Here is a 72,089-nt window from a genome sequence, read left to right as displayed (position 1 = left end):
AGGACTAAATTGAACTTAAAACGGACGTTTTGGGGCTAATCCGAAGTAAAAAAAAGGTGAAAGGACCAATTTGCATGCGCGAATAACAATGAGGGACCAAAAGGGCAATAATTCCTTCTCCTCCAAAACGCATAGCATCAGAAAGGACCAAATTGAAATTCGAAATAAATTTTTGGGCCAAAATTAAAAACAAAAGGAATTTAATTGCAAATTAATAAAAAAATAAAAGGACTGCGCGCGTAAATATCCCAAAAATAAAAAACACGCGGATCTAAACGACGTAGTTTTGGGCGTTTAAGGCCAGTCCCAAAACAACGTCGTTTTGAGGGCCTATATAAACCAATTTTTTTTTTAAGATCTCATTTTTTTGAAAGATTTCAATAATTTAATAATAATGAAATAATACTAATAATAAAAATATAGAAAATAGAAAATAGTACTAATAAAAATAAAAATAATATTAATAATATTACTAATAACAACAATAATAATATTAAAATTAATTAGTTTAAAAAATAGAATAGCAAAAATAACGAAAAAGAACTAAATTGAACTTAAAACGGAAGTTTTGGGGCTAATTCGAAGTAAAAATAAGGCGAAAGGACCAATTTGCATGCGCGAATAACAAGGAGGGACCAAAAGGGCAATAACCCCTTCTCCTCCAAAACGCACAGCATTAGAGAGGACCAAATTGAAATTTGAAATAAATTTCTGGGGCAAAATTGAAAACAAAAGGAATTTAATTGCAAATTAATAAAAAAGCGAAAGGACTGCGCGCGTAAATATCCCAAAAACCAAAAAAACACGCGAATCCCTAGAGCGAGTCGGGTCAGTGCGTGGGTCTGAGGTAAAACGACGTCGTTTTGGGCATTTAAGGCTAGTCCCAAAACGACGTCGTTTTGAGGGTATATATAAACCAAAATTTTTTTGAAAAAAATCTCATTTTTTCATTTCAACAAAAAATAAAAAAATTAAAAGACTTCTTTTTTCACAAAAAAATCCTTTCCCCCCTTTTCCAGAATCTGGCCATCCTCCAACATTTCTTGCATTGTCATTGCAGTACAAATGATCGGCGTAAAATGTACAATTTTTTTTTGATGTATTTGTATATATATAATTTTTTAAGGAAAAATAAAGAAAAATGAATAAATAGAAATAAAAAAATAAAAACTAAAAAAAACCATAACCTACGTTTCCCTTTTTTCTGTTCGATTCTATTTTGCTATTTTGATTCTTGATTTGTGACTGAAACCACTATTTTCTATTGATATATTAGTATCCAAAAAAAAAAATCTCCTTTTTACACTATTGAGAATGGCTTTATATAGCCTAAATTACAACTGTTTTTCAACTATTGCAGGTTGTGGGTGGCGTTGTGGACGTGGGCACTGACGTGGTGAGGACGTAGCACGGTGGAGCAACGCATGACGTGGAGGGGCGCGCGACATGCAGTGCCTCGGGCTGACGTGCGGCACTGGTCTAGCTAGGGCTTGCTGAAATGTTTTTAGGTTTTGGGCTGGAATTTTGGGTTAGGATTAGATGAATTTAGGTTATTTGTTTGGGTCTGATGTTGGGTTTAATTTGGTTTTAATCCATTGGGTTAGTTTAGACTTTAATTTTGGTTTGGGCCCTGATATTTGTAAAAGGGACATTGGACCTTAATTTGATTTTTTATTTTATTTTATTCTTGTATGGGCCCGGGCAAAATTTGGGCTTTACAACACTTACGAAATCACGAAAATGGACTCGTTTGGATCACCTCTCGGAATCACATCACTTACACCAGCCCACTACTAATATGCAATGGTTAAAAAGGGAGTCGGTGAGCTTAACAAGTTCAATGAATGCCTAGAACAACTACCATGCAAACAATTCATCAAGCATTAACAAAACAACCATATAGCACAACTTCAACAGTTCCAATTCTAGTGTCATAATATACTTACTCGTTTATTATTTACTAGTTCATTTACATGGTAATCATACTCACTTTTAAGCATATATCTCATTAGACATATAATCACATAACATTTAAGCATATATTACAATACTCATATAATTACATAACATTTAAGCATATATCACAATACTCATGTAGTCCCATAACATTCAAACATATATCACAATACTCATATAGTCGCATAAAATTCAAGCATATATCACAATACTCATATAGTTGCATAACATTCAAGCATATATACAATACTCATATAATTACATAACATTCAAGCATATATCACGAAACTCAAAAACATGTTTATAGATAAATTGTGCAATGGTCACATGTCATATAAACACATATCACAATACATACAAATTCATAATTTAAGATAATTTGGCATTTAAGCTATGAAATATAAAAATGAGCTCTATTATCACTCATCGGACACACGGATCTCCAACACACCACATAGACTTATAGAGTGTGACAGCCCTAATTTGACCCTAGTCGGAAATTTGTTTCGGGACCACAAAACCAAGTCACAAAAATAATTAACCTTTATATTCTAGGCTTATTATATGTGTAAGTGTATGTGTGAAAGTTTCATGTTGTGATTTTATCATTTGTATGTGAAATTTTTATTATAGGACTTATGTGAGACATTTTGAAAATGTGATAGGTTAAATTATAATGGTCTATTAGTGCATGATATAAAAAGAATGGACTTACATGTCAAATTATCCATTTTAAGATAGTGGCCGGCCATGTTGTTATTTAATATAAAATATATGTTTTAACTATTAGTATAATGGCAACTAAATGGCTTTCTATTTTATAATAATGATAATTAAAAATAGAAAAAAAAAAGGGGTGAAGAAAACAAAGTGTTCATCTTTGTTCTTCTTAGCTGATTTTAAAGAAAGAAAAAGGAGCAAACCATTCGGTCATCTTAAGCTTGAGACAAGGTTAGTAAATTATGTTAGATTTTGAAATTTTAGCTTATTTTAAGTTAATTATCAAGTTCCTTACTTAGCCCATGACAAAATTTTGAAGTTGGGTGATGAATTAAGGATTCGGCTATGGTAGATAATGAAGGGGTTAGATTATTGTCTTTATGTTTTGATGAATAATTATTGATGAGAGAAGTTTGAACTAGTAAAAATTTAAATTGCTAGTACTTATATGTGTAATAGCCGAACTTGGACTTGATTAATGACTTGAACAAATGTTTTGTATTAAAATGCTAGAATGTGAGTAATGTTTATGCATAGGTAAAATTATTATGTTCGGCTATGATAGTATATTAAAGTATAATTAATCCATTTTGATAATATTATATAAAGTGATAAATGATAATGAATGGAAGTGTATTGATTAAATAAATATGTTTATTAAGTGACAAATGTTGTATGTGGTTTGTGATTAGTTTTAATTGACTAAGCAATATGTTTTGTTTCATTAAGGTTAAGTATGTCTTTGGTATATGAGTAAGTGTATATCATGTATGCATATATATATTGAGTTGGCGAATATAAATAGTAAAGTTTATATTAAGCTTATATTAAGAATGCAGTCATAATATATACATTTGTCATAAATACATGTACATTCGGTTATATGGATTTTTATGTATGTCACTAAGTTAGTATGAATTATGGTATTTATATTAAGACATGCGCACTTGACCTTTCTATTTGTTCAATTTTGTATATTACTATGTGTCTCGAATGTGTGCAAGGTGGTTACAATTGTGAGTGTAACTACCCCATCATGTGGCTAAATGGTTAAGTTGGTTTTTGGAATGTGTCTTAGTTGTGATAATTTCTCCACTTGAATTCGGTTTGATATGTACAGGGTATGAGCTTAATAGGGTTTATATGTTGTGAATGAATGAAACTTTAGTTAAGTGGTTGTGTGATATGTACTTTAAAATAAATGAATTATGCATGTGGTCTTGAGGGTGTGTATAAAGAAAATGTTAACTTGTCTGTATCTTAATGCCGAATGACAAGGAATGGTTCAAATTGATGAAAATAGAAAGGTCAAAGATGACCTATAATGTATTTTATTTTGTTTACTATGATCTATATATGTGAAAGTCGAATATGTATATATAATATATTTTGAAATAATGCTTGAATAGTCGAATAATGATTAATTTAAATTTTTTTTGAATTAAGCTCAAGAGCAAAGAGGGTCGAAGTTGGATAGGGGAAAGGAGAAAGTAATTGAGTAGCCTTTCCCCAACCGTTCAAGTATATCCGAGGTAAGTTTTGAATAGGTACATTTAGTACGTAATTGATAATGTCTTGATATGTGTATGGTAACTGTACTGCGATCTATTGATTCTATTTGAATATAGTTGAGTGACAAATAATTTATGTTTAAGGCCTAAAGCCAAATAGACATTAGAAGTTAAGCTTGGAAAGTAAAATGGACATATATTCTTATGTATGTTATTGAGCCAAAAGTTATATGAATGGTGCCCATGTTATGCTATTATTCGAATGGAATAAATGAACTATGATTGTGAGATGTTATGTGAATTGAATTTTCTTGCGAGTAAGTATGCATGACATTCAGTGATGTTCATCCGGACTTAGGGTCCGCAGGCTATGTGCTGGAATTATATTCGGACTTAGGGTCCGCAGGCTATGTGCTGGAATTATAATCGGACTTAAGGTCCGCAGGCTACGTGCTGGAAATATGTCCGGGCTAAAGTCTCGCAGGCTTCGAGCTGGTATTATACCGGGTTTAAATTCCCGTAGGCTTGTGCTGGTAATTGGTTTCAAGTTCTAAGACCTGACAAGCTTAATGCCAGCAAGTTAAATAAGATTACGATAGTGAATGTTTGCAGTAAACCATCGTCGAGTAAGTACTATACATTTAAGATGTTCAGGTACGTATTACTTACTCATCGGTGAATTGATTTCGAAGTGAATCATTAGCATCAAAGAAGAATATATATATATATATATATATATATTGATGGTTTTATTTGCAAATATGAGAATGATTTAATCGGTCATGGTATATTTGTATATGAATTATATGTTAAAATTGCTTTATGTACTCATGTACATTCAGTCAATGATTTTGTGAATTATTAGTATTAAAGAATGATACTTAAGTGTGAATGATTATTATATCTACGAGTAAAACAATGACCTATTCGATCAAATGTTGTTAATATATGAGATTATTTGATTTAAAAGCATCGTATGAACTTTAAGTAGAAGAAAAATATGTGCTGAGAAATTTATGTATATGTTTATGTGTATTCGGCCATAAAGCAATTTGAATTGAGAATAAGTCTGTTTAAATGAATGTTTCGATTATTGATAAGTCTTTAATTGTTTGTGATGCTTAAAACTTACTAAGCTTTGAAAGCTTACTCTATTATTTATTTCTCTGTTTTATAGATTGTTGATTTTGGCCACCGACTTGGGGATCGTCAGCAGTTCATCACACTATTGATCTTTTGGTACAGTTATATTTTGGACTCGATATGACATGTATAGGTTATGCTGATGATAACGATGTTTTGAAATTGTAAATATTTTAGCCATATGAAAATGGCGTATAACTTAAATATCAGTAGGTATTTCAGCCCGATCTCTGTTTATGTTTATTTACAATGTGAATGAGATAATTAAATGTTTAGTTCGGTAATACCTCTTAGCTTTAATCCGGTGATCAGATTTGGGTTAGCGGTCTTACATTTTATTGGTATCAGAGCCACAGTTTAGTCGATTGTAAGACTAACGTAGCGTATATGAGTCTAGCTATACATGCCATATAGTGTTAATACGATAGAGTGATGAATTCTGACAGATAAAAATGTGTTTTCGTATAGTAATGGATCCCGATCCCGATCTAGCGGTAGCTGATGATGTAGAGAGTGTAGCGCCTGCTCCCGCACATGGGACAACGCCGATGGACTCACAACCTATTGCGAGCAATCAAAATGACGAGGCTAGACAAGCCTTTTATAATGTGATGAATGATTGGTTTAACCAATACATTCGAACTAATGCGGCTGCTCCACAACCCACACTTCCTACAAATACACCCCCTGCACCCACGATACCTCCGGTAATTGATCAGATGAGGTTGAATAAGCCCCCAATTGACAGAATTCGAAAGCACGGGGATACTGAATTTAAAGCTACAGATAGTGATGATGCCGAGCAAGCTACATTTTGGTTGGACAACACTATTCGAGTACTTGATAAACTATCTTGCACACCCGATGAATGCCTGAAATGTGCTATATCTTTGCTACGTGATTCAGCCTATTATTGGTGGAATACATTGTTTTCTGTTGTACCCAGAGAGCGGGTGACGTAGGAGTTCTTCCAAACTGAATTTCGGAAAAAGTATATCAGTCAGAGGTTCATCGATCAGAAACGGAAAGAATTTCTTGAACTTAAATAGGGTTCCATGTCAGTTACTGATTATGAACAGAAGTTCGTCAGACTTAGTAGATATGCTCGAGAATGTGTATCGTTTGAGGCTATTATGTGTAAATGCTTCGAGGACGGGCTAAATGAAGATATTAAAATGTTTGTTGGCATTCTTGAAATCAGAGAGTTTGTAGTACTTGTTGAGCGAGCTTGCAAAGCCGAGGAGCTTAGTAAGGAGAAAAGGAAAGTTGATGTTGGAGATGGAGAGTTTCATAAAAGATATTCGGGAAAGCCTTTTCAGCAATCATCGAAGAAATTTTGAGATGATTCAGGCCGATCTAAGAACACTTCGGGCTTTTCCAGACGAGACCGTGATCGACCTCCTATGAGTACGCGAGCCACTTCAGTTGCCAGTGTTGGAAATGATCGTTGGGATAGGACTAAGTGCAAGTTTTTTGGAAAATGGCATTCGGGGAGTTGTAGATTTCATGATCACTCCTGTTATAGATGCGGATCATCCGACCACTTCATTAAAGACTGCCCGAGATTGTCAGAGCAAAATATGATTCAGAGTGGGAAATCGAGTACTGCTACAACTCGAGGTAGACCACCTAGGAATACGGAGAATGCTAGTGGCGGTCAGAGAGGGTCTAGAGATGCTACGACCAGATCCGAGGCTTGTGCTACTGCTAGAGCTTATGCTATACGCGCACGCGAGGATGCTTCTTCGCTTGATGTTATTACCGGTACTTTCACTCTCTTTGATACTGATGTGATTGCATTGATTGACCCTGGTTCTACTCATTCATATGTATGTTAGACTTTAGTATCCAATAAGACTCTACCTGTTGAGTCTACTGAGTTCGTGATTCGAGTGTCGAATCCCTTGGGTCGAATGTGCTAGTCGACAAAGTGTGCAGGAAATGTCCCCTGATAATCCGAGGATCCTGTTTTTCGGCCGATTTGATGCTTTTACCGTTTGATGAATTTGATGTTATTCTCGGCATGGATTGGTTGACCGTACATGATGCAGTTGTGAATTGCAAAAGAAAGACTATTGATTTGAGATGTGCTAATGATGAGATAATCCGAGTTGAGTCTACTAATTTGAACGGGTTACCAGCAGTAATATCCTCGATGTTGGCTAAGAAATATGTAAAAAAAGGGGTGTGAAGCATATCTTGTGTACGTATTTGATAATAAAGAGTCAGAAAAGAAATTTGAATCAGTGACAGTGGTTTGTGAGTATTCAGATGTTTTTCCTGAGGAGTTACTAGGATTACCACCTGTTCGAGAGGTAGAGTTTGGCATTGAACTTGTACCTGGGACTACACCAATTTCGATAGCTCCGTATCGTATGGCAACAACCGAATTGAAGGAATTGAAAGCTCAGTTGCAAGAGTTGATGGATAGAGGTTTCGCTCGACCGAGTTTCTCACCTTGGGGTGCACCAGTATTGTTTGTGAAAAAGAAAGACGGAACCATGAGAATGTGCATCGACTATCGTCAATTAAATAAAGTGACAATAAAGACCAAATATCCGTTACCGCGTATTAATGATTTGTTTGATCAACTGAAGGGAGCCTCAGTGTTTTCAAAGATAGATTTGAGATCGGGTTATTATCAGTTGCGAGTTTGAGACTTATATGTGCCTAAAACTGCTTTCAGAACAAGATACGGTCACTATGAGTTCTTAACGATGCCGTTTGGGCTCACTAATGCCCCTGTGGTATTTATGGACTTGATGAATTGGATCTTCAGACAGTATTTGGACCGGTTTGTAGTTGTGTTTATAGACGACATTTTGATCTATTCGCGAGATGAAACCGAACATGCCGAGCACCTGAGATTAGTGTTGCAGATTTTACGGGACAAGCAGTTATATGCTAAGTTCAGTAAATGTGAGTTCTGGTTGAGAGAAGTTAGCTTTTTGGGGCATGTGGTATCCGCATCGGGTATTCGTGTTGATCCGAGTAAAATATCAGTCATACTTGATTGGAAGCCTCCTAGAAATGTTACTGAAGTTCGGAGCTTTTTGTGACTTGCCAGTTATTACAGACGGTTTGTAAAGGGTTTCTCAATGATAGCCACACCAATGACGAAGCTACTTCAGAAAGATGTTAAGTAAAAGTTTCGACCAACTGAAAACCTATTTGACTGAAGCTCTAGTGTTAGTGCAGCCCGAATCCGGTAAAGAGTTTATCATTTACAGTGATGCGTCCTTACATGGGCTGGGTTGTGTATTGATGCAAGAAGGTCGAGTTGTAGCTTACGCTTCGAGGCAATTAAAGCCACATGAGAAAAACTATCCGACCCATGATCTTGAATTAGCTGCCATCGTATTTGCTTTGAAAATATGGTGACACTACTTGTTTGGAGAGGTGTCATGTATATTTAGATCACAAAAGCTTCAAATATTTGATGACTCAAAAAGATTTGAATCTGAGACAAAGACGTTGGCTTGAATTGTTGAAAGATTACGAGCTTGTCATTGACTATCACCCGGGAAAGGCTAACGTGGTTGCCGATGCTTTAAGTCGCAAGTCACTGTTTGCTTTGCGAGCGATGAATGTACACTTGTCCGTTTCATCCGATAATGTGTTAGTAACAGAATTGAAAGCCAAACTGTTATTGATTCATCAAATATGTGAAACTCAGAAAGTCAATGATGAATTGGTTGCTAAACGAGCTGAATGTGTTTCGAATGTGGATTCAGAATTTCAAATTGACGACAATGATTGTTTGAGGTTCAGAAGTCAATTGTGTGTTCCAAGAAATTTGGAACTTATTTCGATGATTTTGAGCGAAGCTCATAATAGCCGAATGTCGGTCCATCCTGGTAACACGAAAATGTACAATGATCTAAAACGTCAGTATTGGTGGCATGGTATGAAACTTGATATATCTGACTTTGTATCGAAGTGTATAAATTGTCAACAAGTGAAATCAGAACATCAAGTGCCTTCAGGGTTACTTCAACCGATCATGATACCCGAGTGGAAGTGGGATCGAGTTACGATGGATTTTGTGTCTGGGTTACCTTTGTCACCGAGCAAGAAAGATACAATATGGGTTGTTGTGGATAGATTGACTAAATCAGCTCATTTCATTCTCGTACATACGGATTTCTCACTTGATAAGTTAGTCGAGTTGTATGTCTCTCAGATTGTTAGATTACATGGGGTACCTATTTCAATTGTGTCAGATAGAGACCCGAGATTCACATCACGGTTTTGGAAGAAATTGCAAGAAACATTAGGTACTAAATTGCATTTTAGCACTGCTTTTCATCCTCAGAAGGACGGTCAATCAGGACGAGTAATTCAGATACTCGAGGATATGTTGAGATGTTGCATCCTTGAGTTTAGTGGTTCATGGGAACGATATTTGCCTTTGATTGAATTCGCTTACAACAATAGTTTTCAATCGAGTATTAAGATGGCACCTTACGAAGCTTTATACGGTCGTAAATGTCGTACGCCTTTGTTTTGGACCGAACTCAGTGAAAATAAGATTTACGGAGTTGATTTGATTAAAGAGGTCGAACAAAAAGTTAAAGTGATCCGTGAAAGCCTGAAAGCAGCATCAGATCATCAGAAATCGTATGCAGACCTGAAATGAAAAGATATTGAGTATCAAGTCGGAGACAAAGTGTTTCTCAAAGTTTCACCGTGGAAAAAGGTACTCAGATTTGGCCGTAAAGGCAAATTGAGCCCAAGATTTATCGGACCATACCAAATTACAGAACGGATTGGGCCGGTTGCTTATAGACTACTTTTGCCATTTGAACTTGAAAAGATTCACAATGTTTTTCATGTTTCGATGCTTCGTCGGTACAGATCCGATCCTTCTCATGTGATTAGCCCACCAGAGATAGAAATTCGGTCTGATTTGAGCTATGAAGAGGAACCGGTTTGTATTTTGGCTCACGAAGTGAAAGAATTGCAGAACAAGACAATTTCATTAGTGAAAGTGTTGCGGGTCAAACACGGGGTTAAAGAAGCTATGTGGGAGCTTGAAGACTCTATAAAATAACGATATCCTAACTTATTTGCTGGTAAGATTTTCAGGGACAAAAATTTTTAAGGTGGGGAGAGTTGTGACAGCCCTAATTTGACCTTAGTTGAAAAGTGGTTTCGGGACCACGAAACCGAGTAACAAAAATAATTAACCGTTATATTCTAGGCTTATTATATGTGTAAGTGTATGTGTGAAAGTTTCATGTTGTGATTTTATCATTTGTATGTGAAATTTTTATTATAGGACTTATGTGAGACATTTTGAAAATGTGATAGGTTAAATTATAATGGTCTATTAGCGCGTGATATAAAAAGAATGGACTTGCATGTCAAATTATCCATTTTAAGATAGTGGCCGGCCATGTTGTTATTTAATATAAAATATATGTATTAACTATTAGTATAATGGCAACTAAATGGCTTTATATTTTATAATAATGATAATTAAAAATAGAAAGAAAAAAAGAGGGGGTGAAGAAAACAAAGTGTTCATCTTTGTTCTTCTTAGCCGATTTTAAAGAAAGAAAAAGGAGCAAACCATTCGGTCATCTTAAGCTTGAGACAAGGTTAGTAAATTATGTTAGATTTTGAAATTTTAGCTTATTTTAAGTTAATTATCAAGTTCCTTACTTAGCCCATGACAAAATTTTGAATTTGGGTGATGAATTAAGGATTCGGCTATGGTAGATAATGAAGGGGTTAGATTATTGTCTCTATGTTTTGATGAATAATTGTTGATGAGAGAAGTTTGAACTAGTAAAAATTTAAATTGCTAGTACTTATATGTGTAATAGCCGAACTTGGACTTGATTAATGACTTGAACAAATGTTTTGTATTAAAATGCTAGAATGTGAGTAATGTTTATGCATAGGTAAAATTATTATGTTCGGCTATGATAGTATATTAAAGTATAATTAATCCATTTTGATAATATTATATAAAGTGATAAATGATAATGAATGGAAGTGTATTGATTAAATAAATATGTTTATTAAGTGAAAAATGTTGTATGTGGTTTGTGATTAGTTTTAATTGACTAAGCAATGTGTTTTGTTTCATTAAGGTTAAGTATGTCTTTGGTATATGAGAAAGTTTATATCATGTATGCATATATATATTGAGTTGGCGAATATAAATAGTAAAGTTTATATTAAGCTTATATTAAGAATGCAGTCATAATATATACATTTGTCATAAATACATGTACATTCGGTTATATGGATTTTATGTATGTCACTAAGTTAGTATGAATTATGGTATTTATATTAAGACATGCACTTGACCTTTCTATTTGTTCAATTTTGTATATTACTATGTGTCTCGAATGTGTGCAAGGTGGTTACAATTGTGAGTGTAACTACCCCATCATGTGGCTAAATGGTTAAGTTGGTTTTTGGAATGTGTCTTAGTTGTGATAATTTCTCCACTTGAATTCGGTTTGATATGTACAGGGTATGAGCTTAATAGGGTTTATATGTTGTGAATGAATGAAACTTTAGTTAAGTGGTTGTGTGATATGTACTTTAAAATAAATGAATTATGAATGTGGTCTTGAGGGTGTGTATAAAGAAAATGTTAACTTGTTTGTATCTTAATGCCGAATGAAATGTTTGGCCAAGGAATGGTTCAAATTGATGAAAATAGAAAGGTCAAAGATGACCTATAATGTATTTTATTTTGTTTACTATGATCTATATATGTGAAAGTCGAATATGTATATATAATATATTTTGAAGTAATGCTTGAATAGTCGAATAATGATTAGTTTAAATTTTTTTTGAATTAAGCTCAAAAGCAAAGAGGGTCGAAGTTGGATAGGGGAAAGGAAAAAGTAATTGAGTAGCCTTTCCGCAACCGTTCAAGTATATGCGAGGTAAGTTTTGAATAGGTACATTTAGTACGTAATTGATAATGTCTTGATATGTGTATGATAACTGTACTGCGATCTATTGATTCTATTTGAATATAATTGAGTGACAAATAATTTATGTTTAAGGCCTAAAGCCGAATAGACATTAAAAGTTAAGCTTGGAAAGTAAAATGGACATATATTCTTATGTATGTTATTGAGCCAAAAGTTATATGAATGGTGCCCATGTTATGCTATTATTCGAATAGAATAAATGAACTATGATTGTGAGATGTTATGTGAATTGAATTTTCTTGCGAGTAAGTATGCATGACATTCGGTGATGTTCATCGGACTTAGGGTCCGCAGCTATGTCTTTGGAATTATATCCGGACTTAAGGTCCATGAGCTATGTCTTTGGAATTATAACCGGACTTAAGGTCCACAGGCTACGTCTTGGAATATGTCCGGCTAAAGTCCCATGAGCTTGGTGGTATTATACCAGTTTAAATTCCCTCGAGCTTGTCTTTGGTAATTGGTTTCAAGTTCTAAGACTGCGGGCTTAATGCGATAAGTTAAATAAGATTACGATATTGAATGTTCGCGATAAACCATCGTCGAGTAAGTACTATACATTTAAGATGTTCAGTCGTATTACTTACTCATCGGTGAATTGATTTGAAGTGAATCATTAGCATCAAAGAAGAATATATATTATATATATATATATATATATGATTGATGGTTATATTTGCAAATATGAGAATGATTTAATCGGTCATGGTATATTTGTATATGAATTATATGTTAAAATTGCTTTATGTACTCATGTACATTAGGTCAATGATTTTGTGAATTATTAGTATTAAAGAATGATACTTAAGTGTGAATGATTATTATATCTACGAGTAAAACAATGACCTATTCGGTCAAATGTTGTTAATATATGAGATTATTTGATTTAAAAGCATCGTATGAACTTTAAGTAGAATAAAAATATGTGCTGAGAAATTTATGTATACGTTTATGTGTATTCGGCCGTGAAGCAATTTGAATTGAGAATAAGTCTGTTTAAATGAATGTTTCGATTATCGATAAGTCTTTAATTGTTTGTGATGCTTAAAACTTACTAAGCTTTGAAAGCTCACTCTGTTCTTTATTTCTCTGTTTTATAGATTGTTGATTTTGGCCACCGACTCGGGGATCGTCAGCTATTCATCACACTATTGATCTTTTGGTACAGTTATATTTTGGACTCGATATGGCATGTATAGGTTAGGCTGATGATAATGATGTTTTGAAATTGTAAATATTTTGGCCATACTAAAATGGCGTATAACTTAAATATCAGTAGGTATTTCAGCCCGATCTCTGTTTATGTTTATTTAAAATGTGAATGAGATAATTAAATGTTTAGTTCGGTAATACCTCTTAGCCTTAATCCGGCGATCGGATTTGGGTTAGGGGTCTTACATAGAGTCAAACATGTCCCAAAAGTGAAGCATAAAACTAACACTCTCCTTATTTCCCCTCACATGTCCCAGGGCCTCAACGCCCAAAATCACTGTACATATAGGTGAGTACTCACAATCCTATGGCATGCCAACTATATCAAACGGTTTCAAGATCACAAGGCCAAAATATCTGAAATCAAACACATATCACTTACTAATTATCCGTGTACTATCACTGCATATTTTCATTTTTAGCAAAACACTGTCACTAACTTTTAACATATATATAACATGTACATATTTGCACTTTCACAACGGTTGTCATAACCATATATCACATGTTCTAGCATCTCATCTCAATGCACACATTCACAAACACATAAGCACATTGTTCACAAGATAACATAAGTACGAGAAAGCTTACACTTGGAATTTAGAATAGGGGCTACTAAAATTCCCAAATAACGCATTGAATCATGTCCACAAGCAATTATTTCAAACACTCACCAATATGCTTTCGTCGAAAAGTCAAAAGCCCAAACTAGCTTTTCCTTATCTTTGTCTCTACTCGTAGAAGGTCCTAACGAATCTAAAGCTTCAACACAATAATAATTCACACAACAATACATTCAAAAATCAGCTAAGGACTCACCACAAGCAATCAATAACCTAAACCTGAGTTATGTTCTCATGTAGCCAAAACCTTTAACGTAACCGAATTAAAATCCAAATATCTCGATCTACACTTAATCTTTTCGCCTAAAACAAGTTTCATTCAACTAATTATTCACCTACAACTAATTCTCAACCTTTAAACTACAATATAATACTCAATTCATAGTATTGACTTTTTTGACATGTTTTATGGCTATTTTTCTAAAATTCATTAAAATTTAAGAAATCTTTAACGAAACTTTAAAGTAAGTTTAGAAACCTTCTAATCATGCCAAAAAAAGTTGAAAAACACTTTGAAACCACATTTTTACTCAAAATCTCGAAATCCACCATTAACGACCAAATTTTCGTGTTTTATTCAAAACATGCGATTTAATGGCTAAAAACTTCTTTTTAAAGACTAAATAACATTTAAAATCAATAGAAGGGTAAATTACACCAACAATCACTCAACTTTAGGGTAACTAACAAAACAGTCACCTAGGTTTCATTTCAGTCACTCAACTTTTAAAAAAAATAACAAAATAGTCTTAGGGTAACTAACAAAATAGTCACCTAGGTTTCATTTCAGTCACTCAACTTTTAAAAAATAACAACAGTCACTAACGTTATCAAAAAGTGACAAAACAGTCACTGATTAACAATTTATATTAATGTCTTAACGGGACCGCTGATGTGGCAAGTTAACTAGCTGATGTGGCCGGTTAACTTGCCACGTTGGATGTCCATAGTGAAACCCACCCAAATTAAGAAGGAATTGAAAAAAAAAACCCTAATAACAGAGAAGAAAAAGAAGAAGAAGAAACCATCAAATGATTTGCTAAGGTTTGAAATTTATACTTATAGGCGGCATTCGACATCGGTGCCATGGTTACAAAAGGGACAACTGAAAACAATATCAAGCTTATCCATTCGTGTAACAGCCCAATTTTCAGTGGTGTCAAAAACAGTGATTCGAGATCACTAAATCCGACGAGTAAGTTTGAAAATTTAATAAATTAATATTTATGAGTCAAGTGTGATTTTAGAAATATTCTTGAATTAGTGAATTTTATGATTTAAAAGAATTTATTAGGTAAATTGGGTTGAAAATGAGATACTGAGACCTCAATTTCAATTAGTGAGTTAGTAGTAAAGTTTCGTTAGAAAATTTTAACGTTTTAATAGTCAATTAATTAAAAAGGACTAAATTGAAAATGATGTAAAATTTGTTAAATTGATTAAATAACTTAAGTGATGAATAAGAGAGGACCAAAAAGGAAATTAGACCCCTATTAAAAGGCTGAAACAACATGTGCAAAAAAAAATGAAGAAATTGGGTGAAATAAGGGCAAAATTGGAAATTTTGCAAATTAACCAAATAAAACAATGACCGAATTGAATTTCTAGTTATCTCTTCACTTTTCTTTAGCCAAAAACTCCATAGGAGAAGGATTTAAGCTGGTTTATTTATTTTACTCCATGTAAATTCAATTCTTGTTCTTTTCTTGAATTTTTATGTTTTTGAGACTTTTACAACTAGGTCCAACTATATGTTTCATTTGTTTTTGATTTCATGGGTAATTTTGAAAGTTACCATTGATAAGTGCTGGAATTTTATGATGAATTAATATGGATTTGAAGCTTTAATTTTATTATATGATGATTTTATCAAGTAATTTCAATAGAAATTGATTTTAGGATCTAATTGTGAAAAAGGTAAGAATTAGGGTTTGGTGTTGAAATTTGAATGTCAAAGGTTGTATAGTAGCCTAAAATAATTGATTAAAGTGTTAATTGAGAAAAATTAGCTCAATTGATGGGTTAATTGATTAGAGATTAAATTGTAAAAATTATAAAATTTAGGTTAAATGTGTAATTTTGAAAATTAAAGGAAATAAATTGTGAAGTGAATTAGAATTGAATTAGATGCTGATGAATGAATAATTTTATATTTTAGATCAAGAGCCCGAAGAAAATCGTGAAAAAGGGAAATTAACTAAATAGTCTTTGAATTACAACAAATTCTACAAATTAGCCCAGGTAAGTTCATATGATTGAAATTTCATGATTATTTATTAATTTGGGAATGATATAATGTATTATTTCATATTTTTGTTATTGAATTATGATTATTGTAAAAATATGAAAATCAGATCGAAAGTTCAAATTAAGTGAAACGCAGGATTGAGTACAATCATTCCGTGACAAAAGATGAATTGACAGTTAAGACCATGGTTGGACCATGGCAATGTTTAAATGTAAGGCCATAGCTAGTGTAGCGACGTAAAAAAAAAATTTTAGCTTCGCTTGGTCGCTAATTGTGGCGATTTATTAAACATTTGAAAACCAACTTTCGATTTTATTAACAAAGGGAGTCGCCACCGATCCTTTTTTATAGGTGTGATCGGACACCTAATAAAATTATTTTAAAACAAAAAGAAGGCCAAATTTAGGTCTACATGAAAGTCCAGAGAAAAATTGGGGTTCGGAGTCGATTCTGGCGTGAGGAAGGTATTAGCACCCTCGCGACGCCCAAAATTGGTATCTCATAAACATGTGTTGACTTGATTTTCAAAAATACGAGTTCAACATAATATTTAATCATGATCCGATTGAAAAATGAGAATTTTTAGTTTTCGATTTTTTTTTTTTAGAAAGGGTGTCCCGTTTTTTAACACAAGCCAATTTAATTTCACCCAACATAGCGATAAAATCGATGGCTTAATATTAAATTGGTACATTGTCTTATTTTTGAAATTAATTAAAACATGAGAAAAATATTCCTAAAGTGAGAAATTAAAAATAGATAAAGGACTTAAAAAATGATATCATTAATGAAAAATATTAACATGGAATACTAGAATATTAGAATAATAATAATAATGATATTTACAAAATAAAAACAAATCATGTACTAATAATAAAATAGGAAAAATGATATATTTGGTAATAATAATATAAAATAATAATATGTACATAAAAATACATATATATATATATATATATGCATATAATAAAAGTATGTAATAATAATAATAATAATATCTACAATAAAAGAAAATATTAGGAAACGTACATAAAAATATATACATAAAAATTTACAACAATAATATAAAATAATGATATGTGCAAAATATATATATACATATGTACATAAAATATACACTAATATAATAATAGTTATAATAATACTAACAATAGTAATAATTTGTAATAATAATATATACACAATATGGTATTTAAAATATATATATATATATATATGTATATAATAGTATTTAAGAATATATACATAAGAAATATATAACTAATGGCATTAAAAATATATACATAATATATATAAAATACCTAAAAAAAGAAGGGGAAAGAAGAGAGAGGAGGGGGAAAGAAATCCGGCCAAGGGGGGCGGTCACTGATCACCGGTCGATCGTCGATCTCCTCCGTCGTCGACCAACCGTCGCCACCGTCGACCCACGCCCACAGTGGCGGAAAATAAATTTTTAACAATATATGTATATATAAAGAAAGAAAAAAACAACACAAAAAAGAAAAAAAGATTCGAAGAAGAGGAAAAAGAAAAGATGCAACCTTTTATTGATGTTTCTTTTGTGTTCAAAATTTGAAGGATTTTGTGTTTTTTTTTCAATCTTTGTAAAATCCTCCTTTTTTTTTTTTTACATGATTTTTGAATGGCTTTTTATAGCCATCTTTTACATGATTTTCTTTTTTTTTTTCTATTTTGTAGGTGGTGGTGGTAGACAATGGGAGGAAAAATGGGGCAAGTGGGAAAGTGGTTAGGTGGCTAGGTTTTTTTATCTTTTTTTGTTAGGTTTTTCTTTTTTCTTCTTTTTTTTTTTGGGTTAGGTTTTTTTTGGGTAGGTTTTTCTTTTTCTTTTTTTTTCTTTGTTTTTTTTTTGGGTTAGGTTTTTTTTGGGGGGCTTAATGGGCTTTTGAATTGGGTTTGGGTAGATGTAAATGGGTCATGGGTTAAGGGTTTTAGTGGGTTTAGAGGTTTGGTTGGGTTTTCATATAATTGGGCCGGGCAATTTGGGCTTCTCTGTTGCCCTCTTTGCTCATTGTCGTGCAACGATAATAGAGCAAAGACTTTCAAGAAGACCAAACTTGCGGTCTTGCTAGGTCTTGACTTGCTTTGGAACTCTTCTTGTTTAGTTAGTCTCTTTTCAGTCCACCGCATCTTGTAGCTTTGGTTCAATCCATTGTAAATTCGGAGATATGCCTTGTAGCTTCAATCTGTTCCAAAGTAACTTCAAGGATATGAGATTTGTGGCTTCGATCCGCTTCATTGTAACTCGGAAAGATAAGATCTACAATTTCAATATGCTCTTTTATCGCCCGGTGAGATAAGGTTTTGGTCTTCTCTTCTGCGACTCAGAAAGGCAAGATCGATGCCTCGATCAACTCCACTACAACTTTAAGGAGGCGAATCGGCGTCTTCAATCACTTCAATCTTTATTCTCTACTCGGCATGTGATCCCGAGCTCAACTCATTTTTGCAATATGAATTGACTCTCTAAAGCAGACATTAAAGCAGAAATTGAAAATAGCTCAGTAGCGTGAGCCAAGGCTCAACTCACCTCTCGCAATATGAGTTGATTTTTGAAACTTAACTTGAAAAGCGATTTTGAAAATACCTCGATATGTGATTTGGAGGTCCAACTCACCTCTCGCAATATGAGTTGATTTTTGAAACTTAACTTGAAAAGCGATTTTGAAAATACCTCGATATGTGATGGAGGTCCAACTCACCTCTCGCAATATGAGTTGATTTTTGAAAAGCGAAATTAAAAGACTCAACTCAACTCTCGCAGAATTAAAAAGCTCAACTCACCTCTCGCAATATGAGTTGAATTTTTTGAAAAAACAGAATTGAAAATAGCTCAAGACGTGAGCCAAGGCTCAACTCACTTCGCAATATGAGTTGATTTTTGAAAAGAATTTGAAAACAGATTTTGAAAATACCTCGACATGTAACTCGAGGCTCAACTCACATCTCGCAATGTGAGTTGATTTTTTGAAAAATATAAATTGAAAAAATACCTCGAGTGTGTGATCTCAAGCTCAACTCACCTCTCGCAATATGAGTTGATTTTTTGAAAGATAGAAATTGAAAATAGCTCAACAAGATGAGCCAAGGGTCAACTCACCTCTCGCAATATAAGTTGATTTTTGAAAGCAGAAATTGAAAATACCTCAACGTGTCTTGAGGCTCAACTCATTTCTCACAATATGAGTTGAATTTTGAAAATGAAATTGAAATTACCTCGGCGTGTCCCGAGGCTCAACTCACCTCTCGCAATATGAGTTGATTTTTTTTTTTGAAATGCGAAATTGAAAAATGGAAATTGAAAATACCTCGGCGTGTGATCGAGGCTCAACTCACCTCTCGCAATCTGAGTTGACTTTTTGACAATAGAAATTGAAATTACCTCAGCGTGTCACGAGGCTCAACTCACCTCTCTAATATGAGTTGATTTTTTGAAAGGCAAAAATTGAAAACGGAAATTGAAAATACCTCGGCGTGTGACTGAGGCTCAACTCGCCACTGCACGATCTGAGTTGATTTTTTGACAACAGAAATTGAAATTACCTCGGCGTGTCACGAGGCTCAACTCACCTCTCGCAATATGAGTTGATTTTGAAAAGTAGAAATTAAAAGGTTTAACCTACCTCTCGCAATATGAGTTGATTCTTGAACAACGTAAATTGAAAACAGAATTGAAAATACCTCGGCGTGACACGAGGCTCAACTCACCTCTCTAATATGAGTTGAAATTAAAACACAAAATTGAAAATACCTCGGCGTGCCCGAGGCTCAACTCACCTCTAGCAATATGAGTTGATTTTGAAAAACAAAAATTAAAAGGCTTAACTCACCTCTCGCAATATGAGTCAATTTAAAACATAAACTAAAAATACCTCAGCGTGCCCCGAGGCTCAACTCACTTCTCGCAATATGAGTTGATTTTGAAAACAAAATTAAAAATACCTCAACGTGTCTTGAGGCTCAACTCATCTCTCGCAATATGAGTTGATTAAAACACAAAAATTGAAAATACCTCAGCGTGCCCCGAGGCTCAACTCACCTCTAGCAATATGAGTTGATTTTGAAAAACAAAAATTAAAAGGCTTAACTCACCTCTCGCATAATATGAGTCAATTTAAAACTAAAATACCTCAGCGTGTCCCGAGGCTCAACTCACTTCTGCAATATGAGTTGATTTTGAAAACAACAATTAAAAATACCTCAACGTGTCTTGAGGCTCAACTCATCTCTCGCAATATGAGTTGATTTTCCTTGAAAAGCATGAATTAAAAACATCAAAATACCAAAACACGTCCTTTGGTAGAATTAGGTGTCTTTTCCTTTGATTGATTCGACTTTCATTCAAGATTTCTTGCTCTGTTGGAGTACCTGTATATGCCATGTATGATGTTATCATGATATGCACATGTTTGTCTTAAATGCTTTTATGCCTACATGATTATGCAGTGCTCCTTAAGCATGTTTGTCGTATGTCCATTTAGCCACGATTGTTGAGGATCTGTGTTCATTGCTTTGATTCTCGACTTTCTCTTCAGGCCTTATACCTGTCTTCAAGCTTCACGAGTAATCGACGTTTCTCAGATATCACTCTTTTGCCCCCGATTGAACTTTGTTCTTACTTTGAGACTCTTGTGCTTATCAAATTTTCATCCAGGTAATGCTTAACATTTCTTTTGCTTAGAGTGTGTCATTTCACCATTTATCATGTAAATAAACACATAATGAGATGCATGAAAAAGGTCAGATAGGGACAAAAATGATATTTCATATTCATCTATTTCAAATGTGGCAAACAAAGCAAGTTAACCAATGAGAGTAAAAAAATGTCAAAAAGAAAGAAAGGATCGTATTCAACGGATACAAATGCTCTAGATATTCAACACATGAACTCTTCCTCGTTCCTCAATCAAAAATCTTTTCGAGCGCGGCTTCTTGTGTAGAAGATTTCGAGCTTTTAGAAATGCTTCAAATACTGTAGTCTCACTTTGTTTGACCCATTGTTAAAGCGCCACGCTCTTTAAGCGGGTTTACCTCATTAGGACGCCCTCCGGTTTTCATCCTAATCTTTTGTGCTAATCAAGACGCCCTTTGGGTTTTCGCCTTGATCCTTTTTTTTTGATGCCCTTTTCGGTTTTCATCTCAAGCATAATATTTCTTCACAACATCCGAGTTCCTTTGGATTGATAGCTCCTTGCCATCCATCTCGGTAAGGATCAAAGGTCCTCCTGAAAATGCCTTCTTTACGACGTATGGTCCTTCCCAATTTGGTGCCCATTTTCCTCGCAGGTCCTTTTGTATTGGGAGAATCTTCCTCAGTACGAGTTCTCCTTCGTGGAATTCTCTTGGCCATACTTTCTTGTCATGGGCCGCGATCATTCTCTTCTGGTACATCCGCCGTGACAAATTACTCTTAGACGTTTTTCTTCGATGAGGTTCAACTAATCATATCGAGCTCGAACCCATTCTGCTTCTTCTAACTTTAATTCCATTAAGACTCGCAGAGAGGGGATCTCAACCTCAATAGGTAGCACAGCTTCCATTCCGTAAGCCAGAGAGAAAGGAGTTGCTCCGTAGATGTTCGCATGGATGTGCGATATGCAAACAAAGCAAATGGAAGCTTTCGTGCCAATCTTTATATGTCTCGATTATTTTCCCAATGATCCTCTTAATATTTTTATTGGTCGCTTCAATGACCCGTTCATCTTTGGGCGATAGGGCGAGGAGTTATGATGCTTTATTTGGAACTGCTCACACACTTCTTTCATCATCTTATTGTTCAGATTCGTGGCACTATCTGAAATGATTCTTTCAGGCAAACCATACCGGCAAATGATTTCCTTTTTAAAACACGCAAGCTGCATCCTCGTCACATTGGCAAGCAAGCGGCATCTATCCATTTTGTGAAGTAATCAATGACCACAAAACGAATCAATGTCCATTTGATGCTTTTGGAGAAATTGGCCCTATGACATCCATGCCCCACATAGAAAAAGGCCACGGAGAAGTCATGACATGAAGGGGTGAAGGGGCTACATGAATTTTATCGCCATAGATTTGACATTTGTGGCATTTTCTGGCAAAATTGATTCAGTCATTTTCCATTGTCAGCCAATAATAACCGAGTCTCATGATCTTTCTGGCCATATTGAAACCATTGACATGCGTTTTGCAAATTCCCTCATGGACCTCTTCAAGTATTTTTCGGCTTCAACATCATCCACACATCTCAAAAGCATCGATCCTTTCCTCTTTTATACAGATATCCCCATTAAGAACAAATCCCGCTGCCATTCTTCTAATTGTTCTTTTATCGTTCTCATTCGCTTGTTCGGGATACCTTTGATTCTTGATATATTCTAAGATATCATGGAACCAAGGCCGTCCGTCTACTTCTTTCTCAATGCTACAACAGTGTGCAGGGACCTCGTATATGCTCATTTTGAGGGGCATTATTTCTGCTTCTCTACTTGCTTTGAACATTGAAGCCAAAGTGGCCAGGGCATCAGCCAGTTGGTTCTCTTCTCGTGGGAAGTAATGAAAAGCTATTTCTTTGAATTCCTTGATCAATCCAGCCACTAAATCGCTGTACTTAATCAATTTTGAGTCCCTCACTTCCCACTCTCCACGGTTTGGTAAATCACTAGGGTGAGTCCCGTACACCTCCAAGATCTTGATGTTTCGTTCGATAGTCGCACGAAGCCCCATGATACTGAGCCTCATATTCTGCGATATTATTGGTACGAAGAAGTTCGGTCTTGCGGTGAGCGGATAATGATTCCGTCTGGTGATACCAGATTGCTCCAATTCCATGCCCTAAAGCATTTGACGCACCATCAAAGCACATCTTCTATGACTTCTCTTTGATGACTCGATTCTATTTCGTGATGCATATTAAGTCTTCGTCGGGAAATCGAATCTTAAAGGCTCATATTCCTCTGTCGTTCGAGTTGCTAAGAAGTCACTATTGCTCTCCCTTTTATCGACTTTTGACTTACATAGGCAATGTCATATTCGAAAGGAGGATCGCCATCGTGCCATTCTTCCCGATAGTCTTGGCGATTCCATCACGTATTTTATTGGGTCCACTTTGAAATTAGCCATGTCGTGTGATACAACATATATTGTCCGAGTCTCCGAGCTACCCAAACCAGAGCGCAACAATATTTCTCAATGGACGAATATTTTGCCTCATATTGATGAACTTTTTTTTGAGGTAGTAGATCGTTTTTCTTTCTTTCCCGACTCGTCGTGTTGCCCAAAGACGTAACCCATTGAACTTTCGAACACGATCAAATACAATATCAATGGTCTTCCGTGAGTTGGCGGTACTAGCATTGGAGGATGGACAAATATTGTTTTATCTTATCAAAGGCTACTGGCATTTCTCGTTCCATTCTTCCGGGTTATATTTTCAAAGAAGCCGAAAGATTGGGTCGCATTGGTTGGTAAGTTGAGCGATAAATCGGGCGATGTAGTTTAATCTCCTAAAATCCTTTAACTTCCTTTTGCGCTTGCGGAGGTGGTAATTCTTGGATGGCTTTTATTTTATACGGATCAACTTCGATACCTCTTTCATCGACAATGAAGCCTAGCAACTTTCCGAGGTAGCCCCAAACGTACATTTGGCGGATTAAGCCTTAGCTGGAACTTTCTCAGTCTGTCGAACAATTTCTTCAGGTTCACTACATGCTCTTCCTCCCCTCGGGATTTAGCAATCATATCGTAGACGTAGACCTCTATTTCCTTATGCATCATGTCATGGAATAACGTTACCATAGCCCTCTGATATGTTGCTCCAGCATTCTTTAACCCAAATGGCATCACCTTGTAGCAGAATGTTCCCCACATTGTTACGAAGGTAGTTTTCTCCATATCCTCAGGGGCCATCTTGATCGATTATACCCGAGAATCCGTCCATGAAAGAAAACAATGAATGTTTTGTTGTGTTATCCACCAACGTATCAATGAGTGGTAAGGGAAAATTATCTTTAGGACTTGCTCGATTCAGGTCACGATAATCCACGCACATTCGTACTTTGCCATCTTTCTTTGGTATCGGGACTATGTTAGCCACCCATTCTGGATATTTGGAGGCTTGTAGGAAGCCAGGCATCAAATTGCTTCTTGACTTCCACTTTTATCTTCAACAACATCTCAAACCTCATTCGTCTTAGCTTTTGTTGAATGGGCTTGCATTCGCTTTAATGGGAGCTTATGGACCGCTATATCTTCATCCAATCTGGCATGTCTGATATGACCATACGAATACATCTTTGTATTCATGAGCAAAGCAATCAAATTATGCCTAGTGCCCCCGAAATAGAAGTCCCAATCTTCACTTCTTGCCTCCTTTCTTGGTTCCCAGATTTATTATTTCAGCAGATTCTTGATGAGGCAAAATCATTCATCCTCTTGTTCTACCATTCTTAGCAAATCAGAGACGAGACATAGTCTTGACGTTTTCTTGACTTCAATTCTTCTAAACAAACAACCTTCTCAAAATCAATTTCGGGACTCAGAACGGGCTTGTTCATCTTTGTTGACATCCGAGCACTGAAAGTTGAATGGAAAAGGAACTATAGAGGGCATCCAAGTATTGAAACCAAAAACGAAATGTTATGGCATAGGATGAGGCAAATGTAAGGATTGGCTATGACATGAGAAAATGATTATGAAATTAGTGATAATGTGAAAGATTATGACGAAATGCATCTTCATTGATATTCATTTGAATGATAAAGAGCGAATGCAGGCTCTTACAAAAGAATTCTATTATATATAAGGACATAACAGAATGTTAACGTTTGAGCATTACTCTGAAGACTTATAAACTACAAGAAGGTCCTCGGTAGTCCAATTGTTCAACATGAAACCAGGAGGACAAGGGCGTATCCTCGAGACGTCTTTACTCACATCACCCCTTTGTCAATAACATTTATCTCGACATTTTGAAGACCCTTTTCAATTAACCATAGCGTGTTTCGTGGACTATCTTGTCCAGGTACATCATTCCCGCAGATGTAAATGTTTTTGACAAAGGAGGGTACTCTATTGGTTCCTATTCGGTTCTCGCCCAAAGTTCTTGCAATCCTTCTTTCCGATTTTTTCATTGTCTTCTTCTTTGACGCATGTCATTTGGAACCCCAAATCGTATCGGGTCCTGTGGTGTCTTGGCTTTAAAGCCCGACTATTCCTTGCAGATATCTCCTAAACCTCTTCTCGCCGAGCTCCCTTCCCTCATCAATTTGACACCCATTCTAGTATTTCTCGACAGTTTTGGTACCGGAATTCTGTTTCCCTCAACGACAAAAGTGGCATTGACAAATTCAAGGGATCGGAAGGAACATTCCAATGCATCTTTGTTCACTTCCAAGTACGGTGCATCAGCGAGAGAGATGCGACAGTGTCTTCTTCTCCTCGACGGTGACCAAACAACCGTCCATGATAAATTTCACCTTTTGATGGAGGGATGATGGGATTGCTCAGCAGAATGGATCCGAGGTCTTCCCAAAAGGCGATTATAAGAGGGTGTAATGTCCATGACTTGGAACTCGACATCATAAATGTAAGGGCCCACTTTCAAAGGATTTCGATCTTTCCCATGACTTCGCGCCTCGTCCGTCGAATGCCCTTACCGTGGAATGACAGGGCCTTAAGTAGGACAAATCCATCGGATTCGAAAAGCATGGCCAATGGCATAACATTTAATCTTGACCCATTATCGATGAGCACGTTCGGTATTATGTAGCCCTTGCGGTGAGTCGTGATATGCGCGCTTTCATCGAGCCTCTACCATTGGGCGATATTTTATCATCACTAAAAGAAATGAAATTATCCGCATTCAAGTTGTTCATCCATCTAGTCAGTTTTTCAACGGATACATTGTTTGCCACATAAGCTTGATTTAACACTTTCAGCAGAGCGTTTCGGTGTGGTTCTGAATTCAACAGCAGAGATAATACTGAGATTCGCACTGGCTGCTTACTCAATTATTCTACCACTATGCTTGATAAATTTTAAGAATTCTGTGCTTCCTCCTCGTCCACGGATTTTTAGCTTCTTGTCCAAGCGCGATTTCATGCTCATCATCGATCCGTGCATCGGTGCTTTTCCTTTCTGTTTCAAGTCACCGTTCTTCTTTATCTCCTTGAATAACATCTTCCACTAAGAGTGAAATGACCTACTTCCCAGCGTTTCCAGTTATGGCTTTGGGCTTTTCATCTTCAGGTGTAACGATGTTGACATCGTACTTCCACGGTACTGTTTTATTGTCCTTATAAGGGAAAGGAGATGGTACTTCAATTATCATTTTTGGTTTCACCGGCTCCTTCTTCGCGTCATAATAGATTATTAACGGTCGATCGCTATATGGGAAACCTGATGATTGATTGTGAGAGGCACATATTTCTCTTTCATTAGTCTCTTCCCTTTTGTTAAGGACCTTAATCTCTTTATTATCCATCCGGTCTTGAAGCAACCTTTTAAATTCCTCACACGACTGAATGTCGTGTCCCACAATTCCATGGAAATTGCAAAAACTTTGACCTTCTTCTCCGAGAATTCTATCGGGGTGACAAAGTAATCCTTTCTTAACTAGTACCTCCCAGATTCTCTGCAGAGGTGTTTTTATTTCAGTAACCTATCTTCTGACTTTCCATTCGTCCACTTTCCCCACTATGCTCACATCCCTTTCGGTATGGTTAGGGAATGGGTTCCCAGTTGCATTACTGGTACTATCGAATCATAGGATACCTGCATCAATGAGTCATTGAACTCTTCTCTTAAAGGCTAGGCGTTTCCGTGGAATGTCCTCGGTTTCCGTATGGTATGCACAACTAGCGAATTGTATGTTTTAATCTCAGCGAATGAGTATGGAATATGCAATGAATGAATGAATGCATAAATGAATGCATGAATGTTAAATGAATGTCAGTCATGAATGAATATACAAAAATTTGGTGTTAATTTCAAGATAGCCCCTATTTAGGCATTTCCTTAATCAAAGGAGTATTACACAACATTTCGGTCACTCGTATAATTGACTCCTCTATTAGAAACCCGTTTTGGAAACCAATCTCTAATCAACACCTTCCTAACAAGATGCCTTCGATGCATGATGAAAATAAAAATACTGCATAAACGACCTTGGTTAGCGCAACACATATAAACATAGAAAAGCTGTGGAAAATCTAACAAATTAAGCTACTTGGTCCGATGGACTCGATTCCCTTGCTTAGAAAGCACAAATGTAAAAGAAATAGAAGGTAAGATGTGCTTTTCCGTGTACTTATTTGGTGACTACTAAACGAGCGGAGGTTCGGCATGGCTCTAGTTAGGTGGCTCGTATAGTTTATTATATGCGGTTTTGGTTCTAGATAGGTACTCGAATTGTCCGCATTGTCATCTCGCTAAGATTAGTCTGAAGCCTCGATCATAACCCATCACAGGCTCACGAGTTCAATTCGAGGATTACATTTACTTATGCCTATGCGGAGGGACAAGTTAACTCACGAAAGCATAAGTCATATGTAACCGAAAGTATTCACTAGCTTGTGCGGAGGGACGAGTTAACTCACGAAGGCGTAGCGTTTACTTTCATTTAAACGGACGGAGCCGGGTAGAGAGCTCATGTTATGCGAAAATACAAGTGCACGTGTGTGTGGGAAAACTCATAAACCTTTACGTTTTACTTAAAGAAACTAAACCAAAATTAAAACCATAAAAATTGAAAACGAAAAACAACCAAATAACAAGTTAGAAGAAATATTTACAACACGATACAAATGCATGAATTTTGAAAACGAGATTTTGGATCACGACCAAATATTTACTTTGAACAAGGAAATTTGAAAATTTTGACAAAACGTGTTTAATTCGACTCGACTCGCAAGTTTTGTCCCCGATTGGAGTCGCCGGTATGCGACGTAAAAAATTTTTTAGCTTCGCTTGGTCGCTAATTGTGACGATTTATTAAACATTTGAAAACCAACTTTCGATTTTATTAACAAAGGAGTCGCCACGATCCTTTTTATAGGTGTGATCGGACACCTAATAAAATTATTTTAAAACAAAAAGAAGGCCAAATTTAGGTCTACATGAAAGTCCGAGAGAAAAATTGGGGTTCGGAGTCGATTCTGCGTGAGGAAGGTATTAGCACCCTCATGACGCCCAAAATTGGTATCTCATAAACATGTGTTGACTTGATTTTCAAAAATACGAGTTCAACATAATATTTAATCATGATCCGATTGAAAATGAGAATTTTAGTTTTCGATTTTTTTTTTAGAAAGGGTGTCCGTTTTTTAACACAAGTATTTAATTTCACCCAACATAGCGATAAAATCGATGGCTTAATATTAAATTGGTACATTGTCTTATTTTGAAATTAATTAAAACATGAGAAAAATATTCCTAAAGTGAGAAATTAAAATAGATAAAGGACTTAAAAAATGATATCATTAATGAAAAATATTAACATGGAATACTAGAATATTAGAATAATAATAATAATGATATTTACAAAATAAAAACAAATCATGTACTAATAATAAAATAGGAAAAATGATATATTTGGTAATAATAATATAAAATAATAATATGTACATAAAATACATATATATATATATATGCATATAATAAAAGTATGTAATAATAATAATAATAATATCTACAATAAAAGAAAATATTAGGAAACGCATACATAAAAATATATACATAAAAATTTACAACAATAATATAAAATAATGATATGTGCAAAATATATATATACATATGTACATAAAATATACACTAATATAATAATAGTTATAATAATACTAACAATAGTAATAATTTGTAATAATAATATATACACAATATGGTATTTAAAATATATATATATATATGTATATAATAGTATTTAAGAATATATACATAAGAAATATATAACTAATGGCATTAAAAAATATATACATAATATATATAAAATACCTAAAAAAAAGAAGGGGGAAAGAAGAGAGAAGGGAGGGGGGAAAGGAAATCCGGCCAAGGGGGGCCGGTCACCGGTCACCGGTCGATCGTCGATCTCCGCCCGTCGTCGGCCACCGTCGGCCACCGCCCACGGTGGCCGGAAAAGGTAAATTTTTTTAACAATATATGTATATATAAAGAAAGAAAAAACAACACAAAAAAAAAAAAAAGATTCGAAAGAAGAGGAAAAAAGAAAAAGATGCAACCTTTTTATTGATGTTTCTTTTGTGTTCAAAATTTGAAGGGATTTTTGTGTTTTTTTTTTTCAATCTTTGTAAAATCCCTCCTCCTTTTTTTTTTACATGATTTTTGAATGGCTTTTTATAGCCATCTTTTACATGATTTTCTTTTTTTTTTTTCTATTTTGTAGGTGGTGGTGGTAGACAATGGGAGGAAAAATGGGGCAAGTGGGAAAGTGGTTAGGTGGCTAGGTTTTTTATCTTTTTTGTTAGGTTTTCTTTTTCTTCTTTTTTTTTTTTGGGTTAGGTTTTTTTGGGGTAGGTTTTTCTTTTCTTTTTTTTTCTTTGTTTTTTTTTGGGTTAGGTTTTTTTTTGGGGGGCTTAATGGGCTTTTGAATTGGGTTTGGGTAGATGTAAATGGGTCATGGGTTAAGGGTTTTAGTGGGTTTAGAGGTTTGGTTGGGTTTTCATATAATTGGGCCCGGGCAATTTGGGCTTCTACAGCTAGGCTATGGCATTTTAGTGAAAAGACCATTATTGGGTTATGGCACCGTGAACGTAAGACCAGGTTGGACCATGGCAGTATATGTATATGTGTAAGACCATAGCTGGGCTATGGCATCCTGATGATAAGACCATAACTGGGTTATGACATTACGAGTGTAAGACCATGGCAGGGCCATGACAATATACGTGTAAGACCATAGTTGGACTATGGTATTAAGAAAACGATGTACTCAATTTCGTAAGATTTTCTCTAATTTGACAAAGATTGGTAAGTGTCATATGGATTAAAGTGATAGAATTTAAATAGTTATTGATATTGAGCTCAATCAAGTGAATTCATCATTTGAAATTGTGATTGGCAGGAAGTGTTAGTGAATTGCATGTTTTATGATTTGCTATAAAACTTTCAGTAAGATTTAACTTTAAAACCAATGAACTTACCAAGCTTCATTAAGCTTACTCGTGTTGTTTAATGTTTCTTGTAGATTAACGTGAGATTGGAGGATCGGATCAACACATCATGTCACACTATCCAGATTTCTCCGGTAGATTTTGTAATACAACCTATAGTTTATATGACATGTATAAGGTTGGATAGAAAAAAAAATAAACTTGAATTATGAATGAAAATGATGCATATATATATATATATATATATATATATATATGTTTGTTTGCAAGTATTTAGTAGTAGATATTAGTAATTCAATGAATGAAGTTATTTTGGTAAGTTTATGTAAATGAGTTTTGCGATGACATATTATGTTTAATACATAATTTTGGCTTGAATTGGTTGGTTGGTTGGGATATGTCAGTGTATTTCTATGTTGTGTGCAGGTTGATATTAAAATGGGTGAGAAAAGTGGCCTTAAAATGGCCTATTTTCGTCCACACGGGCGTGTGTCTCAGCCATGTGTAACACATGGCCTGGCACATGGGTATGTGGTCTGGCCGTGTGTCCTCTGCACCTTGAAGTTTTAAAATAGAATGCGCAGGTTTTTACACACGGCCTAGCACACGGACGTGTGACTTGGCAATGTGACCCTTGCAATTTGCACATGACCTAGCACATAGGTGTGCGATTGGCTGTGTGACACAAGTCAGAGTGTTACACGAGTAAGGAAATAGGCTAGGACACAACCGTGTGTCTCACATCGAATGCCCATACGGCCTAAGACACGGGCGTGTCTTCTGGTTGTGTGAGCCACACTGCAGGCCACACGAGCGTGTGTCCCTTACTATTAAGAAAAAATTTTAAATTTTGGGAAAATTTCTAGAGTGTTCGATTTAGTCCCAATTCACTTCTAAAGTGTATTTTGGGCCTCGAGGGCCCATTTAAGAGGCAATATGGATGATTTATAATTGATTCTTAATTTGTATAATAAAGGTAATGAAATATTCGAAATTAGTTTATAAAGTTCGATAATGCTCTTTAACTCTGCTCTAACGGATAAGGGTTAGGGGTGTTACAATTCGCTTCTTAGGAGCAGGCTTTGCTCTTGATTTCCTCTTTCCCATCCTTAAATCCCTTCAACACATCAAATTACAATCAAAATCAGCATAAAATTTTCCAGAATTTTGCAACTAATTTAAAGTTCTTACTAGAAATTAGATTCAAATTTCAAACCCTAGAAAATCATTCGATTTTTTTTTTTAAATTTCAAACTCTAAAGATAAATAATTAGGTTAAGCAATAAAAAAAAGATCTATTTTCTTATATTTTCTTTCTCCAGAGAGAAACACAATAGAAAAAATTGGGTTTTTTCTTCTTCTTCTCCTTCTTCTCTATTATTAAGGTTTTTTTTTTTCAATTTCTTCTAATATTGGGTGGGTTTCCATTATGGACATCCAACGTGGCAAGTTAACTGGCCACATCAGTTAGTTAACTTCCCACATCAGCAGTCCCGTTAAGACACTAACTAAAACTATTAATTAGTGACTGTTTTGTCATTTTTTTTATAACGTTAGTGATTGTTTTGTTATTTTTTAAAAGTTGAGTGACTGAAATGAAACCTAAGTGACTATTTTGTTGGCTACCCCAAAGTTGAGTGACTGTTGGTGTAATTTACCCTTGATAGAAAGATGAATGGTTACCTTAGTTGGAAGAAAAATAAACTTTTTTCGAAAACCCAAAAATCTAGACACGAAGAAGATGATGAAATATATGGAGTTTTTTTAGTGTTTTCTTGGAGATTTATGAAGGTAATTGACTTGGGGAATGATAGAAATCAAAATATTGGAGTTTGGAAACCAAAACTTGATTGAAAAGAGCTTGGAAAATAAGGGAAGACAACCACAAAGGATGGAGAAGACTAACATGGGTTTTGTGAATATAAAAGGGGAAAAGAGGGTGAAAATTAAGATTTGGTTTAATTATCTTTTAAAAACTTACAATTTAGGCCCTTTTACAAATCAGTCCTTATTTCAAAATTAATGATATTTTAAACACTTTTTTCAAAAATTGACTTGATTTTCTAAAAACCATAGACAAAAACATTACTAATATACCATGTCGCAAAAATTCAGAACACTTTAAGGCTAAAATTCCTAAAATACCCTTAAAACTCCTATGCTCTATTTTGGGGTGTTACATTCAGGTCTCGCGGTGGTGGCGAAATTCGTTGCCTCCACCCATACTGCTGCATCGCTTAGTTTGATTCGTGCATTTCCACTGTCGCGTACACTACCAACAGCACCTTGGCATCCCACATCTCTTGATTGCCTAACACTTTCAGCGTGATGAAATATATGATATCGGTGTCGACGTACTACATCCATTCAAACTGAAAAGTAAAATTTTAAATATCGTTATGTACGAATTTTTTTTTACAAATCATAATGTAATTAATATAGGTTCAGAATAATAAGTAACTAACCTCGAGTAGTTTTACGTAACTCAACCCATTGTTCTACCTGGACAAGCGATATGTTAGTCGAAACGTATAATAAATAAAAAAAACTACTATACAAACTATGTATTTATTAATAAATGATGTTTACCTCATTACCAACGGGAACATGTATGGGTCGGTCACTTTGGGATGTAGAAATAGTGGTTGCCACCAGGCCCACGATTGCAGCAGGAATAGGCAACAATTGATCGATATCATATTCGGTATCGGAGCTTGGCACATCTCTCGACGTGGAAAAGACGGAAGATCCCCAACTTAGTTTTCCACACTCATTGAAGTCCACTAGATGTAGTAGCCACCATACGTGTACCAAATTTTGAGATTTGTCGGGCATTAAAATGCCATCAATTAACCTTATGATGAATGCTCAGGCGTATTATTTTATATCCTTGTCCGTTCGGCCTTTAAGGAGCTTGTCGAAATTATCCTCCAACCAGTTGATCGAAATCCGACCACTTTTAAACTTGTTTGTGACCTCTTTGCAGAGATCCACTTTACCCGGAATGACTACTGATCCTGTGATCACTGACCCATCCACTAGCAGATCGAGTTGTAGTGTTATGTCCTCAAGTGTGATTGTACACTAGCCGCATGAAAGGTGGAAAGTCTGTGTTTCGGGCCTCCATCTTTCCACCAAAGCGCTGATTAGTGTAAGATCGACTTTGCAACCCCGGTCATGTGAGACGCATGTAGGAATCCAACCTCTTGCAAGTGGCCACGAATTTCAAGGATCGCAGGCTTTCCCATATTATGAATGAAGCCTTCTAGTACACAATCATTTTCTTATTTACACAATAAAAAAAGATTCAAATTAAAAATAATAATTAAATTGAAAATAACTGAAAATAAAAAAATTAAAATTTCGTCTTACCATTACTTGTTGGCCAGTGGAAATATGTTTGTCGTCGAAACGGATTAGAGAGACGATCATTGGTGAGAAATCGATTTTAACGAATAAAATATGAGATAATTAAAAAGATATATTTTTAAAAATGAAAATATCAAAAATTTTAAAATGAGAGAGTTGAGAGAATTTGAGAGTGGAGAGAAGGATGTGAATGAAAAAAAAACTGAAATTTGGGGGGTATTTATAGGGTAAAAAAAGTTACCATTAGCCACTTTAATTTTTTTTTTACAGTTAGTGCGACAAAGTTCAAAAAGCCGTTACTTTTTTACTGTTGAGAGAAAATGCGTCTAGATAAGCGAGCTTTCCTGCTACATATGCAGAAAATGCACTCAGTTGGATGTGCTTATTTTTCTCTCTCCTAAAATCAAGCTATTTCCCTAATTAAAAAAAAAGGGCCAAGGCATAATTAAAAAATAAAAACCGCACTTCAATCTAATTTTGCTTATTAATTATATTTATTTTCTTTTCAATTTTAAAAGGTATGGGTGGGGTCTCTAAATCTTTTAGGCTTGGAGGGTTTTTCGATTAAAAAGTTAAATATTTATTTATTTGTTATTGTTGTTAGATATTACATATTTTTATATTTGTAATAATTTTTATAATAAAATTAATAAATAATCATCAATAAGCAGATATATGAGTAATAGAAAATAGAAAAATATAATTAATAAATATTCTAAAAATTTTAATTATTCATTAATATAATATATTTTTAATTTTATATTTTTAACGGTCATTTTAAATATCATCTCAATTTTATCGATTGAATTTAAACATTTCTCATCCTTAATTTAAACACTCAATCTCATCCCTAAAATATTTAAATTCACCATTCTCACGTAACCACTCACACTCCACATTCAAAAAGTTGGCCATTGTTGAGACAAACTTAAATATTATTATAACCAAAAACTCCAAAAGACAAAAGAAAAAGGCAAATAATTTCAAAAGGGATCATTCATTTTGCAATTGGTTTCCTCCATTAACATTATCCATCTCCCACCTAGTTTATATCGTATCTTAGACAATGGAAAGAAAAACATCTTCAACCAAAGTGGCGCTTATAAATAAGCATTCAAGGAAACGTATCAAACTACGGTACACTCATGTTAAGAATCTTAAGATGTTCTTGAGAAGCCTCTACTACACTTAAATGAAGTTTTTGGACTTTCACATTTTTCTTCTGTTTTTGGGCACATTGAACTCCGTTAAAATTAGCTTGTGCTTACCGTTATTTGGTGAAAATGATGATGCATTTCAATAAAAATAAACAACTAGGGTTGAAATGGGGGATATGTCAAAGGTACAAGATGATCAATGACTATGGAAATGCAAATTGCCTCGATGACCTATCAGCTTAAACAAACTGCAAATTATAAAGGAAAATTAGGAAGCAAGTGCCCCCATTACTTGACCGTAAGAGATCCACAATTTTATGAATTCAGGCAATCCAACACTAATCATCAACTCTAAAGCTGATCGATTCTCAATAACATAAATAAGTAGAGGTTAAATGTTAGAACGAACAACAGCATTCATCATTCAGCTACCGTATATACATATAACATAAAAAAAGTCACAATGCTAAAACTTCTTCATTGCAAAACAAGTATCAAAGGGAACAAATATGTTAAGAGTTGTAATGGGTTTAGGGTCCCATAGAGAATAGTATCTGGTATCAACATCAATTCATAGAATACACTAAATCTGACTTGACAAATCAAGCATCGAAGTTTTCCTTTTGAATGCTACTCCCGAGAGGCATATACTCTCCGAGATAACCACCCAAATGATCCTGCAAAGCACTCTTATCGATTCCCTGATGATGATAACTCTTACAAACATAGTAAAACACGCTCTGCACCAACAAGCCAACAAGATTCACTATTACCAAAACTCCTACAAAAAATCCCACCACCACAGTTCTCCAAAAAACCCCATAACTTTCCCCTCCATGCACCAAGGATCCAAAGATGCCCTCAATCACACCACAAATTGCCAAATACCCCAAAACCAAAATGAAAGCCTTATTAATCCGCCCTTTCAACACTCGTAACTCTTCTTCATTGCTGCAAGCCCGTAAATGGGTTCAAGCACCGATACCACACTGGCCAAATGCCATAGCGCCGTGATGAAAACTTGAACACCCAAGAAGAGCACTAAAATTACCATGAATGCCAAGAAGGATAAAACAATGTTCTGGGTATCAACGGCAATGAAGAACATGAACAAGAAGGCAATCAACAAGGCATCGTAAACGAACATCAAGAGAGCAATCCAAGCGAAGGTTATAAAAAGAGGCTTAAAAACCTTGGGTATGGCTGAGATCGTCAAAGAGAAAGAGACTGGCTTTGACGTGTAGAGGGACGCCACTGTGAAAACAACGGCAGCTGTAGATAAAAGAGAGAAGGCAAAGAGGAAGATAAGGTAAAAGAACTGGAAGGTCAAAAGGAGTGTCCACTCGTGATGCGTTTGGGCAGGGTCAGCTAATGGGTGGGATTCGAGTTGATTTAAGATTGGGTGGGTGAAAAGAGAGTGAGCTCAAATGGCAAAAGATAGAGGAAAAATGAGACCTACGGTTATGAGATTGAAGGCCTTGGGGGATCTTTGAGGGATAGAAATTAATTCACTGAGGATGTAGGGTATGGACAAGAATTGAAGCTCTTCTGGGGCCAGATCCATGATGTCTTCTTAGGAAATTCCACAGAATTGTAATATGGGGTTGGAGATTGGGGAAGATGAAAGCTTGGAAACAAAAGCTAGTAACCATTTCCGTCAATTGGCTATTCGAGAGTACTTTGTTGATTTCCAACGATTTTTTGTTTCATTTCTGTGTTATTCATTGCATGAGCCATGAGTCTGATAGAATACAATATAATCGCCGCTGTCCTGTAGTACTCTTTTTTTTGTTTGTTTCTTTTTACCATTATAAATATTTTTTACAAAAAAAATTACATTTGTTTTTTACGAGATTTTTACTGGAATTTTGCTATTTTTTCCCATTTGTTGTAGGATTTTTTTAAAATGTTAAAAGATCTCGACATCCATGGACAATGTTGAGGTCTATGGACAAATTTTGTTTTAGTTTGGTTTGCCTTTTTTGAATTTTGTCTAAAATTATTTTGTTACCTTTTCAACTTACAATTCATTTTTATCTACTAGGTACTTCATGTTAGTTTATGCCGATGTTAATATAATCGTGACATGTGATAGTTTATCAATATGTCAAGCGGTAAATTTAAATTAAAAAGATAAGAGAATTTTAAAATTTATAAATTAATGAATAATATAATTTTTGTCACATTAAGAATGAATTTAGATAATGATTGTCCTGATATATCACCCATTTATCTGGATTCATTTCACATATACTTTTAGTAAGTTTATTTTTATAAAATATTAGGCTATTTATTTATTATCTTAAAATTAAAAATATAAAATTTTAAAAATTATAAATTAATAAAAGAATATTAAAAATTTTACATCAAGAATGAACTTAAATAGATATTTGTCTAGATTCAAATGCATCTGAAGAACCGTTTGTCTATATTCATTGTAAACGTGCTTTTAACTGTTTTATATATTTATATACACTTTTAAATAATTATAACTTTTAGTTTTTTACATATTTATATATTTATGAATTTTGTCTTTTTTAATTTTTATATTATTGATTTTTATATAAATTTCAAAATATTATAAGCTTTTATATATTTTCAATTGCATATATTTTATAGTTTTATAAGTTTATATATTTATATTTTATAAATATTTAAAAAATAAAACCTAAAACTTATATTTTATGAAGAAAGTTAAAATATATAATCTTACTAAAAATTCATCTAGAATGAATATGGAAAATGATTGTTCAAATTCAAATATATCTAGACAAACATATATTTAGGTTCATTCTTGATATGGAAAAATTATACATTTTATTAATTTATATGTTTTAAATATATTTATTTTTTAAAATTTATGCCCACCACATGGCATATTGAGAGGCTACGACATGTCACCACCAGATTGGCTATTAGTGGCATGTCAGTACAAGTTAACGATGTTAGTGCGGAAGTACAATCTGGGTGGTAGAATACAAGTTCAAGTACCAACTAGGTATCTTTGGACAAGTTCAATGGACAAATTACATAATAACCCTTTTAAAATCCATGTCCATAAGTATCGAAATTTAGCTTATTTTACAATATGCTTAAAGGAAACTAAATTTGATTATTTTTGACATCTATTGACAATACTACAATAATGAATTCGATATCAATTAGTGTCAAGATCATGCCCTTTTTTCAAAGATTTCTTTAGAAATCTTGTACTTACATCAATAGGATTTGACTTAATGTAGCATGATTTTAGCACTAGTAAATTTAAGGTTTAGAGTTTAATTTAAATTTTAAGATTTCATGTTTAAGGTTTTAATCCAATGATTCTTTTCTAAATTCTTCAACATGTCACGGTTTGTACAAAGGGGAAAAATTATATTTCAGCTTGAATGGCGGAAGTGACGAGGAAATTAGGTTGAAATAAATCTACTTGATTTCAACAAGAAATCAATGTTTAAGGGTTGAGGTTTGGAAGAGATGGAAGAAGAAAGCAAGAAAACGAAGAGAGAAAATGTCCCCTCTTCCACAAGGGCTGGACGACAGCAAGAAGAAGAGGATGAATTTTCCATCTTTTTCCCATTTTTTAACCCATATAAAATATATTAAGTCAAAGTTAACAAGTCAACTTCTTTAAAGTGTTGTCTACATTAAAATCCTCCATTTTAAATTTATCCAATAAATTTTTATATATTATTACTATTTTCAATATTTCAAATATAATATTCACATGAAAATACTAAAATGTCCTTATGTGTTGAAATTATCATTTCGTCTCTTTTTCACTCCTTAATCTATTTTCTTTACACCGAATAGATATTTATCAAGTCCAAACTTCATAAATCACATATAGTCTTTATTATGAGTCCATGGGAGGTAAAAATTACATCAATGCGCTTTCTTCGATAAAAATGAAAAAATTACAACTCAGACATTGTACTATCGAATATTTTCTAATTTAGTTTAAAAGTGATTTTCATTACAGTAATACATATCGAGAATTATTCTTATGCCCAATAGGCAAAAATCATTCATATTTTCTCAATTTGGTTAACTTTATATTTTAATCCTTTCACTTTTTAGAATTTGTAATTTGGTCCTTTTGTCATTTTTTTTTGCTTCCACAATTCTTTTCATTGATTTTTAACTTCAATATTAATTTTTCTTTCATAAAAAGTCTCCATCAGACTCATTTTCCAAATGTTCTCAGATTTTTACTATTTTCGATCCTAGAATAATGTCACTTATTGTTTAAAAATTTTGGGTTGTTACAATTGTCCCCTCCTTAAGAAAATTTCATTCCTCTAGATTCTGAAAAACATTGTCATTATTTCATCACTTACCAACTCATGTGATAGACTAAAACAATAAGACAAGTAGAGTAGAAAATGATGTACCATGTGTCATTCCAAAGCATTAGTTCCTTTAATGTAGTAAAGTTCCACTTCAACTAGTGGAAATTCCATTTCACATCTTATTAATTTAGCTACTCCAATAGTTTCCCATAACTTATTAGACCTTCTAGTTAGATTCTTTCATTAACTATTACGCACTTCACACCATTTTCATTTCAAATCCTTAGAGTGTTCTTATCATGCGGCGATACCTATTCATAACTTGTTCATCATTGGATATGTAACACGCCTAAAATTGTTATGCTATTAATGTAAAATTAAGTGAGAATTGAGTGTCATATATTTCCCGGTAAAGTAAAATACGAAAATGAAAATGATAAAAGAGAAATTTGAGGAGTATCAAAGAAAGTTAAATTGAAAAGTATGTAAGGACCAAAAGTGAAAATAATCCAATTTCTTATGACATGAAATTGGTTTGTAGGGACCAAGTTGAATAAGTGGAGAAATACGATGGACTAAATCGTAATTTACCAAAAGTGAGTAGTGATTCAAGGATGGAATTTTGAAGAAACATGAAGGGTAAAATGGTCATTATCCAAATTAGATAATTATATAGTGTAATAATTAAGGAAGAAAAATGTTGAAACATGATTGGTTGAATATTTTATTATTATTTTATTATAATATATTTATTAATATTTTATTCAATTAAAATTAGTATTAAAAGAAAGAAAGATGAAGAAAGTCACCAAAGCTTCCAACGTCCATGAAAAAGATAAAAAAAAGAAAGTTTTTCTTTCTTTACAATTTGATCCTTTAATCAAAATTTCATTATTTTCACCTAGAAATCAAAGGAATTTTCAAAAGCACCAAGAGAGAAAAATGATAAGGAAGCTATTAGATTCAAGAAAATAGAAATTGGAGAGAGAAAATAAAGCTAAAGCTTGATTCCAAAAGAACAAGGTATGAATATTAAGGTTTCATATTATTTTCAAGTTTAATATTGTTAGAAAAGTATGGAAATGGTGTTAATGTAAAATTTACTTATAGAAAGTTTTATGTTTTTGCCACGTTGATGAAGAAAGAGATAGAGAAAATAAATTAAGTGATGAGGAAAAAGGAAGAGCAAGTGATTTGAAGTTGGAAAAGGTAAGTACCCATGAGTTCTCATGTTATTTAAGAACTAAAATGTAGACTTGGTGAAGTTTTGTGGTAAATAAGTAAAATAAAGTGTGAAATAATTTAATAGGTGAATAAGGAAAATATGATAAAAGTTTAATGAATGTGTTATGAGATGATGAATATGCATAAAAGTATTGTAAAAGTGAAATTGGGGAAAATATGAAATTTTTATGATGACAAGGACTAAATTGTCAAACTTGAGAAAATATGTAGATCAAATAATAGAAGTAAAATACATAAAAAAATTGACATGTGAAACAAGATATTGAGATAAATTATGTGATTAAAGTATAACAAGAAAGAAAATTGATTTTATATGATTAATTAGTGAATATTGAACTTTTATGACAAAAAGGGACTAAATTGAAAAGTTATGAAAGTTTACAAGAAAATTATTTGATAAGTGAATAATGTAGTTGAGAATGAAAAATACATGATTATTGTAATTCAAATTACAATTGTTCTCTAGGTTGTGGAAATATAAGTATTAAATTGAAAAAGTGTAAAATTATAGTTAATTTGTGAAATATAAAATGGATAAATAGAGTGTGTAAGAAAGTTTGATGAAATAGTATATGTATAAAAAGTGAGGGTGAGATTGGATTACAAAGAATAGTGAAGGATAGAAATAATTAATAAATTATATTTATTATGTGAATTATTTTAGTGAAATGAAAGAATTATGAAAAGAAAAGGACTAAGCTACAAAATATGCAAAAGTGATATGTGAGAAATATGGTAAGTTGTAGCAGTGAATTATGGAATTTTTATTAAGTAGTGAAATATGTTATATGTATTAAAGAAAGTTGGAAATTATATTTTTGAATTGTTATAATGTGGACTAAATTGAAATAAGTCCAAAGTATTTAAATTTTGTTCTTGAATAAGGAAATGAAATTGATTCCAATATAATTGCCCAAGTAGATCAGATAAGAACTAATAGGATATATATGACATGCCATTAAGAAAATTTTAGCGTGCTCTCTGTTTTGAATACACATATCAATGCTACCCTATTCTGAATACACACTTCGGTGCCATCCTGTTCTGTATTTGCACTTTGGTGCATTATTGTACTATTTTCGTATACCTTATACATTTTGTTAAGTCTACCTTGGGCCTCTATTAAGGAAAATTTAGCGCACTCCCTGTTCTGAATACGCATTTTAATGTTATCCTATTCTGAATATTTGCACTTCAGTGCATTGTTGTACTATTTTCGTATACCCTATATGTTTTGTTAAGTCTATGTTGGGCCTCTATTGAATAATAAAAGATAATGATAAAATAAAAATTTATGGTAAGTAAGTTCTGATGAAAAGTTCCTATTACACAATGAGATGACGAGTAAAAGATTCTGATAACAATTTTTGTTAAACCGTGAAGTGATAATCTAGTGAATTAGACTAGTAAAAGTTTTGTTCCTGTCAATCCATGAAAAGATAAATGTAGTGAATTTTGGGAATAATGATTCTTATAAATACAGAATGATTTGTTGATTGTCAAAATATGCTTTATTGATTATTATAATATATTCAGGAATTGCAATAGTAATAATGTTTTTAATATATAAAAATCAGGGTAAAAATGAGATTTGGATTCTTGGGTACTTACTAAGCTTTCACAAGTTTAACGCGTGTTTTAAACGTGTAAGTGGAAGATCAAATTGAAGCTCGAGATTCAAGTTGGGATTGTAACACATCTCATCTCATCACACCACCAAGGCTTGAAGAGGGTGCGAATTTGATATTTTTGTTATAGAATATGGCATGTACATAAGTTATTGCGAGCGTTTTGATATAATTTAAGTTTTATAATGATTAAATGACGTGTAACCGCCGAAGTTGCTCTGGCAACGAATGTAACATCCCAGTGCTTTGACTTGTTTTTTGGGTCGGCTATGGGGGCGTTACAAGATACTTCTTTTGATTTTCAAAATGGAATAAATCTACTTATCTTCTTTTATATTATCAACTTATTTTAATGGTGTTCTAACATCCTCAACATCTCATGCAATTATAAGACTTAATCATTACTTATCTTCTTTTATATTTTCAACTTATTTTAATAGTGTTCCAACACCCTCAACATCTCATGCAATTATAAGACTTAATCATTCTCTTATCATTTGAGACCATTTTTTTTTATCACTTCTTGAAAATTTACACAAATTATAGAATACATGTTATCAACTTGTAACACCTTTTGCCCTACTGGATCGTCAGGTCTGAGTTATAGGATACCACATCTGTTGTCGAAGCAACTACTGTCAAATAAACCGTAAATAAATCATTCAAATATACATTCATATTATAAACACCTTCAAATAATGATATACAATTAAATCTGAATCTTAATCGAGCTTACGAAAGCTCTTTTGTTGACCCGAGCACGAAATAGGCCAAATTGTAAAGTTTCAAAATTTCAAGATGATGTTGTGATGTCACTTCCTCCACATCGTAACGTTGCCAAAAATTTTGTCACGTCGTGACCTTAGGCCACTCGATGTCGCGACATGACTCACTATCGGTCAACATTGTGATGAGGAAGATTGCTCGTCGGGATGTGGATTCTGTTTTTGGTAAAATTTAGGTAATTTGGTATCTAGTTCATGATTACCTCGCAAATTGTACTTTTGGTGCATATTTTCCTAACTTTTCTTGCATAAAAAATGCTCCAAATATATACCAAAATATTGCATTTAACCATTTCTAATCAACCAATCCAATATACTTCAATCTGGCATCAAAACATATCAATTCAAGTTGTTCAATTTCAACCTATTCAACCATACACTTAGCCATTCAATGCCATCTCCTTAACTATGTCAATTCATACTTAAACATGCCATTTTAAGTTCCATTCACATTTCTCAACATGTTACCAAAACATACATATTCAATTAGTCTTTAGCCTTACCAAAATCAAACATTAAAAAGTGGTTCAAACTAAAACTATCATTTTAAGATTCTACAATGTGGCACCCCAAACCCAGTCGGGACGGTCCGACCTGAATTTTGAATCTCACATTAGCCACCAAAGTGACTCTCGGTTAAAACACCATAAATCACACCACGTATTTGCAATGTAAATCATAATAAAAACACCTAGTAGCATGGCTTTCTAGTCACATAATAAAAAACAAACACAACAGTGTATGGATAAGTCACCTGTGAACCTACCTACTAAAAAGAACCAACCTCTCGCATCAACCTAGAAAGTATAGCTCGCGACCTACTTGCGATACCTAGCTCGCAACTGGTCTTGCGAACCCCAAGTTTGGCGAACATAAATGCACATCACCTTTAGTGCTGTTAGACTATCCAGAGGCAAGGACACATGCGAACTCCTTACTTTTACACACATATTCATATTGGCGAACCCAACTTCCCTAGCTAAGTGACCTATCCTGGTGAACTTACTAGCTTGGCGTACTCATGATTTTCTTTTGGGTGAACCCCCCATTTGGCAATTAGTGACACTGGCAATCCCTAAATACTGACATCATATCTATTGTTTAGTGATCCACATGGTTTTGGTGAACTCATTTTAGTGGTGAACACTACATATTAAAAACCCCCTATCTCGCTATACACTTGGCTGGCTCGTAGGTTTTATTTAATTATGTTTTACATATATGTCATGAATCCTAAGTTGTTATTTTGTTTTAAACATACAAGTGGTACAAGGGCGTACCTTAATTCTCGACGATCTCTTCATCCTACATAAATTCGTTAGGTCTTTGATTTAATAACGAGCAATATGTATAAAATCCAATCAAGCATGCACTTAACCAAGCAAATATAAAGTTAAAAATCCAAAATTAAACGGTTCGCAATGTCTGTTTACAACTAGTAACTATTTTCTTAAAAGTCTAAGTCTAAACCCGTAGGACAATCCCACATTGCCTTCCACTTTAGTGTTTGAAAACATGTCACATACTCAGAAGGATTTACCTTGGGATGGATCATCGAGTTGCCACACTTCACCATTAGTCCCACTAGCTACTTATCTGCAAGGTACATGTAAAGAGTGTAAGCTTATTGAAGCTCAGTGAGTGCTCAAGTATAAATCACAAATAAACACATTAATCATGCTAGCAAATAGACATGCTAAAATAGTTCGCATAATATACAATATTTGTACACATTATGGTGATATATTGGCAATTTGTGAATGTGAAACATAATCAAATTATATACAAATTGATAAGCGAATCTACAAAACATTCCAATTGACTCAAAGAGTTGCATGCTATCTCCAATAAGTGTAGCACGAATGCTCACTCTCCAAAACACTCTACACAATCTACAGTGAATGGAGCGGGCTCGACATTCCCTTATCTCTCCAAAGCTATCTCTGGGCCACAATGCCCTAACACATGGTAAAAAAGGGCGAGTACTCACAATACCAACGTATCATTTTTTACACATTTACAACACACATAATATAGGGCTCACACAATACAGTTCTCAATAACGCAGTTCACTTTGGTAGAGCTCACAATACTCCAGGGCTTGCAATACACTTAACATCACAATAACATATGGGTTTGCACATGTATATGGGCTCGCATAGTACAGGGGTTCACACATCTATATAAGCTCGCATACAACATGTGACAGGGTTTGCTTATCATAGAGTTCACACATTCATATGGGTTTGCACATAGCTTATGGGTTCGCACATGCATACAAGTTTGCAGAACATATATGGTTCACACAATGAAAATGTTCTCATATCACAGGGGCTCGCATACTTATATGGGCTCACATGTATTAAGGCTCGTATAGAAATATAGGCTCACATGCATTAAGGCAATAGGGTTCGCATATTTCATATACCAAGGGTCACAGGTTACATGCTAGGGTTTGCATGCCTTACTTGGGCTTTCTTTAGCATGCGGCTGGTGTTTAAGTGAGATACGCAAAAACACTCACTTGTGGTTCACTGTTGACTACCGAAACTACACCACATTCTGCTTACCCTTATCCTTGCTCGTCGACGCTCACTCACCAACAGAGGCTTCGCATATCACACAAAATCATAGAAGTTATTAGCATTCACAGCAAAATGTCTATCCTAAAACACATGACAGCTCGCCACTCTACTAAGTTTGGCGAGCTTACCTTGCGTAACTTAAATCCTCTAATTATTGCAATTATACTCAAATAGATCCTTGGTTTTCACTTCCTAATACTAGATCTAATACTTAATTACAAATTTAATCCATTAATTTTATAAAATTTCAATAATTAACATTTTTCAAAAAATCTCGTTCATCTTCAATCTCATGGAGCAAAAATCATTTGATTCATACATTTCCTTTAAAGTTTTGTTAAATCAAGTTTATAAAGCTCTTGATCATGTCAAAATGAGTTGAAAATCATTTTGAAATATTCACTTAGCTCACTATTACGTGATTTATCATTTTTTAGCAAAATCAAGCTTTAAAATTATAGATCTTATGTTTTCTTGCTTAGATATATAAAAACACAATTTGAAATCACATTATAAACATTTAATCTACAGGAAATCAAAATGTTTACATCTTCGAAGGTCTCCACATAATTGAATTAATTTGAACAAAAATGAGCTAGTGTTGATGAAAAATTAAAGAAGAAAGAGTGGATTTCTTTTAAAATTAAGGAGGAAAAAGTTGTTTGGATGTTAGGAAAGGATGAAAGAAATTTGAGAGAAAATTCTTAAATTTTAGACATAACAAACTTTTGCAATGGTTGAAAGTGTGGAGGGAAAGGACGGTGGGTGAACTTATATAGCCAACCAAAATTTAAAATTTGGGCTATTTACCCCCAAGCCCCGTCCTATTTCCTCCCTTGTTCTAATAGCTTTCATCTCAATTAAATCTCTTAATTTACACATTAGACCTTTAATTTAACTATTGTTCCAATTTAATCCTCACTAATATATTTTTATTAATCCAATTATTATTATTACCTAATTAATTAATTAATTATTTTATTAGATTTTTATTAATCCAATTATTATTACCTAATTAATCAATTATTTTATTTTATTAAATCCTAATTCCTACGACACTAACCCCGATTCCTCACTCGAGCCCACAATTAAATTACCTGATTCTACTAACCTAATTTTTGGTGTGTGTGACATACAATACATAATACTTATATACATGCTACAAAACCAAGCTTAAACAATTGAAAGACTATCGAATCAACAACGGCATAGTGTGAGCTTATCGTAGATCCATTTTCCATGTTTCACAAGTTGGCAATCTACGGGAAAAGGGAAAACAACAGGATAAGCATTGTGAATGCTCTGTAAGTTCATAGGCATTAAATCAAAAACTTACCTTGACAAACAATCACATACAAAAAGCTACCAAAATGTAGGCATAGTTTGGTTAAACATAACATATCACAAAAATCAATAAGGGTATTATACCAACATCAAACCATGAATAACATATGTATTTATTATACCATTAATGTCACTATAGGTAACAATTTGAAATCTCATTCCAATCTGGAATAATGAATTCACATGTATACTATAAACTTTATTTTCACAACATTCAATAATTCATCATTGAAATACTGAATTCATCCCATGCCATTTCAATTTCTCATTTCATATAATCTGTATTGCTCAATGAAACCTAGTAAACTGATGATGATTCACTTAACTAACTAAAATTAAGAAAAAGTCAAGCGCACCTATCGAATAACAATATAGTTGTGGTGAATCGGGAATATTGTATCCACGAAGACTAAAAGTACTAGTAATTACTATCTTTTTATTTTCTAAACGATAAACTGAAGGAATTGTTTTTAATCTATTATCTAAACTAATTATTAAGACGCAACAGAGAAGTGAAAAAATATTCGAATGAACCAATGAAAGAGACAATACCCACGAAAAAATCCACCTAGACTTCACTTATTATTTTGAATCTGAATTAAACGATTTATTCACTTGCCTTGATCCGTAGAAATCCCGAAATTATATTAATATCTCTTTCGGGAGTAAAAATAACTGACTCTAGGTTGATTGATTGAAATCTCTTTTTAATTAAAACCACTATTGTTAAATTAACTCGATCTAGGGATTCCCCTATTAGATTTGACTCTAATCCAGTAGATTTATGTCGTCCCATTACTAGGATTGCATGCAACTCCGCTCAATTATGCCAAATCTACTCTTAAATAGGGACTTTTGCTCTACTAAAATAAGCATATCAATCATGAATTAATATCTTGAAAACATTAAAACATGGAATAAGTACACATAATTGAGATCAAGAAATCAAGTATGTATCATGTAATTCATAAATTAAATAACAAGATCCATCATAGGTTTCATCTTCCCTAGGTATCTAGGGAATTTAGTTCATACTTTGGAAGGAAAACATCTCAAAATTAGGAAAACAACAAAACATAAAGAAATCCAAAAACTTCTAGAGAAATTGAATGGAGAATCTTCAATCTTGAAGGAGATCCTGCTTCTCTTGATTCCGACGGTGTTCTTCGAGTAATTTCTTCGTTTTATTCTGCGTGCTCCTCTTTAGTCCTATTCTAATATGTATTTATAAACTTTAGAATTCTCAAAAACCCTAAAAATTGGGTTTTTTTTTTTTGCGTAAAAGAGAATCATGATTTGAAATCGACACGGGTTGGCACATGGGCGTGTGGCCAGCTCGTGTGAAAATTTCCACGCCGTGTAGATCCTAGAAATAGCTCTTTTTACCTAATTTTGGCTCTTTTTTGCTCCTTTCACTCCCCTATAGTCACCTAAGTATAAAAACATGAATTTAAAGGATTAGGAGCATCAAATTCACTAATTCACATAATAAATCATCCAAAACACATCAAGAATTGGATTAAAAACATGTTACTCTTATGGCTTATCATAAATAGATTCAATTACATAGATATCTCTGGTAATAATAATTGCTCGTCTGAGCTAAAAACATATTCATGTCAGGCTATCAGTCTAAGCGAAACCTTTAATAACACATTCAATTGCTTATCCAAGCTGAAAATATACATGTAAGGTTACTAGACTAGGCTAAACCTTTAAAATGACATTAGGTTACTGTCTAGGCTAAACTTGTGCTACATGTATCTTCGAGTCCGCAACAAATGCTGGATCTCGATAATCATCGGTAATCTATCCATACAAGTGTGCATGAAACCTTTACTAAGTTCACCCAGGCATACCAATTCACAACAAAACACATATATAATCATAAATGAAATACACAAGAACTTAAACACATTTATATCATATGAACATACCTGGTCAAATCAACAAACAAGCTGAATTTGTAATGACTACTCGATAATTTTACCTTTTTCCCGAATTTCCTCGGTTTGGTTCAATTCTCGATCTATATAATAATTCAATTCAATTTATCAATACCAAACATTTTATAAAATCCTATTATATGCATAAATTCAATTTTACTTTTTAAATGCCCCTAAATTTTTACGCTTTATTCAATTTAGTCCTTAAAATAGAAATTTCAATATCTTTCAATTTTGAGCTACGATTTTGAAACCAATCACAATCACATCCTTTTATGTAGGGGTGAGCAACACTCGATTCGACTTGGAAAAAAATAATTCAAATTTTGAGTTAAACGAATAGAGTTATTCGAGTCAACTCAATTTTTTTTTTCAAATTTCGAGTTCGAATCGAGTTTAATTTTTGAATTTGAATATTTCGAATATTCAAATAAACCAAATACCAAACTATAATATTTTACATTTTTATCCCAAACCCCCAAAACTTTTTACTTTCCCCCCAATACTTTTATTCCCTCCCATTTTCCCCTCAAAACTTTTACTACTCTCCCATCCCACCCCCACCCCCACTCCCCTAAACCCATTCCCCCCCAATTTTTTAATATTTTTACCTCGTTTACTTTCCCCAAAGTTTTACCCCCAACCTTCAAAACTTTTTATTTCCACACTAAACTTTTACTTTTCACTCTTTACCCCAAATAAAAATCAACCAAAAACCCCTAAACCTAAATAGTAATTATTTTATTTATATCTACTATTTATATTATTAAATTAAATTTCACAATTTGTACTATTTATTTTATTGAATTGTTTAACCATATTAAATCTTTATAAATTCTGTTAAAATTGAATTATTGATGATGCCATAAAATATTCATGTTAAAATTTTATGTTGACATCAAATTCACATTTTATCTTTAAGATAACTTTTATTAAAAATCACATTTTTATATTTAATATATTTTTAATTTCAAAATAAATAGAGACAAAAATCAGAAGATAATTGAAGCAACTAAGCAATCAACGAAGCTAACCCAGTATATATAATATTAATAAATAAATTATAAGGAGATGGAAGTTAATAACAAATTTGATTACAGTGGTCAAATTTGATTACGGTGAGTGATAGTGGTTACAAGAATCTAAAGTAATTTTTTTTAATTTAACTCGAACAAATATATTCGATTCAAATTCCATCTCACTCAACTCAATTTGAGAAAATTTTAAATCGAGTTAGGATGATAAAATAGGATTTGTCAACTCGATTAATTCGAAATTTTTTCATTCGATTCGAGTCAATCGAACACTCACCCATACTTTTATGACCCTCTATTATCTATTATTATAAAAAATTCACATCAATTTTGAAATTTATAAACTTTAGTCCTTTTGGACAAAACTAACAATTTAAATTTTACAATCTAGTTCTTTTTCACATCAAAGCTTAAGATCTATGAATGTAACATCAATTTCTTTAAGAAATCAACCATGGCAAATTCCAAAAGCTATAACAATTTTGCAAATTAATACATGGGTAGCTAAATCAAGCTCCTATGACCTCAAAAACATAAAAATTATAAGAAAAAGGACTTGAAAATACCTTAAAATTGAGGACCAAATAGTTTTGAGCTTTCAAACATGGCTTCTAGGTTTTCTTTGGTGGCTTCGGTTGAAGAAGAAAAGAAAGAATAAAGATGACAACAATTAAGTTGTCTTTTATACATTGATTATAAAATTAATTAATCTTAATTAATTAAGTAAAGCTTAATTAACCTATCCTTAATCAAAATTAACAAATTTAGTGGATTGTAATCAACATCCACCACCGTTTGGCACTTTAAAACGGGTCCAATTGCTCAATTGGTCCCTTGATTAATTAAGAATCTATAGCAATAAATTTTTATAAATTTTACAATTTAATCTTTATACCTTAATTCACTATCAAATTGACAAAACTAAAGGACAAAACTTTAATAGACTTTAATATTAACCTCGTAAATATTAATTTTTAATATTTACGGACTTGAACAACAAAAATGAGATTATGAAATCATTGTTTTCGGCACCACTGAATAATGAACTATTACACTACTTCATTATGAATCTCCGACCATCAGGTCTAAACTCCTAGTCGTAGCACATCTACAAATTACTTCAAAGATTAACATGCACTTAAAATCCTTATATTCCATTTTGTTACTTAACCAAGTTCATAAATTCTACTGGACTTGGTCCATAAGACTTTACATTGTCATTAATATTTCAACACTCAACTAATATACCTTTTTGAGAAATCTTTCAATCCCTACTACTTTTATCTCCTTCGAACCACTTATCTAGACCTTTATTCATAAGTTCAGTTCATATACCAATGGCTAATGCTTAACACAATAGGCAAAAAATACAAATCAAAATATCAATGAAACACCCTACAAGAACGCCCAAAATGCACTCAACAGGCACACCAAATATAGTTGACCAACAAACAACATATATATAGGCTGATACGAGAACTCTTAAGCAACATTTAAGCTTAAAATTGTTAGTAAAAGGCTGAATTTATCTCTTTAAATATTTTCAATAATTATCCCATAGCTTCCTTCATATGAAAGTGAAATAACTAGTTTAGTCTACAAGTAAAATGATAAGGATAAGATTTATGATAAAAAGTGACAATCCTCCTACCTTCAATCCTTCAAAAATCAATTAGCAACTTTGTAGAAATATTAAAGATATAGTTTGAGGATCATTTGCTGATTGAGTAACATACCATGGAGAACTAAGTAAAAAATGTTAATTCAAAACTGCACTTGGGTTGTCCTGAAGACATGTTTAAACTGTTGTTCGAATAAGAGATAACACATAATGACAAAATATTCAGTTCAAGGAACTATTTGAACATGAGGAGAAACTTCAAACAACTAAGGTCCCAATAGTTTTATTTGATCTGGCAGTCCACAATAGCATACTGGGATTATATTAGGTACATCCAGTGATGTCATCGATTGACAAATTCACTTCCCCTTTTCTCCCACAAGTGAGGCAAACAATAAACCAAAAGAAGTGGAAATCAATTTTAATTTCAAGGTTTAACTTCACGACAAATATAGTAAAAAACATGGATTAACAAAAAAAAAAAAAATTACGTGGAAACTAATTGTTGAACGAGGATTTCCCATGTCAACATTATGTAATGTGCCAAGTCGGTTGTCGTTGTGGAGTTCTCGGTTGGGTGACTAAAATGAGAAATTTTTACAATAATAATAACAAAATTATAAAAAAATTTTGATCAAAATGAAAGTATTTAAAAAATTAGGTGACCAAGTAGATAGTTTAAGCAATATTATATATAATATATGTATTTTGAGAATAAATAAAAAAATAACAATAATACTTGAATAAGAAAATCCGAGTTGAGTTGTAAAATTACAATAACCGTCTTCTTATTTTAGTATAATAATAGTATTGAAGTTGGGCTCCACGGAGTTTGAGCATGAAACTACATCTAGGCGCTAAAGCTAAGATCTATAAACGCCACCATCTCCATTGTTAATTTTACTGGTATCAAATCTCCACCTCTGTTTTATGTTCCTTTCGAAATACATTCCCTTCGATTTCGCATTCGCTTAGCTTTGCTTTCCTGCCATTCTCTCACTTTCTTACCTTCCAAACACTGCGATTTGATTATTTATGTTTGCATCCTTTTGCATATAGCTGTACCGATCTTAGGCCGATCTCTTTGCTGACTAGACATTCTGATTCTTCTTTTTTCAGATTTACTGTTATGTTTTATTTCTTTTAAAATCCGTTCTGTTTTTCTTTTACTTGATTCCAGTTGTTAATTGTTTTATCCTGGCTTAATTTTCATTGTATACTAGGTTCTCTGAGAAAAGCTTCAATTTGATATTATCAGGACAGCTTGCTTCTCCATAAGCCAAGATGGTATATATCTTGTCCCTTATTTTCATTTTCAATTGCTCTTTTTAGGTAGAATTGTAACTTTGAATATATTCTTGAAACTTCATTGATCCAAAGTAACTGAATTATGCTATAATATAACAATCAAATACAAAAGCTATGGAAGAATATTCTTTCTATCAGCAGCTTCCTATTCTGAAATAGCAGGATTAAGGTTCCAATCATCAAGATCAATCACCTGCGCAGTTGTCTTTCCCATGTTTTTAAACAAATGGCATTTCCTTTATCTCCATCGATACATGATATATAGGAGCATTTCATGCAGAGTTCTGTTTAATGAAACTCAATGCTTGCCGTTCCTGCTTACGTACCCAATTCTCAACTCTTCCATTAACCCTGCATAACTGAAGAATTCCCTATCATACATCTTCTGTTAATTGTCAATAAAAGGAACCGTGTAATGGTTTTGGAGTAATTGAAGATGAACACTGAACGTTCATCTTATGTTTTCTGCATTGACATGATCCTTCTATTTTGCTTCATTGCCATCTAATAACTGGATCTGTACTTCCATCGTCATTGTTATTTAAACCTCTCTTCTGTGGCTTATTCAAGTTTTCTCCACCATTTCATTTCATCTTTCATATTTTGTTTTGCTCCTGATTTGACCTTTAATTTTTGTCAAGTAGGTTGTACTTGCTGCTTCTATTTTAAGCAAGTCTGGAAAAGGTGAGTTTCATGCTTGATAGTTCTAGTGGTTTTCCTTGTGTCGTGATAATTAAATAGTTGAAGTGCGAAACTTGGGGGCGTCACTCACATTCTTTTGGCTCTTATTTCAGTGCTCGTCTCCAGGCAGTTCGTGGAAATGACTCGTATAAGAATTGAAGGCCTTCTTGCAGCATTTCCCAAGTTGTTGGGCACTGGAAAGCAACACACATACTTTGAGACTGAGAATGTGCGGTATGTCTATCAACCAATAGAAGCTCTTTACTTGGTACTTGTAACAAACAAACAGAGCAACATTCTTGAAGATTTGGAGACTCTAAGGCTGCTTTCTAAGCTGGTATGCTTTACCCTCTCGACAATTTCTTTTCTATCCTATTTAAAGCTTTGAACATAATAAATTATGTAAGATAAGGTGCTTGATTCTATTTATTTCTTTGATCTACCTTGAGTAGTTGCAAGTTGACTTGTTAATGTAGTCGTCTTACCTGTATGTCTTTAGCTTCTCATTCCTTATAACATCTGTATCTCATGAAGTTGTGCCGTTACTTGACGCCCTTTTAAATTTTAGCCTTTGTGATGTCCTAGTCTCAGCTATGTAGAACAGAGAGCATTTACTTGATTCCTTATATTTCTCTAGGTACCAGAGTATTCCGTCTCTCTAGATGAGGAGGGTATTGGCAAGACTGCTTTCGAACTGATCTTTGCTTTTGATGAAGTCATCTGTCTTGGGCACAAGGAAAATGTGACTGTTGCACAGGTTAAGCAATACTGTGAAATGGAGAGTCATGAAGAGAAGTTGCACAAGCTGGTATTGCAGAGCAAGATTAATGAAACCAAGGATGTCATGAAGCGTAAAGCTAGTGAGATAGAGAAGAGCAAGGTGTGTTTTTACATGTTCTTGGCCCTTATACTAATCAATCTCTTTTGTTATACACTATTGATTCTTGCTGCGGATTGTGCAGATTGATAAGAATAGAGGTGACAAGGGAGGGTTCATGTCAATGGGCTCTGGAAGAATTGAAACTAGCTTAAGTGAAATTAGCATTCCTAGCAGTGGAAGTGGCTTTGGAAGTGGTTCTGGATTTGGTGGATTAATCAATGAGGTTGATTCCTTCCCGACCAAGTCTAAAGGTTAGTGATATTAGTATGGCACCACATGCCTTGGATTTTTATTTGTTTCTCAGACACGTTTCATAACTAATGTGTTTGAAAACATTTTCTGGCAACACGTTCACATTATTAGGCCGCCAACCTTCATCTGCAACTGCTCCTCCTAAAGGTTCTGGCATGCAGCTTGGTAAATCACAAAAAACAAACCAGTTCCTGGAATCCCTGAAAGCAGAAGGTGAACTGATAGTTGAAGATGTGAAGCCAAAGGCAGGCCAGGCCAAAGCAGCCATAGCTCCACCTACTGATCCCATTACATTGACCGCTGAGGAGAAACTTAATGTCACACTGAAAAGAGATGGTGGAATGAGCAACTTTGATGTTCAAGGGACTTTGTCACTTCAAATTCTTAATCAGGAAGATGGTCTTATCCAAGTTCAGGTAATCCTTTGGAATTGTGTTTACTCCTCCCCATATTTCAGTCAATCACATAAAGTAATCATGTTGTCCTTAAAGTTCAATATACCTTCCTCTTAATTCATTTCCAGCATAGAATATACCGTTTTTCTTTCATGCTTTATTTTCAGATTGATTCTTTGTCACAGTATCTTTTCAAATTGAATTAACCAGTTTTCATACTTTATTTTCAGATTGAAACTGGGGGTAATCCTGGCATTCTGTTCAAGACGCATCCTAACATGAATAAGGAATTGTTTTCCAACGAGAACATTTTGGGATTGAAGGACCCTAACAGGCCTTTCCCAACTGGTCCAGCTGGGGATGCAGCTGGTGTTGGTCTTTTGAAGTGGAGAATGCAAAGTGCAGATGAGTCAATGGTGCCATTGTCCAGTGGGCTTCATATCTACTGATGCTTATTGTTGGTATGCAATCGCTGTTGTTTGCTTTGATGGTTGATTTGATTTTTTTTCTGTGCGTTGCAGTCAACTGTTGGCCTTCAGTTTCTGGAAATGAAACTTATGTGAGCATTGAATATGAAGCTTCAGCCATGTTTGATCTGCAAAATGTTGTGATTTCTATCCCTCTTCCAGCACTTCGGGAGGCACCAAGTATCAGGCAGATTGATGGTGAATGGAGGTAAATAGAAATCATTTGAAGATCTTACTTTAGATGGAAGCAAATTTGTGATGTTTTAACCTCTGAGATTATGGATATATCTACATAAGATGTTTCTAACAAACTTGTGGATATATTTATTATAAAAAAACATAATGTTGTTAATATAAGATGTTAAAAGTTCGAAACAGTTTATATGTTTTGTTTTTTTTAATGTTTACTTGTTTGTGTTGTAGGTTTGACTCCAGGAATTCCATCTTAGAATGGTCAATAGTTCTCATTGATAACTCTAACCGCAGGTCAGTCCAATCTTTTAACACTACTAAATTTGGTGTGTTGGAGATTTTTAAATATGGTATTGGTTTATAAGAAGTTTGTTCTGAGCTATTGGCAGTGGGTCAATGGAGTTTGTTGTGCCTCCAGCAGACTCATCAGTGTTCTTCCCCATCTCTGTCCGGTTTACAGCCACTAGTACATACAGTGACCTGAAGGTTTGATGAGCTAAAATTGCTGTGTTAAGAATTCTAATTAATATCCAGATTGAGGTGTTAATAGGGAGAATATGATTGGTGCAGGTAGTGAACATTATTCCCCTGAGAGGTGGAGCTCCTCCAAAGTTCTCCCAGAGGACAAATTTGGTAACAGAAAATTACCAAGTGATGTGAATGATAGTGGAAAGTGCTATAAATAATAGGCTGGGATTCACTTTCAGCCAGCAGCTCCTCTTTTTGCATAATTTTACCAACTTCACTTCACGGTATTGATTTCATAACTGGGTTATACTTTAAAATATCCACATCAGCCTTAGCCCGGACCCTTCTCAGCTGCAACTATATTAAGTCAATCCCTACTTGCATCCGCTCTTACATTGCGTAGCTGGTTTAAAAGTTATTTTTTAACTACTAAATTAATTTATTATTATTCTTTTAAATTTAAGTATTATTATTTGGACCCAAATTTAAATTGAATAATATTATTGATGAATAAATGAATTTTTAATGCCCAAATTCCGTTTATTTTACACTTTTTTTTATATTTATGAACATTCAGATCCATTATTTGCAAAAACAAATTTAAATCGTGGATTAGCATATCCAAATATAATAATCGCATAAGTAATATAAATTAATATAATAAATATTCGAAACTTTGTATTGAAAGGAAATATTAGAAACTTAATATTCCTATTTATTATGAATGATAATTATAATATGATATATTTTTAATACAAAAAAAAAATTAAAACCTATATTTAAATCCCAAAGCGAAGTCAACAGCGTGATTTTGCTGGTTCACCACACCAGTTTCTGAATCAAGTAAGTTGGGTTTTCTCAGGCAGCACTACAACCTGCAACGAACTTCTTCAACATCATACTTCAGCCTTGATATCTCCTTTCGCAACTAAAATAATTAAAAGTGATTCATTATAATGTCTTTTAAATATTTTATCATTTTTAAATTCTTTTAAAATAATTTTATAAAGTATTTAGTAAAACTTATTTCACTTTTGTATTATTTTTATAAATCATTTTAATTTTTATATTTTACTAAAAAATATTTCTTAATTAAAATTTAAATATTATATTATTATACCACCTCTACAGGCACCTTTGCCACAGAAGCTCCTCCACCGAGCAGCCTGCCTTTTCCTCATGTAATGTTCACCTATTGTCACTGCCAAAGAAAGAGCCAAGTTAGGGAGCAATAAGGAAGTAAGGGAGATTGAGTGCAGGTAAAGGCTTAAGGATGCACAGGAGGCAAAATATTCCTCCATCCTTTTACGGGCCGGGTATTTATAAAGAGAGAGGTCTCGTGCCTAATAATGCCATGTCACCAACAAATTCAGAACATGGTGGTCGTGTAGTCGGTCAGGTAGCAAGGTTGCCGTGTGTGGGTTGTCGTCAAGTGTGGTACTACTCTAACATTCTTTTTATTGAGATAGTACAAGATTTTTACGTCTCAATGGTCCTTCTTAAAGGTGAATAAGTTCTCGCTAAAAGAAGGTGGCTTGGTGGATGAGGTGCCCATGTGGCTAGTCACCCAATAGTGACTAGCTGAATGAATCAAGATGGGGTTGTCTGAGTGGTCTTCAAATGAGAAACTAACCAAGTGATGTGAGGCGGAAGGTTATTTGTGGATGCCTTTTAGGTATCCTCTCGTAATGCCACGTGTTCATGTCAGGTAAGGGGTATAACAACTATATAATAGAATGTTTATATATAATTTTGAAATTTTATAAAGCTATTATAAATGAAAAAGTTACACTTTTAAAAACATGATATTTTTAGGATACAACTATATTAAAGATTTAACTATGAAATTATGATAACTTAGTAGAGTAACTCATAATTAAGTGGTAAAAGTATCATGGAGACTCCTATGCTAGGAATCAGATTTTATTTTGTCCTTTTTACTCAAAAAATAGGCAAAATAATCCTTATATGTTAAATCAAATAGTAAATTGGTCATTCTATTAAATATTAAATTCATTTTTATTATTAAGTAGTACTAAGGTGGCTGACAGAGCAACTAGATTGCATTGAATGTAATTTTTAATAGAATTGCAATCAAGAGAATATCTTCGACTGATTGTACTTTGAATGTTGTAACTGTAATAACTATTTTCAAGGAGTTACATTATATAGATTCAATGTTACTAAGCCGAAATTGATATATACTTTAAGGGTTGCCTAGGTTTTGTATGAAAGCTTATTGAGTGCATTCTAATATGTTAAAGAGGAGTTGTTTTTGTGGGAGTGCAAACTATTGTAAATATTATTGAGTGTTTATAGCCAAAGTTCTCAGGAAGAGATTTTGAACGTGAGTGTTATAGTCTTTATGTACAAAAGTGAATTTTCTATACTTGGGGAGTGATAGAATATGAATCACTTGTTGTATTTGTGATTAGAAATAGTGGAATTACTTCCTGAGCTAAGCTTTGCAAATATAGTGTAAGCAAATTGCATAAACAAATCCTTAGTTTTATTTTCTTTTGTTTGCACAGTGTTTTGCAATGTCACATCGTAGTGGGCACTATAGTCAAGCACCTCCATTACATTTTTCATATTTAACAAACAAACGACTTAACGTAGCAAAATATATATACAATAGTAACCTTTCATAATATTTTTACTATTAATTTTTAAAAAACTAATATTTTTATAATTTCTTATAATTATTAATAAGATTTAAATAAATTTCCATAATTTTGTATAATTTATATTACTTTTTATAATTATTTATGAAACTCATCCAAAATGAATCTAGACAATTGGTTGTCCAAGCTTTGGGATGAACTTAGACAACTGTTTGTCCAAGTTTTTAATAGATTTTAAATAAATTCTTATAATTTTTAATAAGTTTCTATATTTTTTACAATTATTTAAAAACCACATTTGGAAGGAACCTAAACAACTATTTATCTAAGTTTATTTGAACCTAAACAACCATTTATCCAAGATGTGGTTTTTAAAATAATTTTTAAAAATATTTATTTTGATGAACTTTAATATTTTTTGACATGGCAAAATGTCATATCATTATAAAGTACATATGGCACGCCACATGTTACCATCCAGTTGCTCCTTAACCACTTAACAATAGAAATGGATGTAATTTTGATGTAAAGACTAATTTGCTTTAACATACAGAGATTAATTTATCTATTTTTAAATAAAAGGTTAAAATGTAAGTAAAAAATTAAAATGTAATCTAACTCCTAATATATGACCTCCAAAGTAATTTTACCTAGTTAAGTCTACATAGCATTTTCTTAGAATACAAATCCTTATTAAAGTAAACTTATGAATAAAAAATATTGCATGTGATAATATTAAATAATTGGCATCATGATAGTTAATTTTCATAATTGTAATTGAATAAATTACATAAGTTATTAATAAAATGTGAATAACTTTCATAACTCTAAATAAGTTTTCATAACATGATATTGTGATTGTAACACTCTCAAATCCAACCTAAAAGTCTAATTGGATTTGGAGCGTCACTGTGATCGTTGGAGCGACCCGCTTGATCAATTGCTCAATCATTACAAATTAACATGTAAATTTTAAATATTTATGACACAAATAATGAATCATTTAACAAAAAATATAAAATAATCAAATAAGTTTCAAAATAAAGATTAAATTACCTAAATCGACCAATTAACAAATCCTAAGTACATGTCAAGGCTAATCTAAGTGTAAACTGTTTTCATGAAATAAGGATTGCGAATGCTCTTTGATGATCCTGTTTGATCACGAACTCACAAACTATTTATTACTTGTGCACGAAATTAAAAATCCGAGCACTGATGTCACACCCGAATTTTTAACCAGAACTTGGTCATAATTGAATTAAAGACCCTAGTTTATTTTAAATTTTCTAATTTGATCCTTCGACATTCTATCTCGACTAAATTGTAAATTTTTGGGTTAAAGTGAGCATTATACTTAATTATTGAATCCTAGTGTGGTCGGTTGGGAATTAATTGGGAAGGAACTAGTTTAGTCAGATTTGACTATATTTCCTGCCATTAGAATAGTATGGTTAATGAATGGAAAACATCATGATTATGATTTTAAATTTTCCTTTTTTCTGTTATGTGAGGAGGTGGTGGACAGTGAGGATATTGGAGTATGAGAAGGAGAATTGGGAGGCATTCTTCTTATTATTTCATTTTATCATTCTTCTTTTTCTCCATTCTCCTCTTTAGTTGTTTCGGGTGATAGTAGAGAAGTGTGGAGAATTCATCATGCATGTGGGTAAAAATTCATGATTTAGCTGGATAAATTGTTGAATTTGTGAACTGTTATTAAAGCAGAAGTAGATTGGAAAAATTAATTGGATGGAGGAGGATTCAACTTCTTGGTATTCTGTTGGTGAGTTCCTGAACTCAAGCCTTCAGTTTTTTTCTTGCATGTTTCAGTGCTGTGATTTGGATTATGGTTCTTGGAAAATTCTATTGCATGTTCTATTAATGTCAAGATGTTACTCTGTTGTGAGTTCTTTGCTGTAAAATAAAGTATGTTAAGTGTTGGTATACATATGCATGTCCGGTTGCGAGCATAAGCTTGTGGTATTGATGAGATGTTTACTAGGTAAATTGCTACCGATTATGTTGTCTTGTTGAATGGTCTACTGGTTGTAATGTGTTTTAGTGATTGTGGTGAAATGTTCGGTATGTTGTATTTTGTGCCAGTAAACAGTATGATTAGTTGAATGTGTGAATCTTTTGAATGTTAGATAAGTGATATCTTGATGAGAATGATTTGCATGCGGAGCATGGGAGGTATGTAATGATTAGAGATAAAAGAATAAGGGATGTCATGTTATACACTTTGTGCCACATGTTATCTAGCTTTCTGGAGGGTCGATTGGGTTGAACAGAGATGTGTATGTATAAGCTATTTGGCTTTGCGGAGGTTCGAGTGGATGGTACGAAGAATGGCTAAGCATGTCCAAGTTACAAGTATGAAACTTTGTAGAGTCTCTAGCTTTAAGCCTCATATATGTATGCAAGTCCTATGGCTATGAGCATATACAAGTTATGACAGTCCGCTGGACTTGCCCTCATGTTTCAAGTTATGCCAATTCATGGGACGTGTCCTCAAGTTTCCACGCTAAAGTTATATACAGGACTCAGCTATATGAAGAGTCAGTAGGGACTATCTTTCAAGCAAGAATCCGTAGGGACTATCTTTCATGCAAGAGCCTGCAAGAACTAATTGTGAGTATAAATCCACATGTATGAGTTCACCAAGCATGAATCTGCATGTATAAGTTCATCAAGCATGAGTCCGCATGTATGAGTTCACCAAGCATGAATCCATATGTATAAGTCCACCAAGTCTTTGTACTATGACAATCCGTGGGACTATCCACCAAGTCTTTATGCTATGATAGTATGCGGGACTATTCACAAATTCAAATTATTGTAAGTCTATTCGTGGGACTATCCAAGACTATCCGAAACATGTTTATACACAAGGCTATTCATAGTAAGTATGTTCGCGGGTGCTTTTCGCAACATGTCTTTATGTAGAGAATAGACGCGATAGGTCTATACGTGGACTCAACTATTATGCATGGGATGTTTATATGTGTGAGCTATCTATATTTGTGAGTCGTTTATCATGTGAGTCATATGCCATGCAAACTTATTGTATAGTGCAAGCTGTTGGTTGTGCGAACCACTTATGTGTACAAGTTAAATCCCATGTGAGATGTGACAACATATGACTTGTACCATTGTGTGAACAATGCCGACGAGCATACAATATCAATGTGTAAACTTGTCCATGTGTGAGCTTCGGCAAATACACAGACTAGCTAGTTTAGTGGAGAAATCATACTATAATACCATGTTGGGCAGGCTATGTTAACGAACTCATTAAGTTCATCTTAAACTTACTTCATTCCTTGTTTTTGTCTTTTTAGGTATATAATCTATTTTTAGACGTGGAAGAGGGACTAAGCTAGAATCCTCAGACCTATTATAAGCCTGTTTTCTTTAGCTTGTAGCATTTACATGTTGGGGCAACCTATAACTACCCGATAGTCACGGGTATCGGAAAGTGTACTTTTGGGTCTCTGTTTTCGTAAAACGGATTCCTAAATATTTATTAAAAACATTTACGAAGTTATTTGTGTGGTTAATTAGGTTTTGATTAGGTGAATTTGTTTAAATTAAGAGTAATTAGGTATAAGGACTAGAATGCATATAGGGAGAAAGTTGAATTATAGATTAGAGAAAAGTGAAGGGGCTAAATAAGTAATTAAGCCATAAATTGACAAGCGTCTGGTGATTGAGTGTACATGTGCAAAAATAATATACATGTGTATAAAATAATAAATAAGTATTACTTAAAATTCAAGTAATATATATTGTATATTATAATAATAATAAAGTAAATAAAAGAAAAAGAATAGAAAAAGAAACAAAGTTAAAAACAAAATAGAGAAGAAAAAGAAAGAAAAGAAAAGGAGAAAAGCTAGGGATTTCAAAGTTCAAAGCTTAATTGGTAAGTCAATTTAGTCCATTTTCTTGCAATTTTTATGTTTTTAGAATCCTAGAACTAAATACTACTTAATTCATGTCAAAATTTTAGAAATCATTGAGTTTTTAAATGTTGTTTATGTTGAATAAATAGAGTATCAAGGACTAAATTGATAGATTTTTAAGTTAAAAATGAAAAAGGGGTTGAATTGTAGGATAAATTATAAGTTTTGAGTAATAGGGACTAAGTTTTGAAAATTTTGAAATTTAGGGATTTTAGTGAAATTAGAGAGTTAAATTTAGTTTAAAGTGGAAATTGAATGAAAATATAAAATTAATTGTGAAGAAATCAAGCAGTCTCATTTTAGGGACTAAATTGGAATTTAGGCAAATATTGAATAAAAATTGAAATATTCAATGTAAAATTGTATTGTATTGATTAATTTTAATTGTTTCAATTCCTTAGCTAACGTTGTGCCGGAAACCTCGGTTAAGAAAGGAAAATATAAAGTTGACAAGGAGTAGCTCGGAAGTTCTGGTTTGTATTTCTATAATCCGAATCTAAATATTAATTGTTGTATTTTTATTTATAATCCGAATCTAAATATTAATTGTTTTATTTTTTACTTAATGTTTATGGTAAGTGAATGAGGTGAGTAATTAGCATTTTGATATTGATTTGAATGTATGTGAATTTGTGATTAATGTGAAATTTGAATATTGGATAATTGTGGCAATTGAAAAGTAAATTGAAACCTATTAACTTTATCGGGTTGAGTCGGATATAGATGGTATGTCATAGGATTGGAAGAGTTTAGGGATACTTCGACTTCGAGTCAATGAGACACTAGGTGCAAATTATTACTTTAGAAAAATTCGATGAGGTACTGGATACCAATTTACTTCGGCATAGTCGATGATACACTGGTGTCATTTTATTACTTTGAATTATCCGATGAGGCATTGGGTGCCAAACTAGTGTGTTTTGGTTAGATCCGTATATCCATCTGAGTCCGAGTCCGAGTCGTGTTAATAGGGGTAATTGAATCAAATAATGTTATGATTGATATTGAATGGTGATTTGAAATATGGTTAAAGACACATGAATTGTGTATTTATGAATTGGATATGAATGAACAATATTGTTGTTCAAATGATCTGTGTTAATATTGTGAAAAGCTATCTGGGATAGCAAATGATAAGAATTAAATGTGTTATAAATGTTTTATCTATGAATTGATTAATTATATGATTATAGTTATTTTATGATTTAATGTGTATGTTATAATATTTTACCTTTAAGCATTCGGATTATAGAAATACCACTGAGTTTATACTCAGCGTACGGTTTGTTTTCCGTGTGCAGGTTAGGTAAAAGTCAGATTGCCGATCCAACATCCATCAACGATCCCGAACTTAAAACGTGGTGATTTATATTTCTTTTTGTGTCAGTATATACCTAAGATGGCTTATGCTTTTCATTTTGGGAAGTGAATGTAATTGAGGTTATAAGATAATATTATGCTTTTCATTTTGGGAAGTGAATGTAATTGAGGTTATAAGATAATATTGGTTACTTATATACATGATTATATGTACATGATTATATGAGTTATGTTGAAGTTTAATATGGAATGTTAAGTTTATGCATAAGTATGATATAGGCAAATTTGGGTTGAAATTGGCATGATTTAAAGATTGGCTTGAAAGGTGTTATATTGGATTGTTTTGATAAAATATGTGAAGTACCTATAAGGGTACATTGGTTAGGAAACTAGGACGACTGTTTTGACACATTTAAAGGTATTTAATCATGTTTTAAAGTGATTGAACGATTGGTTTTTGAGTTGCTTAGTGTTCAAGGTTGCAGGGAAGGGTAAACTTGATGTTTAAGGTTCATTTTGAGTCCACATGACCAGGCACACAGGCATGTGACTGGATCATGTGAGACATACGGCTAATACATGGGCGTGTGATTTGGTCGTGTGTCCCCTGCAACTTAAAATTTTCAAAACAGAATGTCCAGGTATTTTCACAAGGGCAGAGACACGAGCGTGTGGCTGGCCATGTGACCCAAGTCAGAGAGTTACACCGGGTCGGACACGGCCTGAGGCACGGGAGTGTCCCATAGCCACACGGGCGTGTCCTTTGGCCACACGGGCGTGTGTCTCTTGCACCTAGAAATTTTTTTGAAATTTTGTGAAAAATTCCCTGAGTACCCGATTTAATCCCGGTTTTTTTCTAAACATATTTTGGGCCTCGAGGGTTCATACAAGGGACAATATGTTTCAATTATGATATGAATGTTAGATGATTATGTCATATTCGTATGTGATCTAAAAAGTCCAATAATGCTCCATAACCCTGTTCCGGTGACGGATAAGGGTAGGAGGTGTTACACAACCTGTAGACTCGAGTTCCTATGCTCATACTTCTCATGTTTTTTGAACTATGAAAATGATGTATTAATTTAAATGTCATGGATGATGTAAAAGATGGATTTTTTTTAGTATATCTCAATCTAGTATATGAATTTTATTTTGGCTAGCCTTTATTGAATTTCAGATATTGTATGATATTCTACAAATTGTTTGTATGCACGCGATAACATTTCAAGTCAAAATTTAGTTTCGTGTAACATCCCCCTTGGTCGATCATCTAGTCAGGCGTTAGGGGTGTTACAACTGAGCTTTACAGCTCAGTGGTGATCCAATACATTTTAAACTATGAATATGTATTGTTAATAATAATTCGAGAAGTGAATGTCACATTCAATAGCAATCAAAGACACAATACAATCAATAATCAATTACAAAATAACATTAAAAAAAACAATGAAACAATATCAATGTATTCAAAAAATAGTGATAATGTTTCAATTCAACGTTTAGGTTCATTTAATCATTTTGCCCAAGTAACACAAGGAGGAAAGACATTCAGACACATGAGTGTCCAATTGAACACCAAACGGTCGATGAAAATGGCACAAGCGTCAACAATAACAATACTCTGTTGTGTGATAAACGCGACTTCAATAACCAATCATCACACCAAATGAGCAAAACACAATAATGAAAATACTCTCGAAGGTTCAAAGCAGTCTGCACAATGAACAATAAGTAATGATAGGGACTCCTACACTCTACCAAATGCCAACTATATTCGAAGAATTTTCAACTAGCTTTACTGGGCATTTAATCAATTATTAAATTTTAAAATTATCTTAAATTCAAAAAATAATCAATTCCAACAACATTTGAATTTAAAGACAAACTAAACCGATTGTTTTCGAATGAACAACAATATCCAAATTTGTCCAACAAAGAAACAAAAACCAAAATCTGTCTAAAAGACGGTACAACAAAAGTGTCTTTTAAATCCAAAAAATAAAAAAAAAAGGTTCCTAATAGCAACCTAAAATGTCCAATTGCTTCCACTTCCATAGATTTTTCACCGCCCACGAAGAAGTGTCTTTCACCATGACTTGATTTTTGAAAGCTCAGACAACCCTACACAGAAACATTTATGTGAGTAGTAGAAGCAAAATCTATCTACCAAGTGTTTCTAGGTACTGGAACTAAATTAACCTCAGAACAGACCAAAGTAAGAATTATACCTTTCTTTGCACGCTAGACGTGATATTTGGCACATTCTTTCTTCACGTGTCCAGACTCATTACAAAAGAAACAACTCTCTATAACTTGTTGTTGTTTCTTTTGAGCTAGACCCTTAATAGCTTCATTCTGTATTTTCTTTTCTTACCCTTGTCTTTAGAGGCATTGATCAAATGAGCACTTTCAGATTTATCATGCTTTAGCCTTTCTTCCTCTTGCACACAATGAAAAATGAGCTCATTTAGAATCCATTTCTCCTTTTGACATTTGTAACTAATTTTAAATTGGTTAAATTGTACAAAAGGCGATACCAAAACCATAAAAACAGACAATTCCTTAAAAAGCTCAATCTTACGTGCCTTAAGTCTTGAAGCAACGTGGAATGTCTCCATAATGTATTCTTTTATGTTTCCTTGACCCTTATACTTCATAGGCATCAAATAAGTCGAAAGTGATGTCATCTCAACATTATCGTTTTTAGCAAAACATTTCTCAATTTCGTCAAGAAAACCCTTGGCCTGAGTAATCTCTTCAGATTCAGTGCCCTTAAAGGCTTCTTGAATATTGTGTTTCATGATCACTAGACTCATGCAGTTTGAACAACCCTACCTCTCAAAATCCCTTTTAACATCAGAGGTGCTTGCTGCAATGAGAGGTGCAGGTTGTTCTTCCTTTAGTGCAAGGTCTATGTCCATATAACCAAGTACTATAAGTAATTGTCTTTTCCATTCCTTGAAATTAGTCCCATTAAGCATGAGTATATAATTTATATTAGCAGATATTAGCTTAATATAAAAAAATAGATAAAAAAAAACAACTCACATCAATATTTATAAGTAAACAATAAATTCAAAATAATGGCCAATCCTATCTCAAGATATCAAACACATTTGGACATTAATATTAACAGTAAGTGATACTCTTATTGTAGCAATCAAACATTGACAATAAATTATGTCAAATAATGAATCAATTTTTGGACTAACTTATTGTTCACTTAAAGTATATTATAATTGTCACACATTTATCACTACAAATGTCGTTGAAATTCTCCCTAATATTAACTTACCTTTAGGTCAATTAATAAACGCATGAATCACAAAGATATATAATCATCTTGATATTTTAAATAAATTAATCTACGTAAAAGAGGTCACTTTGGTGGCATTTTGTTTCAACTAATCTATTTAAAATATTAGACATCCTTAATTAAATCTCAAAGCCAAAATCTAAATTTATTCGTTTCAAAATATTTTAATTTTGAACTAAAATAATTTGAATAAAGGTAAATCCTACCTCAAGATATTGGACACTCCATTAATATTTAATCTTTGGACAAAATATTAACTTGCAAGTGATATCTCGATATGGTAATCAAACACTAACAATAAGAACATGTCAAACAATAAATATTCCTTTGGGCCAATTATTGCTCACATGTAAAACTGAATAATCGTCACATGTTTATTACCAGTTGCACATGTAATTTTGTTAAATATTAACCTTCCTTTGTACCGATCAATATTAACATAACTTAAGTTACATGCACGCAACCTTTTTTATTTTAAAACAAATTAATTTCAATACCAGAGGTTATTTTGACAACTTATTATTTTAATTAAGTTATTTAAATATATATATATATATATATATATCAATATTCAAATTTAAAAATTATTGTCACAATTAAAAAATCGAAAATCCTAATCTTTGACTAATTTTTGTTTTATGAATTACAATAACAGGGCAAAGCCCGAACAATAAATGCAACTAACACAATTTGAACCCAGACCATACTTTGGACAGTAAACACCTTTAACCATTAGGCCATCACATAAGGTTCTAATCTTTGACCGATTAATCCTTAATAAAAATAAAAACCTATGCAACCAAAAATTATTTATATCATAATTTAAACCCATTAAATTAAATATATTAAAACAAAAGCATAATAGTTAGGGTATCCCACAATTCAATCCGTAAATTATATCATAATTTAACTAGATATTTGGAACCATAAAATACCAAAGCCAAATATTATAGAATTAAATTTAAAAACCAAATTCTTTAAACATGTATTATAGTTGACATGTTATTCAACCAATCCTAAAATTAAATTCCTTAAAATATGCATTATTCCATAAGCTACACAGCTTTTTGTTCCAAAAGCATATAAAATTTCTTAGTCGTATTTATATATATATATATATATATATATATATCCCAAAATAGCATTGATAAACTTGTACCCAATAACTTAAACCGTAAAAAAATAGACTAATTTAAAATTAAGATACATGAATTCTAATTACACTTAAAAGCCACATAATCACAAAATACCAAAAGCATAAATTCCATATCTGCCCAATTATGATACCAAGAACAACCAACAATGTCATTAAATATTGTAGCGAGTCACGAATACATTAAACAAGTGCAGCAACTCCACCAATTTTTAATGGCCATTTGAATGCTATTTGGGCGAACAATGAGCAATTATTCTGGCCAGAAATCAACTATTATTTGAAGCAAAACTCGGCATTAAAGTGGTAGCAATAAACAGCTTATTGGTCGATGAAGAGCAGCAAAACAATTATTTATCATAAATCTCAATTAGACAAAATATCAGAACTCTAAAATTTCAAAATAATCAACATCTATAAAAATTAATTAATTCCTTATTATTCAACACGACCAAGACTCAGATGTCATTTATTAGAACCGTAAAATAATATCTGATGTAAAACTTAATAAATTATAAATCATGATCTATCATGTCAAATTATCAAAAATAAAACTAAATGTGGAAGTATACCTGAACCCATTGATTTCTTGAAATCTTCGATCTTGTATTTTGATCTTCCAAATTAGCACACATATAATTTAGAGAATATTGCTTTCTCTTTTCTAAAGATAAGATATCTAAAAAGTTACGTATGTGTAATATGTGAACCATAACCCTAATATATAACTTTTGCACATTAATCCTAATTTCTAATCAACTCAGCATCAATTAGAAATTAGTTTCTAGAGTATCTACACATATTTCGTCCGTACTTTATTTAATAACTAAATCTCAATAAACATTAACCAAATTAGATCACTTTTAATTTGAGTTAACCTTTTATGATAGTAAATAATAATATGTAATATATATATATATGATGTTTACATATTCTAATAAAATATACGAATTCATTAAAATAATTTTAAATTATTAATACCATCATAGCTAGTTAACCTAATTTTTAGTCTTATACGAATTTCAATCTCAAACAAAGCAATTAAATAAATTAACATAATTAATTAAATAAAAGTTGTTGCTTATAAATATTCATATCATTGTTGAATGAGTAAACAAAGCAATTGAATAGCACGTGGTCGCGTATAATAAATATTCTTAAATCCCATATGAGGGTCAATCTAATAATATCCTAAAGTTAATCGAATCAATTTAACTCTAACTAATGCAACAGCAATACCAAGATCAACTTTAGTCCAATCTAAACCTTATGAACAAGATTTACCATTATAATTAAATTAATGGTAAACTTACCTTCATAACAACCAATTGAAGAACTTGATGCCATCTTTTCAAGTCCTTCTAAGCGATAAATAGCAGCAAGATTGAAGCTGCAACTGGCGGCAAACATCAATGATTTGGCGAGAATGAACAACAAATTATTGAGGGGTGAAAATGGGAGTGAAACAAAGCAAATTAAGGTTCATGGCAGCAAATTGGAAGTATTCGATGCAACAAGAATTGAGTCGAATGGCCATCAAATAACAATTATAAAACAGCAGCAAAATTTGAATAAGGCGCTATTCAGTCGGCAAACAATGCAGCAAGGCAACAATTGAACGGTGAAATTGAGGGAGGCGATAGCAAGGATGGAAACAATATTATTTCAATTTACATGTTAATTAATTTTGTCAACGTGTCAAATATTTATAAATTTAAAGCTTTAAATTAATAAAATATATATTAAAACATTATTTAAAAAATTACGGTGACATATTAATAATATTGTGATAAAAGAATCGATAAAAATAATTGTTAACAATTCATAAAAAGGTAGATTTATACTGATAAGATAATAATAATAAATTTCATCAAATTTTGCATAACTAACTAATAAGAATAAAAGTTTTTATACATCTAAAAGGTTATTGTAACATCAATTTTAGGTTTAAATTATATCAATTTATAGATCATTAAATTACATCTTTCTAAGATTGCAATAATTTTTAGACAAAATTTTAATTATTTTTGTCGAAACCCTTTTTCTAAAATTTTAAATTTAATGAAAAACGGGGAATCGACTTTTTGAAAAACAGAAATTGAGTCGCCACCAATCTTTTTTGTTTAGGTGTGATTGGATCACCTAATAAGTTTGGTCATTTTAATAAAACATTTTGGCTTACGAAAACAACGATTTTGGTCTTCGAAATTTGAGAAAACGGGTTCGGGAGTCGGTTAAGTATGAGGAAGGATTAGCACTCTCATTACTCCCAAAATTGGTACCAAATCGATTAGATACTGTCCTCATGTCTGAGATTTAAAAATGTTTTTGAAATGTGGTCCCTTTTAATAACATTTGAATAGCTCGAATTGGTTGTCAAAATTCTCTTATTTCAAAGGAATACAGCATCACATCCAGCACGATAGGACAAGATCCTTTATATCCTCGAGAACACGATGAATTTCGACTTCCAAAAGTTTATAGGTTGAAAACCGTAAAAGGATGCTCAATTATTTAGTCCAATGAAAAAAATCGAAACCCAGCACAGTAAGGCATGATTCCTCGAATTTCTAGATATCAGACATTGCCTTATTTTAGAATTTAGAGAGCATAAATAAAATTCTAAAGGAATATTCGATTATTTTGAACAAATAGGAAACCACAACCCAACACTGTCGAAACCTTTTTTTGAAAAACGGGGATCGACTTTATTTAAAAATAAAAATTAAAACGGGAGTCGCCACCGATCTTTATTTGGTGTGATCGGATCACCTTTGTTTTAACAAAACTAAAATGGCATTTTGGTCTACGAAATTCAAGAGAACAAGTTCGGGAGTCAGTTACGTGCGAGGAAGGATTAGCACCCCCGACACGCCCAAAAATTGGTACCGAATTGATTAGTTAGTGTCTTAATGTTGAAAATTAAAAATCGGGAACGAAGTTAAAATATGATCCTTTTCTATTAATATCGATTTTAAAATTCTTGAATTAACTCAAAACAATTTGTTTAAAGATTTCCTTATCTCGAGATATCGGAGTATCACAGCCCGTAAGTTAGGACACAATACCATGAATTCCCGAGCACAAGGTCGTCTTTTAATTTAAATGAGAGTTTCGTGTGTTTTAAAACTCGAAAAGGATATTTAGCTATTTAGAAATAACGAGAAAATCTAAACCCCGTAAGTCAGGGCACAATTCCTCGATATCTCAAAATGCATAACATTGCCTTATTTGGAAAATTTCGTTTTTGAATAGTAGCGAATGCAATATTTAAACAACAAGTGTTATTTATTTAGGTTAAAATAAGGTGATTTATTGGATAAATACATTGGGGTTTAATTTGAGGCAATGATATGGAATGAAGTATGGTGCGATATGGAACAATTATTCATGCATAAAATATTCCGCAAGCGTATGGCAATAATATGAATAAGAGTAAGCAAATTTACATACATGCAATAGCAATAATTTCACAACATACATTATTTAACATTAAGCTTAATAAACATAGAAATTAAGTAATAGTATGAAACAACTTAAATTGTAACACCCCAAACC

At 33.1% G+C, this 72,089-nt stretch overlaps 1 protein-coding gene and 1 pseudogene across 2 annotated transcripts; one reads left to right on the top strand and one right to left on the bottom strand.

The window, feature by feature from the left end:
- Window positions 1–35,480: 35,480 nt before the first annotated feature.
- On the bottom strand, window positions 35,481–36,801 carry LOC108479016 (uncharacterized; annotated as a pseudogene).
- Window positions 36,802–52,283: 15,482 nt separating this feature from the next.
- LOC108478159 (coatomer subunit delta-like) lies at window positions 52,284–56,666 on the top strand. Of its 2 annotated transcripts, none has more exons than XM_017780576.2 (12): window positions 52,284–52,410; window positions 52,728–52,791; window positions 53,457–53,496; window positions 53,607–53,830; window positions 54,131–54,373; window positions 54,456–54,624; window positions 54,737–55,041; window positions 55,251–55,449; window positions 55,542–55,695; window positions 55,911–55,973; window positions 56,069–56,165; window positions 56,250–56,666. In XM_017780576.2, the coding sequence occupies exons 2-12, from the start codon at window positions 52,789–52,791 to the stop codon at window positions 56,337–56,339; spliced, it is 1,587 nt and encodes a 528-aa protein (XP_017636065.1). In that variant the 5' UTR covers window positions 52,284–52,410; window positions 52,728–52,788; the 3' UTR covers window positions 56,340–56,666. The 2 variants fall into 2 exon arrangements, with proteins under 2 accessions (XP_017636065.1, XP_052879317.1); XM_053023357.1 differs by having other exon boundaries at window positions 53,454–53,496.
- The last annotated feature ends 15,423 nt before the right edge of the window (window positions 56,667–72,089 follow it).

This window comes from Gossypium arboreum, chromosome 12 (genome assembly GCF_025698485.1).
Source record: "Gossypium arboreum isolate Shixiya-1 chromosome 12, ASM2569848v2, whole genome shotgun sequence".
NCBI classification, from domain to species: Eukaryota; Viridiplantae; Streptophyta; class Magnoliopsida; order Malvales; family Malvaceae; genus Gossypium; species Gossypium arboreum.
The sequence above is the reverse complement of the archived record's forward strand: the minus strand, read 5'-3'. Positions and strand labels throughout refer to the sequence as shown.

Bases quoted from the DNA above. Each gene is read 5' to 3' on its own strand.
- LOC108478159 (XM_017780576.2), top strand. The intron at 54,625-54,736 runs GTTAGTGATATT...TCACATTATTAG, and splicing joins CTTCCCGACCAAGTCTAAAG to GCCGCCAACCTTCATCTGCA. The intron at 56,166-56,249 runs GTTTGATGAGCT...TGATTGGTGCAG, and splicing joins GTACATACAGTGACCTGAAG to GTAGTGAACATTATTCCCCT.